The 72,089-nt window shown below is 44.6% G+C and overlaps 2 protein-coding genes across 3 annotated transcripts in view; one reads left to right on the top strand and one right to left on the bottom strand.

Moving 5' to 3' along the window:
* stk16 (serine/threonine kinase 16) overlaps nt 1-2,058 on the top strand; it is a 24,080-nt gene extending 22,022 nt beyond the window's left edge. The window contains exon 8 of the mRNA XM_060828250.1: nt 1,419-2,058. Within this exon, the coding sequence (XP_060684233.1) occupies nt 1,419-1,557 (139 nt within the window). The 3' untranslated portion in view covers nt 1,558-2,058. The remainder of the gene's footprint in view (nt 1-1,418) is intronic.
* Nucleotides 2,059-19,051: 16,993 nt separating this feature from the next.
* LOC132817717 (tubulin alpha chain-like) lies at nt 19,052-66,626 on the bottom strand. 2 transcript variants are annotated; one of them, XM_060828249.1, is made up of 4 exons: nt 66,440-66,626; nt 28,032-28,254; nt 20,243-20,391; nt 19,052-20,157 (listed from the first exon to the last, which is right to left on the bottom strand). In XM_060828249.1, the coding sequence occupies exons 1-4, from the start codon at nt 66,440-66,442 to the stop codon at nt 19,180-19,182; spliced, it is 1,353 nt and encodes a 450-aa protein (XP_060684232.1). In that variant the 5' UTR covers nt 66,443-66,626; the 3' UTR covers nt 19,052-19,179. The 2 variants fall into 2 exon arrangements, with proteins under 2 accessions (XP_060684232.1, XP_060684231.1); XM_060828248.1 differs by lacking the exon at nt 66,440-66,626 and having other exon boundaries at nt 28,032-28,275.
* Between the last annotated feature and the right edge of the window lie 5,463 nt (nt 66,627-72,089).

The following is a 72,089-nucleotide window of genomic DNA, read 5'->3' as shown; positions in this document are numbered from 1 at the left end:
TTCAAGAAGCTATGAACCTGCATTCCAAGGAATCTTTGTTCAGCAGCACTCCCTAGAACCTTACCATTAAGCGTATAAGATTTGATTTCCTAAAATGTAGCACCTCCCATTTATCTGAATTAAACTCTATCTTCCACTTCTCAGCCCACTGGCCCATCTGGTCAAGATCCTGTTGTAATCTGAGGTAACCCTCTTCGCTGCCCACTACACCTCCAATTTTGGTGTCATCTGCAAACTAGCTAACTGTACCTCTTATGCTCCCATCCAAATCTCAAGCCCTCCATTTGCAGTAACATCCTGGTAAATATTTTCTGAACTTTAGTAGCATCTTTCCTGTAACAAGGCGACCATAACTGCACACACTACTCCAGAAGAGACCTCACCAACGTCTTATACGTGTTGTCCCAACTAAGAATCTTGGGTAGATGTAAATGATTCCATACTCATTATTCTAAAGAAGCATTTATCCCTCAACTAAATCACTTGCTTTAAAAAAAGGTCAGATTGTAACATTGTGCAACATTGCCTGGAAAGTGCTTTGAAACATCAATTGTTCTCCCCATCCATAAGTAAAGCTATCTCGTGGAAGGAGTGAGAGAAATGTTGGAGAAAACATTTCCATTGTTCATGTCTTTTAGTCAGGCAACACCTGGACTGCTGTGCATGCTGAAGGGAGGTTATACTGCATTGAAGATGGTACTGTAGACTGGTCCCTCTGAGAGAATTTGTTCTATGTTCTCTGAAGTTTAGAAGAATGAAAGATGATGTAAGTGGAGCATAACCAAATTCTGAAGGCCTTAATAAAATAGGTGCTGACAGGATATCTCCAATCTAGAGCAGGTCCATCATCTGGGAGCCATAAATATGAAACCCTTTTTTTTAAATCCAGGAAAGAATTCTGGAGAAAATTATATACCTGAAAATGGTAATAATGTGGAACTCTCTGCCGCAGAGCAGGTGAAAAGGTGAAAAACATTGATGCATTTAAGAGGAAGCTAGGTAAGAGATAAAGTCACCATAGAGCAGCTATTGTCTATCTTTTAGAAGGAAATAACTAGTGGTAGTTCAGTCGGAGGGTCACCATGCCTCAGGTGAGGGAAAGGTTGGCATGGAGAATCCTTCATGGTAACCTCAACCAATGTGGGATTTGAACCCACATTGGCTGCTATGCAATGCAAAGTGATGTCAACAATCAGCTAACTGAACTGACCAACCCACTGAGGAAGCTAGGTGAGTACATGAAAGGCAAAGGACATGATTGTGTTAGGTGAGGAAGGAATGGTAAGAGGCTTGTGTGAGATTTTAACATTGGCATTGACCTGCAGGGCTGAACGGCTTGTTTCTGCGCTGTGAAGGCTTTTTTCTGAGTGCTAATTTTGGTTTTGGCTGAATTTTCCTCTACTCTTTTTACATTGTAGGTACTCACAGACCCTGCAGCATCTGCTAACCTCTACAATAGTGACTAACCCACAAGAGAGACCAAATATTACCTGGGTCCTGAACCAGACCAAACAATTACTGCGGATAGAAGCTGTCGAGGAGACTAAACTGGCTTGATTTCAGCAGCACAGATGTGAATGGCTCTGTCTAACCTGCAAGTGCTCTGGTTTCTCAGCTGTTGGACCTCGGACACTGCTGTACAATGTAGCAAAAACCCTACCCTCAGCAACTGCGGTAGTGGACCAGGACATGACGTCGTGTTCATTCTGCTCCTGAATCATTTATGCTTGGCTCAACATTGAAGGGCAGGGAGAAAGAATTGCTCATGTTTTTTTCTTCTATTCAAAGGCAATCAGTTGCTCATTTTGCTCCCGTAGCTCTCCCTGTTCTTTTTCACGTTCTTGCATTTATATTGATCGTTGTCCACCAAATCCACAACTACCTTCTTTCTTATGTTGAAGAACGTTGGAATGTCCTGGATAGTTTTACTCCTTCTGTGGCAAAAAGGAGGCGGGGTATTTGTTGGTAAATGATTTCTTGACCATCCATTTATTTATTATTTGTGGCAACGGTAATTTCGGCTCTCATTAAAACACGCTGTGTTCGGCATACCTTCAACCTGTTAGGAAATCTCTTGTCAATCATCTTTCTCCATAAGGAAATTTAAATCCATATCTCAGTAACCAGATGGCAGCAAATTGCCAGGTATCCAGGGTTGCATAGCATGCTCTTGACCATTTCCACCCGCCCCCCCCCCCCGCCAACGCGCGCACACATACACACCTCCACTCACCCCAATCCTGTCATTGTAAATTTCTCATGTTGATCATACCCAAGAGGTTTATTGTATAACTATCCCCCACTCACTGCCTCTTGCTGGGCAGATGTTCTGGTTGTATTCGAGAGAACCTGTTAACTGCTCAGGATCCCGGAGTCACTGAACTCCTGCTCCAAGGCCGATGCATTGCTGTTACCATTCAGTCTGCTTGCTCTTTCATGATGTGCTAATTCCAGCTGAGCTGCACAGAGCTTCCGAGTTGGCAAGAAAGTGCAGATACAGAGGTGGCCTTGTACTTGCACAGTCAGGGGAGCCAGGGCTGATTCCTGTTCTGTTGTACTGCAATTTTCATGTTTGTAACTGAGAGGACTACCTTGACAATCACAAGTCATGTCAGCAGTGCACGTAGTAACCTTTATTTAACCTGTCATGGTGCTGCAACACCTTGTCCCCCACACCCCCAACCCAGCTTGCAATGTTCTTTAAAATATCTTTTTAACATTGCAGCTTGGGCTGTGGATGCTTTGTCATCTCAGCTATCCTTTTTGGAAACCATTGGTGAGGGTGGTTCGTCCTTACCATCTTTTTCAGTGTTTATCCACCGGTACCCAAAATTGGATACTTAGGAATTGCAAACTGGGTCTAGTTCTCGTCCACTTTACTTTTCTCCTCCACCTCCCCAAAAATAACTGAGTACCTGGCATCTTCTGAGGGCCAAACTATTGTGTGTATCTTTTATTGAGTCGCCAGGTTGGTCAACCCACGCTCAGTGAACCACTTAGAATCCCCGTATTTGCTCCTTCCCATATCTTTAACAGCCAAACAGGAAACAAAAACAGATCAGGAATAAACAGAGGAAGTCATTTCCTCACTGCCTCATTGCCCATTAAAGGAATTGTGATTCCCATTCCGTCCCCCTGCTCATTCATTTTCATGCCAGCTTCCCTCGATCTTTTCAGACAAGTGCAGGGAACTAATAGAAGGAAAGAGATGAGAGACTGGCTATAATTTTTAATCTACATCATTGTAGAATGGTACGGTACAGCACGGAACGAAGCTGTTTGGCCCATTTAATAGTCCCGGTCAGCTTTCGAAGAGCTCCTGACTGCACCACCTCAAAATGGTCAGTCCTTCTGGAAATAAGGAAGTCATCTATCCAATCACCAGCTTAGCACAAGAAGGTTTTTACCACACTTCAGCAAGTGGAACTGTGAAGTCACAAGACCACTTCAATGAAAATCCTTTATTGTGGTTCATGCTTCAGTTCCTGCTCAGAGTGCTGGACTTGCGCATGACTGGTATGAGATAACAAGTGGCTTCCTTCCTCTTCTCCACCCCTCTCAACTGTAACAATTCGAAGCCACAATATTCATGGTGATTCGAAAAAAAACCTGAAATAATTTTCGGGAGCATGAGGAGATGGGACTGACTCCTTTGCTGGCATTCTTAGTAAAACTAACGTTAGGTAATTAGATGGCTCCGCACTTTTAAGACCATAAGACATAGGAGTGGAAGTAAGGCCATTCGGCCCATCGAGTCCACTCCGCCATTCAATCATGGCTGATGGGCATTTCAACTCCACTTACCAGCGTTCTCCCCGTAGCCCTTAATTCCTCGAGACAACAAGAATCTATCAATCTCGGCCTTAAAGACATTTAGCGTCCCGGCCTCCACTGCACTCCGTGGCAATGAATTCCACAGGCCCACCACCCTCTGGCTGAAGAAATGTCTCCGCATTTCTGTTCTGAATTGACCCCCTCTAATTCTAAGGCTGTGTCCACGGGTCCTAGTCTCCTCGCCTAATGGAAACAATTTCCTAGCATCCACCCTTTTATTATGCCTTTCCAGCATTATACAATAAAACCAGTGATATTCACCAGATGATAACTTTATTCAGTCAGTGGTCACACAGACTACTGCAATGCTGGAAATCTAAAATTTTTTGAAAAACAGCTAGAATGTTGAACCCAGAGTTAGTATTTCAGATTGATAACCTTTTAGCCCAACTCCAAGGAGTTAAATAGGAATAGCATTTAAGCAAGTACAAAGGGGATAATTCAGGGGAATGGGGCTATCATAAAGTGGATGTTGCCTTTAACCTGCACCACCATACAGGAGGACATTTGGCCTGTCAAATCCCTGCCAACTTCTGTGAAAAGTTATCCTGTTTGTCCTGCTGTCCTGTTCTTACACTCGGGAGGGAAAAATATGCTGAGGTTTTTGTCCAGTTTAATTTTGAAAGCTACTGTTGAATCTGGTCACCAATTGCCTTGAATCTGTGTTCTCCAGTTGTGCTCCTTTCAGCCGTTAGAACTAGTTTTTCTTAATTAATACCTTCACAATGTTAAACATGTCCACCAAATCACCTCTCAGCATTCTCTGCTGTAAGAAGAATAACAAACCCACAATATTCCAAAGATTAGAAATTAGGTTTCACCATTTTTTTTAAGTGAAAACAAAATGCCAAGTGGTAGAGCAAACCTAATATAACCTGAATGTAAAAGTAGGTCAGCATTTGAGATTTAGCCTGCTTTGTTAGTCTGTGCTGTGGAGTTGGGGAGGGGCTGAGCAGTTTTGGATTTGTTGCATTCTCTGAAGGGATGTTCTTTGCTATGTAGTGACATCTCGCTGAATGGTTAGTGGATGCATGTTAGATTACTTAGATGCTTTTTGCCTTTTGAGAAGACGCTTCTGTTAGAAGTATAGAAAACAATGGAGACAGTCAATTAGTAACAGGGAGAAAGTGCAGATGCAACATTCCTGATGAAGGGCTTATGTCTGAAACGTCAACTGTCCTGCTCTTTCAGTGGTGCCTGACCTGCTGTGCTTTTCCAGCACCACATTTTTCAACTTAGTCAATAGGTGACATTAAGTCAAACGTATTGGACACAGATGCATGTTACTTCTTTCTTTGGAGAGACTTAATGTATGGAATGAACTTTCTGGCGAGGCTCTTAATCTGTATGGATGACCCTTGTTGGGTCTCCTCTGTACCTTTTGTATCAGCTTTGCTCATTTGTCTGCGCTCACAACTTTGGAGGTGGGTTCTAGCTTTCAGTTCTATTCTGCAATCTTAAGTACGTAATCTAGGCTGACAGTTCAGATTGTCACTATTGATTTTGTCCTCTGGGTATAAAATATTCCATTTGCTTATTTAAGCAGGGTTTTGTCACAATCTGAATTGACTTGTTAAAAAAAGCACATGTTCATTCTAACATGGCTCTTTTTGTTCAGGCAGCGTTAATTTCAATGTGGCTGTTGCCCAGGTAGCAACAGTTATTGCATCTCCATTTGTACCCAGTGAGTTGTTATGATCTGAAATGCATTGCCTGGAATGGTGAAGGGAGCTGATTTTTTTTTTAGTAACATGTGAAAAGGAATTGGGTCTATCATTCTAAAATAGCCATTTCAGGACTATGGAGAATAAGCAGGGAGTGGGATTAATTGGAGAAGTCTATTAGAGAGTTGGCACAGGTACAGTGGGTCAGATTGCCCCGTTCTCTTCATGAAGTGGAGATTGGTTAGCTCAGTTGGCTGGAGGGTTGATTTGTAATCCAGAGTGACACCAACAGCTTGAGTTGAAGTCCTACACTGGCTGAGGTTACCACAAGGATCTTGCCTTCTCTATCTCTCCTCTTACCTGAGTCATTGTGATCCTCAGGTTAAACCACTGCCTTCTCACTCTCACACTCTGTCTTGCTCATGGGAGAGCAGACCAGGGCCTGCTAAAACTATGGCAACTTTACATTTTCACTTCATGAAGTGCTGCTAAATTTGGAAAGTGCTATATATGTTCAGTTATTTAACAATATTCTGACAGAAGGTTCTTTTTTTGTGGAAACCTGTTCATGAATCAAAGCATTAGAATAAGCTGCAAGGTCCCAAGATTGAAGAGAGTGAGCAAGCTAACTTTATATTTTCCATTTAACATTTTCCTTTATCTTTGTGAAACTAGAATCAAACTGCACCAGAAAAGCCTGTCCAATTTAAAATGATGTCGTGGTTTTACTTATCAAGTAAATTATTTATTTAAACATGCTGTCTGCAACCCAGCAGCCTTATCCCATTTGTTTGATATCTACATGAAATGACCATCACGTGCCCATGCAACATGGCTAGTATTTCACTGAGGGAGACATGAAGATGCATATGAATCACCATAGTTTTAAACATCATTTGCTTATCATAGGTTACCCATGTTAGTTAGCAAGTAATTTCATTCCATAGTCTCAACTTCGACTTTTCTGAAACTGATTAAATTAATGAAATGATGAACTTGATGTTAGTGAGCATCTGAATGGGACTTTTGGTCTCTATCTCTCTCTATCTCATGCTGTACCTTGTACTCTACATCTAATCCACTGATGCTCTGTGTTTATTACATAGATTCATCTGTGTCCTAAATATTTGTGTATGTTATTGTTATACTCCAATCCAGCTATTGGGTCATGTGTGTGTTCATAGAATGCAGTGTACCAGTTAACTCCCTCTTCCTGTGTGGCTTGTTGTCTTTGTGTGAAACCTTTTATTCTTCCTCATGTTTGAGATTTGGTTTATTCCTCCAACTCCACCCTGCATGGTTTAAAGCGTAAACCATGCTGTTAAGTGTGTGAAGCGGTGAAGGGAACTTGAGATCTGCAACGAAAAGCAGGAATGCATTTAGCTTGGTCAGAAACCTCCTGGTTAAGTGGCCTAAACATTAACCTGTCCTTTCTCTGTTTACATATTTAACTAGATTTGCTGTACAAATTATTGAATGAAGGCACATTTCTGATGGGTGTTCTTATTGGAACTGTGCTTGCCATGTTTATCCTGAGTTACTTTCTCCTCAGCTGTTAACACACTTGAAGTAAGAGCAGCGAGGAAAAGCTATATGTTAAAACATGTGCTTCCCATAAATTGGCACCATTTGAGCTTTATTGTGGATTGTTAAACATATGTTAAATTGGTCTAACCTTGGAAAATGAAAGACTGGGTATTGTTGGGAATCACTTCTCCAAAGTTTAACATGTCAATTTTTGAATTCACACATGTCTCTTCTGTTACAGTTGTGTTTTTTAAGCTATTGATAAGCTATTATTGCTTACGTTAATCTGTTGTGAATTTGCACAGCCAGCTGGATCTGAGATTATAAATGTCTCGCCTGCGATAAATTGAGACTACAAAGGAGCTTTTGCTGAGCCAGAGTGGTGAGAATTGCTCTTTATGTCTTGCTGGTTTGAAAGTGATTCAGTAATTCTCCCCACGCCTTGGGTTAAGGGCTGTATACTCAGTTCCGTGTTACCTGATCCTTTTATGGTGACCTTGCTGCACAGCAGACCAATTGTGTAGTCCCTGCTCCTGAGCAAGTTGGATTTTCCTCACCTTGTGCAGTGTGTATCTTTAATGTAACAACACAAGTAATTCTCAACACTCTTAGAACCACTCTGCATCTGGTAGCTACCAGAGTGGGTTTATATTGGCATTTAACTTTAACTCTCAGTTCAGTTGGGGGTGACATTCCTGAGAGGAATAGGATTTTTCTTTTATCATTTCAGTCTGTTGTAGTTGTTTAAATTTTGTTTTAATCATAGTTCCTTCTAGAGATATGGAGAATTTAAAACACAATATTGTTTTGCACTTTATTCAGTTGTGTTTGTCGTCTTTTCATCCTGTGAAAGTGGTTCCATTACTAAGAAGTGAAACACATCTTTTAAGTCCTCATAGATTGATCTCTGCGGAGTAGGAAGCCATACAGTAAATCCAGTAGCTAGCACACACAAGACATTGAAGATGACCTGAGGGTTTAAACGGAAGGTAGCTAAGTTGAAAGTCATTCTTCTGCTGACAGGAGCCCAGAGCAAAGGGTGATAGCTTTAAAATTTGATGCAGGTCTTTTGGGAGTGATGTGAAGAAGCCCTCCTGCACTCAGCATGTGCTAAAAATCTGGGACTCCATGTATATATATATATATATATATATATATATATATATATACACACACACACACACACACACACACACACACACACACACACTGGAAAACTAGAAACCAAATTTGATATATGTTTGGTTTAGGGTGGGGTATGAGAGAATGAAAGTTGTGGCTATGTTGGGAAGATTGAGTTATGACACACAAAGCCATGGCCTGACTGGCTGAACAAGGCCAAAGAGCTGGACAGTAGCTCTTGTAGGCTACTGTCACTAGACTAGTAATCCAGAACCATGACCTCACAACATGTGTTCATCGCTTGTGCAATGAAACCAAAGGTTAGGCCATTTCCTTCACTGCTGCCTTAGCCTTTCCTCACTGTTTCTGTTTCCTGCCCCAGTACCTTTCCCACAATTGTTCACAGGCCACTGTAATGCTCTACCTTAAACATAGAACATAGAGCAGTATAGCACAGAACAGGCCCTTCAGCCCACGATGTTGTGCAGACCACTGGTCCTCATGTATGCACCCTCAAATTTCTGTGACCATATGCATGTCCAGGAGTCTCTTAAATGTTCCCCCAATGACCTTGCCTCCACAACTGCTGCTGGCAATGCATTCCATGCTCTCGCAACTCTGTGTAAAGAACTCGCCTCTGACATCCCCTCTATATACTTTCCTCCAACCAGCTTAAAACTATGACCCCTCGTGTTAGTCATTTCTGCTCTGGGAAATAGTCTCTGGATATCGACTCTCTCTATACCTCTCATTATCTTGTATGCCTCAATTAGGTCCCCTCTTCTCCTCCTTTTCTCCAATGAAAAAAGTCCCAGCTCAGTCAACCTCTCTTCATAAGATAAGCCCTCCAGTCCAGGCAGCATCCTGGTAAACCTCCTCTGAACCCTCTCCAAAGCATCCACATCTTTTTTATAATAGGGCGACCAGAATTGAACGCAATATTCCGAGTGCGGTCTAACCAAAGTTTTATAGAGTGCTATGCAGACTAGCTTTGTGATCTCTCAACTATTTTAAAAAGCAAAATGTAGTTTGAGGGGCTGAAGGTGATTAAAAGATTTGATTCAGAAGCTAGAACCTGGAAGATTCTTGAGTAGTTTTTGTGTCCCTAGCACTGAGCCAAGAGACATGGGTTTAATTCCCATACTGTGACAGAGGCGTGTAATAGGTTGATTAGAACATATGGAAAGAAACTGGTTGGTTTATTCCAGAATCGAAGACAAATTAGAGCACGTAGCCTTTCAGCCACACACTGAACACTTGCTACCTAACCTGCTGCTGCCATCTTGAGAAACATGTACCATACTGATTCCTGAGATGGCAGGTAGGATTGACATATGTCCTTGTGTTTAAATAAGAAACTGCAGAGAGTTGTGACACAGCCCGGTCCATCGCACAAGCCAGCCTTCCATCTGTTGATTCTATCTACACTTCTCACCACCTCTGGAAGACAGGCAATGTCATCAAAGAACCCTCCCACCCTGGTTTTATCTCTTCCATCAGGAAGATACAAAAGCTTAATCACAAATTCAAGAACAGTTTCTCCCCTGCTGTTATTAGTCTTCCAAATGGGCTTCTCAAATTTTAAATTTAAATGTTGATCTTACTCTTTGTGCAACTTCTCTGCAGCCATAACACCTATTCCTCGCTCTGTTCTATTACCCTAATGCACTTTGTATGGTATGAGCTGCCTACACTGCACGTAAAACAGAACTTTCCACTGTACATACGTGCGTGTGACAATAATAAGTCAAATCAAATTTTAAAAAACTCACCAACTCCTGCTCTCCACCCTTTGCATTCTTGCCCTCAGTCCTCAGAATCCTTCCTCACATATCCAAGTTTCCTTTTAACCACAGTTGTCTGCTGTGACTTCAGATATCTGTGCTCTAAGCACTGGCCGTCACTCCCTAAACCTCTCCACTTCCCTCTGCTCCAGTTAACCACTCCTTAAAAACTACCTGTTTCTCCAGCCTCATTTAATACAGCTTTGCATGTTTTGTGCCAAGTTTATTTTGATAACACTCCTATGTCATGCCTTGGGATGTTTGGCTATGTTAATGATGCTTTATAAGTATGAATTATCATCCTTAAAATCAGAACTGAGTTTCTCCAGCACTTTGCAGATGTTAGAAATCTGAAATAAGAACAGTTTCATTTTTCTATCTTATAGTTTTTGTTGTCACTCTTTCCTGAACATGCTACAGAGTGGGATAGAAATCCAGAGAAGTTGAATCGATCCTTTAGCAGTTTATTTGTTGTACAGTTTCGAGAGAGGTTAAAGTCCACAGGAAGTTTGGCTTGATTTAAGAGGAATAGGAAATGATAAGCAACTTCCACTCCCTCGTCATAACCCAAACCGGGGGCTGGTTTAGGAGATAATTGAAAAATATTTACTATAATCTACTTTCCTCAGAACCTCATGTCACATTCATTAAGCTGATTGTTCACTGAAATGTAAAATAAATGTACTATAATCAAATGTGAAATCAGCATAGGTTTCTCAGCTTTAGGGTATAAAGCAAGACACAGACTTTGGACTGACAAGCAAGGGCTTTGGGTGGTTTAGAATCATAGAATCCCTACAGTGTGGAGTAGGCCATTCAACCCATCAAGTCCACATTGACCCCCTCTGAAGAGCAGTATCCTGCCCCTGTCCCTGTAACCCAGCATTTCTCATGGCTAATCCACCGTCCCTGAACACTATAGGCACTTTAGCATGGCCAATCCACCTAACCTGCACATTTTGGACTGTGGTAGGAAGCCCATGCAGGCACAGGGAGAACATGCAGACTCCACATAGCCAATCACCTGAGAACACAATCAGACTCCAGTCCCTGGTGCTGTGAGGCAGCGTGCTAACCACTGAGCCACTGTCTACTTAAAAAGGGTTAGATATCTGGGAATGAGTTCAAGGTTAATTGCAAACTGACAGGAAGATTTTAAATGTTGACCTTCATGTTTGAAAGGATTTCATTGACAACAGAGGAAAATGGTGATACTGCCTGTGTGAGTGCCAACTCTGAAACCAAAGCTCCCGTATGACTCTTGACCACTGCATGTTCAGCATCTGTGATGGAACCTGACTGTAAGAATTATGTTGGTGGCCAAACTGGTGAAGCTGCAACCACAAATTTGATTTACACCATATCATAAGATCTAGGAGCAGAATTAAGCCACTTGCTCCATCCAGACTGCTTCACCATTCGCTCGTGGCTGATAGGCTCCTCATCCCCATTTTCCTATCTTCTCCCCATGACCCTTCAACCCATTACCAATTAAAAAATTTGTCTAACCCCTCCTTAAATTTATTCACTGTCCCAGCATCCAACGCACTTTGCAGAAGCGAATTCCACAGATTCACAATCATTTGGGGCAAGTAGTTTCTCCTTGACTCTGTTTTAAATTTGCCACCCCTTACCCTAAGACTGTGACCTCTTGTCCAGAATGTCCTACAAGAGGAAGCATCTGCTCCACGTCTATTTTATCCACGCCTTTTATTATCTTGAATATCTCAATTTAATCTCCCCTTGTTCTTCTCAATTTCAGAGACTATAGGCCTAAACAGTTCAATCCCTCTTAATACGACAAGCCCCTCATTTCTGGGATCAATCTAGTGAACCTCCTCTGAACTCCCTTCAGTGCCACTTCAGGAGGATGTGGTGGAGGCTGGTACAATTGCAACATTTAAGAGGCATTTGGATGGGTGTATGAATAGGAAGGGTTTGGAGGGAAATGGGCCGGGTGCTGGCAGGTGGGACTAGATTGGGTTGGGGTATCTGGTTGGCATGGATGGGTTTCCCTGCTGTTCATCTCTATGACTCTATCTTTCCACAAATATGAGGACTAAAACTGTGCACAATACTAGCAAGTTTAGAGAAGATTTGTAGCTCAGGTTGAGGTTCTGGATGTGGGTTTGTTCGCTGAGCTGGAAGCTGTGCACAATACTCTAGTTACAATCTCACCACTGCATTGTATAGTTGTATATGCCCGTCGCCTTGTGTAGATTGAGGGCGCTGATGATGACCTGGGGGTCCGCAGTGACCTATGGACAGAAATCTAGTTTCCAGTTGAGTTACCAATTCCAAGCAGTGGAGAAGAGATGGAATGGGGCACAGTTGGCTTCGCTGCCTCAAATATAGGTTGGAGTAACACTAAAGACATTGGTTCAATTCCCATTCTACCTGAGATAGGAGTTGCCCCAGAGGAAAGGCGCAAAGGCAAGCAACACTACCCTGAAACCGGCTCTATTCAGGATGGAATATCTGCAGAGAATGTGCCAAAGGCCTACCCTCAAGATAGACCACACGTCATTCACTCAGAGCGAACATGGTGATGTTACTGAACCAAAGCCTGAACCATAGTATATGAGGAATTTAAATTGATGATTTACAAAAAACCCATGAAGCCACAAAACTGGATTATCATTTTAAAAAAAAAAGCCACCTGTCTTTCTTATGTGTTTGTATGTAACTCTAGACCCACAGCAATGTAGTTCCCTCTTAACTGGCTTCTAAAACGACCGAGTGAACTGCTCAGTTGTATTTACTGTCCCCTTCTCAAGGACAATTTGGGATGGGCAATAAATGCTGGCCTTGCCAGTGACACCCACATCTTACAAATGAATAAAAATTCCTGCGACCGTAAAGAGCTCTTTGTAGTTGAGTGAGTTTATGACTACAGTGTTAGTTTCTCTGTACTAAAGCGGTAAATGCAGGAACTGAAAGCATAAAACCAGCAGAGCAGAAGCAGTCATTTCTGCATTAGTTAAAAGGTTGAAGTGTCAGCCATGGAAAAGTAAATATTTACTGAAAGTTGGAGTAAATTTACAGTCAATTTTACCAAGGGTGTAGTTTCGTAGACTTGCACAAAGGCAAATAATCCAACAGAAATATTGGAAATAATTGAGTGAGAAGGAAGTGATATTTACATCCTACTTTCCTCCGAGTGAATGAAGGTGGTGTCTACCAGCTAGTTCAGTAGGGTGCTAGAGGTCACAAATATCATTGTCTTCTTTGAGAGCCCCGATGTATTTTGAGATGACTGATAAGTCCAACGTTCAGTCTGCACGCTCTGACATACAGGGGGAAGTGGTGGATGGAGTGTTGTGCAGACAGCTTGTTTGGAGGTCTGTGTACTCTGTCTGTCACCTAAATTTCACCGCTGCACATTGACAGTGAAGGTTCCTTCTCTGTTTCGGCTGGTCACAGGCTTGAGTCATACAGAACAGAAACAAACCCTTCGGTCCAACCAGTCCGCGCCAAATTTAGATTAGATTAGATTAGTTACAGTGTGGAAACAGGCCCTTCGGCCCAATAAGTCCACACCGACCCACCGAAGCACAAACCACCCAGACCTATTCCCCTACATTTATCCCTTCGCCTAACACTACAGGCAATTTAGCATAGCCAATTCACCTAACCGGCACTGTGGGAGGAAACCGGAGCACCCGGAGGAAACCCACGCAGTCATGGGGAGAATGTGCAAACTCCACACAGTCAGTCGCCTGAGGTGGGAATTGAACCCAGGTCTCTGGCGCTGTGAGGCAGCAGTGCTAACCACTGTGCCACCCATATAATCCTAACTAAACTAGTCTCACCTGACTGCCCATGGTCCGTATCCCTCCAAATCCTTTCTACTCATATACTTACCTGAGTGTCTTTTAAATGTTGTAACTGTGCTCACATCCTCCACTTCCTCAGGAAATTCATTCCACACACAAACCACCCCCAGTATAAAAGATTTTCCCCTTATGTCTTTTTAAAATCTCCCTCCTCTCACCTTAAAAGTTTGCTCCTTAATCTTGAAGTCCCCCACACCTCCTATTAACCCTTCCTGCAGATTCATGATTTTATAAATCTCTATAAGGTTATGTCTCAACCTCCTACGTTCCAGTGTAAAACGTCATTGGGGATGTTTGACCTCTTCAGGAAGGCTTTGAGAATATCCCAGAGTGTTTCCTGTCAACCCCGTGAAAGACTGTGATTCGAGCACTCATTGAGGATGCAGGGTCAGGCTCATGAGCAACAGGTACTGCCTGGTTTTGTGAGACCTCCCCCTCAATGGTGGGTAGGTTGGTTTGGGAGAGGAGGTTGCTCTTGGACCGTGTTTCCTGCCCCTGATTTTTGGAAGATCTAGTGAAGCTACCACAGATAATACCCAATGCTTCAAGGGTCTAGTGTTGCCCAAATCACAAAGGAGTGTATGCTGCTGCCTAGTAACCAAACCATGGTATAGTGCATCACTGTCAAAAAGTGTGATGCTATAAAAGCACAGCCAGTCAGGCAGTTTCTGAGGAGTAGGAAATTTGATGTTTCAAGCATAAGCTCTTCAGGAAAGATGAAGAGCTTCATTCCTGATGAAGAGCTTCTGCTCAAAACGTTGACTTTCCTGCCCCTCAGATGCTGCCTGACCAGCTGTGGTTTTCCTGCACTAGACTTTCTGATTCTGATCTCCAGCATCTGCAGTCCTCACATTCTCCCTAAACTGTATCACTGTACTTGACCTCCTCAGTTCAATTAATGTAGCAAAACAATGGGTTTTACCTATTTGTTTGGGATGTGGGAAGTCCCTTTAGCCTATTAACTACGAGCTAGTGAATTAGGAGCAGGAACAGCCCCCTTGGTCCCTCAAGACTGCTCCAACTTTCAATAAGATCCCAGCTGATCTGTTCACACCCCATTCCCATCTACCCCAATAACCTTTCAACCCCTCGCTTGTGAAGGATCTTGTCACCTTTTATTTGAGTTCCAGTTTTCCTATTCTGTCTGGTTAAAGCTTTCAAATGCAAAGTAGCAATCAGAAACTACGTTTAACCACACTATCTTCATGCAACAAGTGAATAATATCTTGGAATAATGTCGCAGGATTCTTACACAACTTTTAGGGTAGGCAGTGGTTGTAGTGGTAAAACCATGGGCCTAGTAATCCAGGCAAAATGTCTGGGGTTAGGATTCAAATTCCATAATAACAGATGGTGAAATTTGAATTCAGTGAAGAATCTAGCCTAATGGCAACCCTGTAATGGCATTAAAACCTCAGCTAGTTCATTAATGCCCTTTAGGGAAGAAAATCTGCCATCCTTACCTAGTGTGACCTGCATGTGAATCCACACCATCAGCGATATGGTTGATTCTAATTGCTGTCTGGGTAATTAGGAATGGGGAATTAAGGGGCAGCATGGTGGCTCAGCGGTTAGCACTGCTGCCTCACAGCACCAGGGACCCGGGTTTGATTCCACTCTCATTTGCATATCCTCCCTGTGTCTGCAGAAATGTGCAGGTTAGGTGGATTGGCCATGCTGAATTGCCCATATTATCCAGGGATGAACAGGCTTAGGTAGCAAGGCCATGGGAAATGTAAGGTTACAGGTATGGGGAAGGGTCTGGGTAGGATGCTCTTTTGAAGGGTTGGTGTGGACCTGATAGGGCAAATGGCCTGCTTCTACACTGTAGGGGATTCTGTGAATTAGAATTAGCGTTATTGTCACATGAGTACAGTGAAAAGATTCCAAGTCGCCACTTACAGCACCATCTTTGCTATCTTGGAACAGATTCTTAAGTAAATGCTGTCCTGGCCAGTGATGCGCACATCCTGTGGGCCAATAGGAAAATGAAATAGAACCATGGGAATGGAATACTGTGGACCAATCAGCCAATAGCATACACACACACACACACACCCACCGCCTCAACATCCAGTTTGAATGATCTGTTTGTTTTCTTGTGAAGTTGCAATCCACAATCCTCTGACTCAGTGCCACTAAATGAGCTAGACTGACACACCCACTGATGTAACAGAATAAATATAAAGGTAACTTTGAAAGGGTACGTTCCCTTTTGTTTTGATAGAAATTTCCACTATTCAATATAAATATGACTTGTATATAAATATATAGAAGCAGCACCTCCGTGACTTCATCCCAATATGATTTATAGCCAAGGAAGTATTTTTGAAAAGTAGTCAGTGTCTTAGAATAGGGAAATTTGGCAGTCAGTTGACACGTAGTAAGATCCCACAAAGATAAATGACTCAACAATGTATTTATACCATGCCTTCAGCATAATTAAACATCCCAAAGCACTCCACAGACGTATTATAAAATAAAAAAACATTATACTGAGTACATAAATAGATAGTAGTTCACAATAAACCTGAAAGGAGCCAGGCAAGGTCAAGAGTTTTATGGAAGGAATTCCAGGGCTGAGGATCCAGGCAAAGGGAGATCTCCCAGCAAAGCTGGAGGCCAGAATTGATGGAGGAAGGGTTTCTCAGAGTTGTTGGGCTGAGAGATTATACGAATAGGGAAGAATCATGCTATGGAGGGATTAGAAAGCAGGAATGAGCATGTTAAAATCACGGCATTACTTGATGTCAGAGTGCACAGGAAAGATACATCAATGGGTCTTGATGTGAGCTGAAACTTTTCACAGAATCCCTACCATATGGCAGCAGGCCTTTCAGCCCATACCAACCCTCCAAGGAGTACTCCAACCCTCTATCCTATCACTGGAACCCTGCATTTCTCATGGCTAATCCATCTAGCCTACACATCCCTGGATACTATGGGCAATTTAGCACAGCCAACCCACCCAACCTGCACATCTTTAGACTGTGGGAGGAAATCAAAGCACCCGGAGGGGAACTATGGAAACACTGGGAGAATGTGCAAACTCCTAACAGACAGTCGCCCGAGGGTGGAACCGAACCCAGGTCGCTATCGCTGTGAGGTAGCGTGAATGTATATGGAGCATAGAATACAGAAGACCAAACAAGCATTGTCAGTATATTCTGGCTTGTACAATAAAAGATCTGAACAAAGGTTTTGGCAAATGAACAAAGATGGGGCAATGATGTTATGGAGGGTTGAAACAGATGGTCTTAGGGATGGAGTGAACAGGAAGTTAGAAATTCAGCTTTAATTCAGATGTGACACCATTGCAAAGGGATAGACATGACCTCAGATTGTTCCCTATGAGACATACAGAGACCACCATTGGGGAATGGAGTTTGGAGCTGGGAATAAAAGCAATGCCTTCTATCTTTCCAGTAATTGGAGGGAATTTCTGGTCATCCAGTATTAATTTAAGGTAAGCATTCTGATAACTGAGCAGCAGTGGGGGAGTTGAGAGAGTAGTGGTAAGGTTGTTAACTTATAATCAGATTTTGGTGTTGGTTGATAGATATATACATAGAATAAAAATTTATTCACTCATGGGATGTGGACGTTGTTGACCGGGCCAACATTTATTTCTGGTTATAGGGTCATAGAGATGTACAGCATGGAAACAGGCCCTAGAGTCCAACTCATCCATTCTGACCAGATATCCTAACCTAATCTAGTCCCATTTGCCAGCACCCGGCCCAAATCCCCCTAAACCCTTTTTATTCATATACCCATCCAGATGCCTTTTAAATGTTGCAATTGTACCAGCCTCCACCACTTCCTCTGGCAGCTCATTCCATACACTCACCAGCCTTTCCCTGAAAAAGTTGCACCTTAGGTCCCTTTTAAATGTTTCCCCTCTCACCCTAAACCCAAGCCCCCTAGTTCTGAACTCCCCCAACATAAGGAATAGACCTTGTCTATTTATCCTATCCAAGCCCCTCATGACTTTTATAAACCTCTAGAAGGTCACCCATCAGCCTCCGATACTTCAGGGAAAATAGCCCTCGCTTATTCAACTTCTCCTATCGCTCAAATCCTCCTACTCTGGCAATATCCTTGTAGATCATTTCTGAACCCTTTCAAGTTTCACAACATCCTCCCTATAGGAGGGAGACCAGAATGGCACGCAGTATTCCAAACGTGGCCTAACCAATGTCCTGTACAGTCCAACGTGACCTCCCAACTCCTGTACTACTTGCCAAGGAAAAGGTGGAGACGAACTGCCTCCTTCAACTGTTGCAGTCCACCTGCTGTAGGTTGACCCACAATGCCCTTAGGGAGGGAATTCCAGGATTCTGACCCAAAGAAATGGAAGGAACAGCGATATATTTCCAAGTCAGGATGGTGAGTAGATTTGAGAGGTACTTGAAACAGGTCGCGTTCACATGTATTTGCTACTTTTGTCCTACTAGATGGAAGTGATCATGGGTTTGGAAGGTGCTGTCTGAGGATCATTGGCAAATATCTGCAATGCATCTTGAAATGGTAGACACTGCTGCTACTGAGCGTCAGTGGTGGAGGGAATGTTCCTGCTTGTTGTGCCAATTGAAGCAAGCTGCTTTGTCCTGGATGGTGTCAAGTTTCTTGAGTATTGTTGGAGCTGCAACCATCCAGGCCAGTGGGGAATATTCCATCACACTCCTGACTTGTGCCCTGTAGATGGTGTTCAGGATTTTGTGAGTCAGTACTGCAAGATTTCTTGCTTCTGACCTGCTCTTGTAGTCACTGTATATGGCTGGTTCAGTTCAGTTTCTGGTAAGTGGTAACCCCCAGGATGTTGATGGTGGAGAATTCAGTGATGGTAACACCATTTAAAATTCACCTACTTTTCTTGCAAAACTATCATTTAATCTTCATTATCAACTGCATGCTGCAAGCATGTCCTCAGGTTAACATCTCGTCTGAAATGTAACAGGTCTGACGGTACAGCCCTCTCTCTGTACCAAACTGGAAATGCCAGACTGCGTACTTAATCCTAGTTTAAATCCACAAACCTCAGACTCAGAGGCCAGATTGCTACAAAATAAGCTCGTAGTTGGGGAACTGAATCAAGTCTTTCCAAATTTAGCATACTACATGATAAATGCAGGATGAACATCTCTGCACAATAATTCTTAAGTCGAGTTTCGGAAGACGTATCCTGAACATATTTTTAGAAACATTCCCTCCATTCAGATTTCCTTCAGCTCACGAAGGCTTCAATAATTCAAAGTATGACAATGAAAATACACAATGAATATAGGCTCAAAATATGTTTTACTTAATAATGTTTCAGTAATTACACCAGTTCTCAATGGTCGTACCACATTGTTAAACAAGTTATAAAACTGAGCCTCCTCCTAAAAAGATGATTTAAGGATAAACTGTTTAATACTCCTCCTCCCCCTCTTCTTCCCCCTCAAAGGAGTCAATGCCAACCTCTTCGTAATCTTTCTCCAAGGCAGCCATGTCTTCACGGGCCTCTGAGAACTCCCCTTCCTCCATCCCCTCACCCACGTACCAATGCACAAAGGCGCGCTTGGCATACATCAGATCAAACTTGTGGTCTAGTCGAGCCCAGGCTTCAGCGATGGCCGTGGTGTTGCTCAGCATACACACAGCCCGTTTCACCTTGGCCAAGTCCCCACCAGGTACTGCAGTAGGGGGCTGGTAGTTGATGCCAACCTTGAAGCCAGTTGGGCACCAGTCCACAAACTGGATGCTGCGTTTGGTCTTGATGGCACCAATGGCAACATTGACGTCTTTTGGCACCACATCACCACGGTAGAGCAGGCAGCAAGCCATGTACTTGCCGTGGCGAGGGTCACACTTGACCATCTGGTTTGCTGGCTCAAAGCAGGCATTGGTGATCTCAGCCACAGAGAGCTGCTCATGGTAAGCTTTCTCAGCCGAGATGACTGGGGCGTAGGTAGCCAGAGGGAAATGGATACGTGGATAGGGAACTAAATTGGTCTGAAACTCTGTCAGGTCAACATTCAAAGCCCCATCAAAGCGAAGGGAGGCTGTGATGGAGGACACTATCTGACTAATGAGTCGGTTCAAATTGGTGTAGGTCGGACGTTCAATGTCCAGGTTTCTGCGGCAGATATCGTAGATAGCTTCATTGTCCACCATGAAGGCACAGTCCGAGTGTTCGAGAGTGGTGTGTGTCGTCAGGATAGAGTTGTAAGGTTCCACCACAGCTGTGGAGACCTGAGGAGCTGGGTAGATGGAAAACTCCAGCTTGGATTTCTTGCCAAAGTCGACAGAGAGACGTTCCATCAGCAGGGATGTGAACCCAGAGCCAGTGCCTCCACCAAAGCTGTGGAACACTAGGAAACCCTGAAGACCTGTACATTGGTCAGCCTGTGGAATAGAGCAGGAACAATCAATCAAAGCAAGGAACTGTAATTACTGACTACTGGCAAAAGTATGGGAGCTGCCCACTCACCAGCTTACGGATTCTGTCCAAAACTGAGTCAATCAGCTCCTTGCCAATGGTGTAGTGCCCACGGGCGTAGTTATTGGCAGCATCTTCCTTCCCAGTGATGAGCTGCTCAGGGTGATACAGCTGGCGATAGGTACCAGTACGTATCTCATCTGGAACCAGAACAACAGGTGGAGGTCAGTTTACAACCCAATAGGATGCAATAATAAACTTTTAAGAGTCAAATGCTTTTGTATTGGGTCGAAGAGAAGTGAATGGGGGGGGGGGGGGGGGGAACTGCAAAAAAACACAAACAGAAAAGATTGACATATATAGACAATTTAACTTGGACAATAACTTTTGGGCTAGATAACTGACACTGGTGTAAAGTTGGGATTATGTTACATTACTTACAAATCCAGAAATTTTCACAGAATTGTTACAGTGCTGAAGGAGGCCATTCAGCCCATCATGTAACAAAAGGAGTCTGGGTAATCCAAGATGGAGGATGGGAAAAATTTCTGGCTGTAACAGCTGCTCTTTTTTTTGGTGCTGCAGGGGGTTCCTCGAATTCCAGGAGCAGCAATTACTGTTTTATTTACTGTTGCATTGTTTTGGAAGTTTGGAAAAAAAAGCCAAAACAACAGCAGTTTTAAAAGGGAGAAGAGCAGACAAAGGAAGCACATGGCGAGGTCAGTGCAGGAGAGAGAGAGAGAGACAGAGAGACAGAGAGAGAACCTGTACAGTTACTGCCTTTGCTGTTTGAATTCATGTATCGTTGGACATCAGAGTGCATCTGGGACAATTAACAAACAGTGAAATTCACAACTGATCTTGGAGGAACTGTTGGGCTAAGTTCACAGCACAGAATCAGATAAGTTAATTGTTGTTTTAAGTGTGGCCTACAGAGAATCTGCAGCAGTGAGTAGATTGGGTTCTATTTTGATTATATGTCTCTTGATTAAACTTAAAATATAAGCCATAACCATGAATTTAACCTGGGGCAGTGTTTGTAGAGGAATAAGACGGTGTTAATTTCTGGGTCTGTAGATTGTGAAAGAGCAAAAATGGCCTTTGCAGTGATATGTACTTCTTGTCAGATGTTGGAGTTTAAAGAGAGTTTAAGGGTTACTGCGGATTATATCTGCTATAAATGCTGTTGGCTGCAAATCTTATCAGTTCGAATAGATCGACTGGAGAGACAGAAGCAATAAGGAATTTGCAACAGCAACAATATGTGATGGATGGCAGTTATAGGAAGGGGGAAAGTCTCAGATACAGTCACATAGATGGGTTAACTCCAGGAAAGGTAAGAGAGGTAGGCAGCTAGTGCAGGAGTCTTTTGTGGATATACCATTTCAAACAGGTATGCTGTTTTGGAAAATGTAGGGGGTGATGGATTCTCAGGGGAACGTAGTACAAACATCAAGTTTCTGGTTTTGAGACTGGCTGTAATGCAATGAGGGGTATGTCGGGTCCCAAGAGATAAATTGTGTTAGGGGATTCTCTAGTCCGAGGTACAGACAGATGTTTCTGTGGCCAGCAGAGAAAAAGCAGAATGGTGTGTTGCTTCCCTGGTGCCAAGATCAAGGATGTCTCAGAGAGGGTGCAGAATGTTCTCACGGGGAGAGGGGCCAGCAAGAGGTCATTGTCCACATCGGAACCAACGACATAGGAAGGGAAAAGGTTGAGATTTTGAAGGGAGATTACAGAGAGTTAGGCAGAAATTTAAAAAGGAGGTCCTCGAAAGTAGTAATATCTGGATTACTCCCAGTGCTACGAGCTAGTGAGGGCAGGAATAGAAGGATAGAGCAGATGAATGCATGGTTGAGGAACTGGTGTATGGGAGAAGGATTCACATTTTTGGATCATTGGAATCTCCTTTGGGGTAGAAGTGACCTGTACAAGAAGGACGGATTGCACCTAAATTGGAAAGGTACGAATATACTGGCAGGGAAATTTGCTAGAGCAGCTCAGGAGGATTTAGACTAGTAAGGTGGGATGGTGGGTGGGACCCAGGGAGATAGTGAGGAAAAAGATCAATCTGAGACTGGTACACTTGGGAACAGAAGCGAGTCAAACAGTCAGGGCAGGCAGGGTCAAGGTAGGACTAATAAATTAAACTGCATTTATTTCAATGCAATGGGCGTAACAGGGAAGGCAGATGAACTCAGGGCATGGTTAGGAACATGGGACTAGATATCATAGCAGTTACAGAAACATGGCTCAGGGATGGGCAGGACTGGCAGCTTAATGTTCCATGATACAAATGCCACAGGAAGGATAAAAAGGGAGGCAAGAGGGGAGGGGGAGTGGCCTTTTTGATAAGGGATAGCATTACAGCTGTACTGAGGGAGGATATTCCCAGAAATTCATCCAGGGAAGTTATTTGGGTGGAACTGAGAAATAAGAAAGGGATAATAACCTTATTGGGATGGTATTATAGATCCCCTAATAGTCAGAGGGAAATTGAGAAACAAACTTGTAAGGAGATCTCAGCTATCTGTAAGAATAATAGGGTGGTTATGGTAGGGGATTTTAACTTTTCAAACATAGACTGGGACTGCCATAGTGTTAAGGGTTTAGATGGAGAGGAATTTGTTAAGTGTGTACAAGAAAATTTTCTGATTCAGTATGTGCATGTACCTACAAGAGAAGGTGCAAAACTTTACCTATTCTTGGGAAATAAGGCAGGGCAGGTGACTGAGATATCAGCGGCAGAGCACTTTGGGGCCAGCAATCATAATTCTGTAGATTTAAAATAATGATGGAAAAGGATAGACCAGATCTAAAAGTTAAAGTTCTAAATTGGAGAAAGGCCAATTTTGACAGTATTAGGCAAGAACTTTCGAAAGCTGATTGGGGGCAGATGTTCGCAGGTAAAGGGAACGGTTGGAAAATGGGAAGCCTTCAGAAATGAGATAACGAAAATCCAGAGAAAGTATATTCCTGTCAGGATGAAAGGAAAGGCTGGTAGGTATAGGGAATGCTGGATGACTAGAGAAATTGAGGGTTTAGTTAGGAAAAAGGAGAAAGCATATATAAGGTATAGATAGGATAGATCGAGTGAATCCTTAGAAGAGTATAAACGCAGAAGGAGTATACTTAAGAGGGAAATCAGGAGGGCAAAAAGGGGACATGAGATAGCTTTGGCAAATAGGGTTAAGGAGAATTCATAGGGTTTTTACAAATACATTAAGGACAAAAGGGTAACTAGGGAGAAAATTGGGCCCCTCAAGGATCAGCAAGACGGCCTTTGTGTGGAGCCGCAGAAAATGGGGGAAATACTAAACGAGTATTTTGCATCAGTGGTTACTGTGGAAAAGGACATGGAAGATATAGACTGTAGGGAAATAGATGGTGACACTTTACAAAATGTCCAAATTACAGAGGAGGAAGTGTTGGATGTCTTGAAACGCATAAAGGTGGATAAATCCCCAGGACCTGATCAGCTGTACCTACGATTTCTGTGGGAAGCTAGAGAAGTGATTGCTGGGCCTCTTGCTGAGATATCTGTATCATCGATAGTCACAGGTGAGGTGCCGGAAGACTGGAGGTTGGCAAATGTGGTGCCACTGTTTAAGAAGGGTGGTAAGGACAAGCCAGGGAGCTATTGACCAGTGAGCCTGACGTCGGAGGAGGATAAGTTGCTAGTGGGAATCCTGAGGGACAGGATGTACATGTATTTGGAAAGGCAAGGACTGATTAAGGATAGTCAACATGGCTTTGTGCGTGGGAAATCATGTCTCACAAACTTGATTGAGTTTTTTGAAGAAGTAACAAAGGGGATTGATGAGGGCAGAGCAGTAGATGTGATCTATATGGACTTCGGTAAGGCGTTTGACAAGGTTTCCCATGGGAGATTAATTAGCAAGGTTAGATCTCGCAGAATACAGGGAGAACTAGCCATTTGGATCCAGAACTGGATCGAAGTTGGAAGACAGAGGGTGGTGGTGGAGCATTATTTCTCAGACTGGAGGCCTGTGACCAGTGGAGTGCCACAAGGATCGGTGATGGGTCCTCTACTTTTTGTCATTTACATAAATGATTTGGATGCGAGCATAAGAGGTACAGTTAGTAAGTTTGCAGATGATACCAAAATTTGAAGAGGGTTACCTCAGATTACAACAGGATCTTGACCAGATGGGCCAATGGTCTGAGAAGTGGCAGATGGAGTTTAATTCAGTTAAATGCGAGGTGCTGCATTTTGGGAAAGCAAATCTTAGCAGGACTTATACACTTTATGCTGCAAATGTGTTGCTGGTCAAAGCTGGACCTGCTGTGCTTTGACCAGCAACACATTTGCAGCTGTGATCTCCAGCATCTGCAGACCTCACTTTTTACTACTTATACACTTTATGGTAAGGTCCTGGGGAATGTTACCAAACAAAGAGATCTTGGAGTGCAGGTTCATAGCTCCTTGAAAGTGGAGTCGCAGGTAGATATGATAGTGAAGATGACGTATGGTAAGCTTTCTTTTATTGGTCAGAGTATTGAGTACAAGAGTTGGGAGGTCATGTTACGACTGTATACAACGTTGGTTAGGCCACTGTTGGAATATTGCGTGCAATTCTGGTCTTCCTATCGGAAAGATGTTGTGAAACCTGAAAGGGTTCAGAAAAGATTTATAAGCCATAGGGAGGGGCTGAACACGCTGGGGCTGTTTTCCCTGGAGCGTCGGAGGCTGAGGGGTGACCTAATAGAGGTTTACAAAATTATGAGGGGCATGAATAGGGTAATTAGGCAAAGTCTCTTCCCTGGGGTCAGGGAGTCCAGAACTAGAGGGCATAGGTTTAAGGTGAGAGGGGAAAGATATAAAAGAGACCTAAGGGGTAACCTTTTCACACAAAGTGTGGTACGTGTATGGAATGAGCTGCCAGAGGAAGTGGCGGAGGCTGGTACAATTGCAACATTTAAGAAACATTTGGATGGGTATATGAATAGGAAGGGTTTGGAGTGATATGGGCCGGGTGATGGCAGGTGGAACTAGATTGGGTTGGGATATCTGGTTGGCATGGATGGGTTGGACCGAAGGGTCTGTTTCCGTGCTGTACATCTCTATGACTCTATATCTGCACCAGCTCTTCAAATGAGCATCGTTACCCACTCTGACTGTTCTCTGGACTAGTGAATTTTGAACAATTTTTTAAATGTATAAATAAAACTAAGTTTTGTAATAAAGTACTTTGTACCTAAGATGGCACCATGTGTTCACTTGTCACTTTACTCCTGTACTCCATACGTCCACGTGACGATAAAACCTAAATATGAATCTGAATCTGAATCCACTCTGTCACTATAACTGAGCATTACACTGGTGGTTGTTATGACACAGAGGTCGAACCCTTCTGTTAATTAAAACCCATCCCCCAGGAAAACTCGCTTTGCCTCGTAATCTGTGAGTGACAGAACTCCTAAATCCCACTATTTAAAGAGAAATAACAATTTATTTTCCCAAACTCTAATAGTGAACGTTAAACAAAAACTATTCACAAATCCAAGCCCCCCTTTTCTTAACTACTTACTATCTGACCCCAACTCTAGAAAAAAGGCTGTTCCAGTAACACACTGATTAAACATTGCATTAACTTAGTCTCAAGACCACACAGGCTCTGTCTTCTCTGTTGTCTTCAATCTTCAGCTACTGATCTCCCTGGATCATCATTTCTTTTTACTGTGTGTCTATTTCACATGAAAAGATACCTTTGATACAGAGTGTCTTCTAATTTCTTCGAGAGCATGATTTTAGATGGGTAGTTAGCTCTCCAGTTCAATGGCAGTTGCTCAGCTGATCAGTGCCAGTTGCTCTCTGACCAATTTTCAAAATGTCCATGTTTTTTGTACTGCCAACATTGTACTGTCTCATTGGTTCGATATTGTCAAAACAATGAAGTCAAACTCAATTGGATTTTAGTATCCTGGGCATAAATTAAACTGATTGGTTAAGTTATAATTGTTGTCAAAACAGCAGTCAAAACTCAGGTATCCATTTAACAGCATGTATCTATTTTGGAACAGCTCATCTCCCAGCTTTTCCATTTCAGGCAGCTGAGCCTGCACTTAAAGTTTACTTCAAAGTTCAGAAAACACGTTCTATTTTAAAGTGAACATACATGCTTTCGACTTCGTAACATTGTGAAAACACAAATAATTTCCTAGAGCCCTTCAGAGAGGACACCAGTCATACTTAACCTAGTCTAACCTATATCCTGGGGACGAGTTACAAAAACATACATAAATGCCTGACCTTGAGCAGGTTTATAGGATTGAAATAAATATTTCCTGTCCCTACACACAGCAGGCTCCAGAATGAGGAATAGACCCACAGAGTAATTAGTTGATCTGGGGGCAGGACATGCCTTGACAAAGGTACAGAATAACTGTCAGTTGAAAAGTGAAGAAATATTCATGGCATTTGGGATAATTCCTTGAGGAGATGGTCAAAAGAACTCTGTATTACTGAAAGTAATGAATTAATGTGAATTTACCTACAATTTATAATACCACTTAGGCCTTTCAGCCCCACTGGTCTGTTCAGATGCTGACACATGCAATAGTTCAGATCTCACGTTATAAGAAAATTGCGCAGTAGCCACCCTATTTAAACCAATGGGACCTGGATCACGTTATAGTCAATACAGGTAAGGAAAGTTTGCGTTCTACAAATAACGGTCCAAATTCTTCAATTGCGTTAAAGCTAATTCGCGTTGATGAAACAGACGTTATAGCAGAACCGACTTGGTCTTTTTTCATCACGTACTTATCCAATTTCTCCTTAAATTATCCCATTGATCTCAGTTACTCCATGCAGTAATGCATCTGTGTTTGTACAAAGGTGGCACTGTGGCTCAGTGGTTAGCACTGCTGCCTCACAGCGCCAGGGACCCGGGTTTGATTCCAGCCTTGGGTGACTGTGCAGAGTTTGCACATTCACCTTGTGTCTGTGTGGGTTTCCTCCCACAATTCAAAGATGTGCCGGTTGGTGAACTGGCCAGGCTAAAAGAACTCAGTATTCCTGATGAAGGGCTTTTGCCCGAAACGTCGATTTTCCTTCTCCTCGGATGCTGCCTGAACTGCTGTGCTTTTCTAGCATCACTCTGATCTAAACTCTGGTTTCCAGCATCTGCAGTCATTGTTTTTACCCTGTTAGGTAAATATGGGAATGGGTCTGGGTGGATTACACTTCGGACGGTCAGTGTGGATTTGTTGGGTCAAATAGCCTGTTTTGATATTGTGGAGAATCTAATTATCAAGTTTCTGTGTTCAAAACATTCTCTAGCTAAGGCGTTTTCTCCTGAATACCCTCCTGATTTATTTGTGACAATTTACGGCCATGTGTGTTGTTCTGTCACATAAGTGGAAACATTCTCCATTTCCATCCTATTGAGGAGCTTCATTACTTTGAAGAGCTCTCTCCTGGTCATTGGTCAACCCTTCTCTTGATTAATTTGGGGTGCCTCAGTCTGTTCAGCTCAGAGCCAGGTTGTATCTGGAGCAAGTCCATTCCTCATGACGGGTTCAAGCATGATAGCAGCAGCGATCCAGAAGGGGTTTGAACATCTGGAAAGGCTACACACGTGAGACTCTCAGGGTAACCAAGATTCCAGGCTCGGGCCTGACTCCAGGCTACACCTTGGTGCCTGCATCATAGGTTCTCAACACCTTTATGGAGATAAGACAATAAGATCTAGATGTTTTTCTTCCCTTCTGGCTTATGTTTATTTATTGTATAGCTTTCACTATTCCTATATTGGAATGCACATGACAGTAAAATCTAATTTAATTCTAAGAAGGGTCAAAAGCCAATACAAACCAATCACAGTGGGCTCCAGATCCACAAACACAGCCCTGGGTACGTGTTTGCCAGATCCGGTATGACTGAAGAATGTTGTATAGGAGTCATCCACAACTCCACTGGATTTGTCGCCTGTCATCTGTCCATCAGGCTGGATCCCATGTTCCAAACAGTACAGTTCCCAGCAAGCATTGCCCATCTGGACACCAGCCTGGCCAACATGGATGGAGATACATTCACGCTGTAGAATGAAGAAAAGCATCATGAGTCTCAGAAACAATGCTAAGGAACATCAAGAATGGACACAAAAAGAACAATGTTGCCCCATAAATCTTATTAGGCCACTTTTTATCAGAGTGGTAGTCCCTATACACCATGTACTCCCTGTACACTCATGACTGTGTGGCCAAATTTCGTCCTAACTCCATCTACAAGTTCACTGACAACATCACCGCTGTAGGCCGGATCTCAAACAACGACGAGACAGAATACAGGAAATGCAGGAATATATTAGTGGCAGGGTGTAAAGATAAGTCAGAAAAATGGTAAGAGTTGGTCATTGACTTCAGGAAGTGGAGTGGAGGGCATGCCCTGTCTCGATCAATGATGCCGAGGTGGAGATAGTCAAGAGCATCAAGTACCTAGGAGTGACGATCACCAACAACCTGGTTGATGCAAAGGTCAAGAAAGCACATCACCACCTCTACTTCCTCAGGAAGCTAAGGAAATTTGTCATGTTCATAAAGACTCATATCAACTTTTATAGATGCACCATAGAAAGCACCCTTTCCTGATGCATGGTATGGCAACTGTTCTGCCCAGGACCGTAAGAAACTGCAGAGAATGGTGAACACAGTTTAGTCCATCACGCAAACCAACCCTCCTTCCATTGACTCCATCTACACTTCTCACTGCCTTGGGAAAGCAGCCAACATCAAAGACCCCTCCCACCCGCTTATAATCTCTTCCAACGAGCAGAAGATACAAACGTTTGAAAACGCATCCCAACGGGTTCAAGAATAGCTTCTTCCCTGTTGTTATTAGACTTCTGAATGGACCTCTCAAATTTTAAATTTAATGGTGATCTCACTCTTTGTCTCTCTGTCCTATTACCCTAATGATCTTTCTCGGGTATGATTTACCTGTACTGCATGCAAAACAAAATTTTTCACTGTAGATGTGACAATAATAAATCAAATCAAAGTCTATTATCCATTCACCACCAACCACACAGCTTACAGCACTGCATAGTCTCTTCTCTCTGTTCTTCCTTCTCCTGACCTTCAGTGCTGACCTCAGACTACCCACAGCAACAAGTTCTGGCCACAGTCAGACCACATCTGATCTGGAAATGGTCAGAAGGCAAGAGCACAGACCGATCCCACAGAGTTAAATCAACACAAGAAGGGAAGAGTAGACGGCCAATCCATTTTTTAAAAATTAGATTACTTACAGTGTGGAAACAGGCCCTTCGGCCCAACAAGTCCATACTGACCCACCGAAGCACAACCCACCCAGACCCATTCCCCTACATTTACCCCTTCACCTAACACTACGGGCAATTTAGCATGACTAATTCACCTATCCTGCACTTTTTTGGTCTGTGAGAGGAAACCGTCGCACCTGGAGGAAACCCACGCAGACACGGGAAGAATGTGCAAACTCCACACAGTCAGTCGCCTGAGGCGGGAATTGAACCCGGGTCTCTGGCACTGTGAGACAGCAGTGCTAACCACTGTGCCACCATGCCACCCCTGGACTGAGAGGAGGTGAAATGTCTTCACTGAAAGGAATCGTTGGAATTCTGTACCCCAGAAGGTTCCTAGTCCATTGTTGAATATGTTTAAGACTGGGATAGGCAGATATTTGACTTCTCATTGAATCAGGGGTGTTTCGGGCATGGGTAAGGAGCCCAGGATTGACCATGATCGTATTGAAAAGAGGAACAGATTTGATAGTACGAATGCCCTATTTATGATCTTTTGCCTTGCTTTCTGATGAAAAGGTCACATACTTTATGAATGATCTATGCACCCAGGCTCTGAACAGTTTTAAGCATCTTACAATGTATTATTGAATGCTAAGCATCTGGGCCAAGAGAGAAAACAAAAGTTCAAAGCAGTGGAAATATGACACTGCTCGGTTATAAATACTCTGCTTAATAGCCAGTTACAGACAGTTCATTTACACTGAGATAAACCACTGTCTTTCCAACTTCTGCTGCCATTTTCACAGAAGGTCACACTTCACGCTACACTCTGCAATCTAAGCTGATTCTAAAATTCTCTTCCTTGTGAGTTATTTCACTTCCCTGCCTTGTCCTATATTCTCCAGGCTGATAAAGCTCAAGATTTATGTTGTTCTAATTCTGCCTTCTTGCCCATTCTTAACTTTCTTCTCCCTAAGGCCGTACCTTCAGCCATCTAAACCCCAAGTTCAGGGGTTTCCACCTCAATACTCGCTATCCTCTGAGGATCCATTTAAATCCTAGAACTTTGACTAAACATAAAGACACCTGTTGTAATATTTCTTCCTTAACTCTGCTGTTTTATATTGTATTACCCTCCCATAGAGTTCATGAGGATGTTTCGATACATTGGTAAGGTGTTCTATCAATACAAGCGACGTAATCGAGGCCAATACTTCAGTGCATTACTAAGGGAGTGTTAAACTTGCTGTTTCTTAAACAAAGCATGTTGACGGGCTCAACCCAGAGTCCTGATGAAGGGCTTGTGCCCGAAACGTCGAATTTCCTGTTCCTTGCATGCTGCCTGACCTGCTGCGCTTTAACCAGCAACACGTTTTCAGCTCAACCTAGAGTCTACCCATGAGGACTTGGGCCCCATGATTAACTGGTCAGAGAAGTGAGTGATACCCATCAAATCGTATTTGGCAACTAGTTTGACGACTCAACTCCTTTACCGTAAGAAATGGAAACAAGAGTAGGCAATTCAGCCCTTCTGTTCCACTATTCAGTAGGATCATGGCTGATCCAACACTCCTCACATCCATTTTCCTGTGTCTTCCCCATAACCCTTGATTCTCCTAACTAATCAAGAATCTATCTCAGCCTTAAATAGACGCAAGGACTCTGCCCCCACAGCTCTCTCTGTGGTAAGGAGTTCCAAAGACTCTCAACCCTCTGAGAGAAGAAATTCCTCATCAGCTCAGCCTTAACTTGGTGCCCCTTTATTCAGAGAATTGGCGACACTGATGTGCTGTGTACTGAATCTACCCAGGAAGTGTCCAGAGGGGAGGGAGGTACCAGAAGTTTTGGTGTTTGCACATCAGCATAAATGACAGACTTCCAGATTGCCAGCTGTTGAACCTGGATCAATCATTTCTCACAAAGATTTCTGTAAAATTCCCTAATTGTCAAAGATTTGGAGATTAAATCAATCACTCAATAACTTCAAATGCAATGTCAGTAGATTGTTATGCGAGGAAAAGGGCAATTAAATCATATTAAGGAGATTTCAGTCATGATTTAATATATTATGTGATAAATTAAGTTCAAGGGTTTAAATAATCTATTTCTGTTTTTACATTTTTGGGATGTGAGTCTCACTGTACTGGGCTTGGCCATTTCTAATTGCCTTCGAGAAGCTGCTCGTGAAGAGATGGATTAACTAGGATGATATTCACCATAGTTTAGAACAATAAAGGAGAATCTCATAAAAACCTATAAAATTCTAACATGATCTACAGGATAAACACAGGAAGCGTGTTCCCATTGACTGGGGAGTCCAGAACCAGGGGTCACAGTTTAAGGATGTGGGGTAGGTCATTTAGGACTGTTGTATTTTCACATAAACCTGTTGGACTATAACCTGGTGTTGTGTGATTTTCAACTTTGTCCACCCCAGTCCAACACCGGCTCATCCACATCACATTTCAGACTGAGATGAGGAGAAATGTCTTCACCCAGAGAGTGGGGAGCCTGGGAATTCTCTGCCACTGAAAGCAGTTGAGGCCAAAACATTGAAATGTTTTCAAGAAGGAGTTCTTAGGGCTAAAGGGATCAAAGGTTATGTTGAGAAAAGGGGAACAGGGGACTGAGTTAGGTGATCAGTCATGATCACATTGAATGGTGGAGCACATTCAAAGGCCTGATTGGCTACTATAACTGCTCCTCGGATGCTGCCTGAACTGCTGTGCTCTTCCAGCACCACTAATCCAGAATCCTATTTCCTATGTTGTTAACATGGTCTGCCTTATTCAGTCACTGCAGTCCATATGGTTTCAGTGGACTCACAGTTTTAATATTCCTGTAATGATTGGCATCTTGGTGAGCAGATAGCTGGTAAGAGTCAACCCCATCGCTGGAGGGTCTAACTCACACATGGGGCAGCAGATTAAATTTAAAAAGATTGACGGCATGTGGGCCGACATCAGTTAGACCAGCATCTGTTGTCCAGGCGTCATTCAAAAGCCGACCATTGTTGGGATCTGGAGTTACAGGGAAGGAAAGCAGATTTCCTTCCTTAAAGTACATGAGGAAACTCAATAGGCTTTTACAAAAATCAACATTACATGATCACCATTACGCTAGCTCTTAATTCCAGATTTCATATGATTCAAAATTCACCATCTTCCACAAAGGTATTCAAACCCATATCCCTAGAATGTTAACCCAGGTTTCAGGATAACTCATCCAATAATATTACCACAATGCCACTGTCTCTCCTTCAGATTTACTCCTCTGAAAAGCATTGAACATAAGAACGAGGAGCAGGAGTAGGCCATTCAGCCCCTCGAGCCTGCTCCATCATTTAATGTGATCAAGGCTGATCTCACTTTGGCCTCAATTCCACTTTCCTGCCTGCTCCCCATAACTTTTGAACGTGTTACTAATTAAAAACATGTCCATCTCCTCCTCTGAGAGATGTAATTCCACCTCTTTGTCTTCCTCCACCCATTATCTTAAAACAGTGACCTCTCGTCCTGGTTAACCCCACAAGGGGAAACATCCTCTCTACATCTACATTGACAATTCCCTTTAGCATCTTATCTTCCTCAATTAGATTAGATTACTTACAGTGTGGAAACAGGCCCTTCGGCCCAACAAGTCCACACCGACCCGCCGAAGCGCAATCCACCCATACCCCTACATTTACCCCTTACCTAACACTACGGGCAATTTAGCATGGCCAATTCACCTGACCTGCACATCTTTGGACTATGGGAGGAAACCGGAGCACCCGGAGGAAACCCACGCAGACACGGGGAGAACGTGCAAACTCCACACAGTCAGTCGCCTGAGTCAGGAATTGAACCCGGGTCTCAGACGCTGTGAGGCAGCAGTGCTAACCACTGTGCCACCGTGCCGCCCATTAGATCTCCTCTCATTCTTTTAAATGACAAAAATGTGTACAGACCAAAAATGCTCAATCTCTCTTCATAAGACAAATTATTCCTCTCTGGAGTATGAGCCAACTTAGATTTTAGGATGAGCTGAAACTTGCACTTTGCTAAGATTGGCACTTTATTCCAACCTTGCTCATTCATTGAATTAAACTGCCATTGTGGAACTAGGAAGCGTGTGTCTGAAGCATTAGTCTCAGCCTCTGGATCATTAGCTCAGTAATGGAACCATTATACACCATTGCCTTCCTACCATCGGTTCCTCACCCAAGAAGAACATCAGCTTTTGACTGGGAACAATGCATTTTATAACCCTGCAATGAAGCACAAAGGGGGAAACATGCAAGAGCTGAAAGATGTCCCAATGCGGGAGAAGGGTCCTGCAGATAATGACTATCATCTTGGAATTGGAATTGAACTCTTCAACTACCTGCATGATCATTTCGCTGTTGCAGAGTGATGACCAAGAGTGGAGGCTAAAGTAAGTTTAAGCTGTGACCTAGCAATCTTCTGTATCACTGAAGACTTTATGGTCACAGAGTCCACAATGCTCTAGAGTTGTTTTGGAGCCTCCAGAATTTAAAGATTAATCTCCAAATCACTGCTGCAGGCAAAACCACTGAGCAAAATCTTACAGCATTAGAACAAGTAGATACTGGAGGAGTATTTAAGGAGTTTTAAGTTAAGCACATGAACAAGCAAGGAACGGAGGGATATGGACCATGGGTAGGCAGAAGAGATTAGTTTAATTTGGTGCCATGTTTAACACAACATCATGGGCCGAAGGATCTGTTCCTGTCCATTCTACATTCTATGTTCTAAGGTTCTCTCCGTGGTTATGAAAATTAATTGAAGCTTGCGGGAAAGAGAGGCGTGTGGCTGAAGCTTTGTTCTCATCAGGACAAACACAAGAATGCCAAATTTCAAAAGACAGCAATAATTTATACTGGAGAAAAGAATGCTGTATGGCTGGTAATTGACCCTGATTGGCCAATGCACTGCCTAGGCTCTCGAGTATCCAGCAAATTCAATAAAGAAGTGAGGCTTGAACATATTCCTTTTGTTTGCAGAGAATGGGTCTCTGCCTCTGAATGCATGTCACTTCCAGCAAGTGTAAATGAGCCCCATTATACAAGCTCAATCGATTATCTTACATTGGTTATTAGTGAATATGTTAGCACACTCAGGATTCTTCAGCAGTTGCAATCCAAACTGATGGTAGACAGTTTGTTTTGAATCTATGATACATAGGGGAGGCCATTTGATAGGAGGATTCTTGACTGGCAATCTGTAAAAAGAAATCATTTTGCTTTTGTAATAGGCTAGCAAAGAGGGGCACAGTTTGGATAAGTTGAACAAACAGCAATGGGAATGTTGGGAGGGTGATAATGCTGTCACTTTAAAAAAGTTATTTTGTCCTTGGTTTTTTTGAAGAGAGATCATAAAAGCAGAAGTACCGAAGAGTCTAGTTTAACGATGGAAGGAGAGTGGCCAGTTCTCCCAATTCAGGTTTATTTCTAGTAAAAAGTGAGGTCTGCAGATGCTGGAGATCAGAGCTGAAAATGTGTTGCTGGTTAAAGCGCAGCAGGTCAGGCAGCATCCAAGGAACAGGAAATTTGACGTTTCGGGCATAAGCCCTTCATCAGGAATCGATTCCTGAAGAAGGGCTTATGCCTGAAACGTCGAATCTCCTGTTCCTTGGATGCTGCCTGACCTGCTGCGCTTTAACCAGCAACACATTTTCAGGTTTATTTCTAGTTTGCTTTCAGGTGTAGCAGTCACAAGATGTGAGTCCAGGGGAGTTGTAAGATTTTGTAAAGAATTCCTCTGACTTTCTTCTGAAATCTCTCTCTGGATATTTGTTCCGTGCTGCCTGTAAGAATCTGTGTTTTAATTTACCTTTTTGCTAAGGGGCATGTTTATGGGATGTTACGGTTATTGGATCAGTTAGTTAGTAATAGCTACAGTATTGGGTAGTTAAATTATTCTAAGTTCTGCTTTCGTTTGTTCATGCTTCAGCTGTAGCGTTTAAATAAACTCTGTTTTGCTTAAAGCCGAAAGGTTTGATTAGTTGCATCCATTTCACATCCACCTTTAAAATAAGAAAGGTTAGGTCCTAGGCTAAAATATTTTGAGCGGGTCTGGCCTGGAGGGTGGGGAGCATCCTGGAATCTATCCAGCCAGAATTGGCAGTTCTACCACAGTTACACACAGCAGCTGCACACAAACTCCCTGAGGCCCAATACTTTGTTTAACTTGTGGCTAACACAATTGGTTTAATGATTAAATGCTGCGGCAATTCACAGACAAATCAGCTCCACTGGGCATGCCTTGCCCTTGCTGCCAATCTGCTTTCAGGGACCAGAGATTAAGGGAAAAAATACTTCAGTAAAACACACCAAATACAAAGGTCAAAAGGGTTTCTGAGTTTGAAAAATGCACCGAACAGCTTATTATCCAAGTGGATGAAAGGCAGACTTACATTTATATGGCACCTTTCTCAACCACAGAAGCCCCAAACTATTTTACAGCAATGATAAGCTTTTGAAGTGTATTCACTGTTGTAATGTAGGAAATTGGGCAGCCCTACTGTGGCACAGTGGTGAGCACTGCTACCTCACAGCACCAGGGACCCGGGTTCGATTCCTGCCTTGGGCGACGCTATGTGCGGAGCTTGCATATTCTCCCCGTGCCTGCGGGTTTCCCCCGAGTGCTCCGGTTTCCTCCCACAGTCTAAATGTGTGCAGGTTAGGGTGGATTGGACATGCTAAGTGTTAAGTGCATTGGTCAGGGGTAAATGTAGGGCAATGGGTCTGGGTGGATTACATTTCTGAGGGTCGGTGTGGAGTTGTTAGGCCGAAGGGCCTATTTCCATACTGTAGGGAATATAATCTAATCTAATCTAATCTACTGGTGCACAGTGTAATCCCAGTCATCAAAGACTATTGCAAGAAAAAGGATCTACGGCCCATTGAGTCTACACCACTCCAATATAACCACCTAACCATTTCAATCCCATTTCCCAGCACACAGCCCACAGCCTCTCACACCTTGGCTTCGCAAGATCTCAACTTCTTAAATATGATGAGGATTTCTGACTCAACCACCCTTAAAGGCAGTGTGTTCCAGATTCACACCATCCTCAGATTCTCCTTACATCTCTGCCCCTTACCTTAAAACTATGCCCCCAGTCATTGATTCCTTCACCACGGGGAAATGTTCCTTCCTGTTTACCCAGTCATTGCCCCTAGTCATTTTATAAAGCACACTCAAGGAAAACAACACCAGTCTGTCCAATCTGTCTTCATTATTAAAATTCTCCAGCACAGGCAACATCCTGGTGAGTCTCCTCTGCACTCCCTTCAGTACAGTGACATCCTGTCGATACAATGTGGATCATATTTATCTTGTTGCTAATGACCAGATTTCTTGTAGTGTTTTGGGGATGGGTGGTACGGAGGGGTAAATAAATATACATGAGGGCTCCATGGTTCTTTTTTGAGGTGTCACCGTGGATCCGTTCCATTCACCCGCGCAGCGTTCAGTTCAACGGCACATTTGAGAAAGGACACCTCCACCAGTGCTGCACCCCACCTCCAGCGACTGGCAGTGGGCACCTTGGACTCTGTGCTGCATTGCCCAGAGAGACCCACAACTTCCTAACCTGAGTACACTAGCCACTGAGGCACAGCTAACATCTACACTGTCCCTGGATATTCAATAGCATTACCACGTTCAGGTTCGCAACAGTAAAATGCTGATTTGGGGTGGCTGGGGTCACACTGAAGGCTCAACCTGGCCAAACGCGTGAATATTGTGGCTACAAAAGCAAAACGGAGTTTGGTTCTTCCGTGATAAGTTACCTAACTCCTGAATCCCTTTCCCGCTCCATCACTGGCCTGGGGGGAGTGCTGTCTCGATGCTGAGGAAGGTCAGCGCCATTCAGGATGACACAGCCCATTTGATTGGCACCCCACCCACCATCTTCAACGATGTGGGGGTGCCAGTGTTAGACTGGGGTGGGCAAAGTCGACGGTCACACCACACCAGATTATAGTCCAACACAACGAAAGCTTGTGATTTCAAATAAACCCCTTGGACTATAACCTGGTGTTGTGTGATTTTTGACTTTGACCATCTTCAACATAAAAAAGGGGGAGGCAATGGCCTCGTGATACTATGGCTGGACTGTTCCCCCAGAGACCCAGGTAATATTCTGGGGGACCTGGGTTTGAGTCCTGCCATGGCAGATGGTGGAATTTGAATTCAACAAATATCTGGAATTAAGGGTCTCATGAGGACCATGAATCCATTGTCAGGAAAAACCCACCTGGTTCACTAATGTCTTTTAGGGAAGGAAACTGCCATCCTTACCTGGTCTGGCCTACATGTGACTCCACACCCACAGCAATGTGGTTGACTTTTAACTGCCCTCTGGGCAATTAGGGATGGGCAATAAATGCTGGCTGAGCCATTGACACCCTCATCCCATGAATTTACTCCCTCCACCAGCGACATGCAGTGGCTGCAGTGAGTCCTATCTACAAGATGCACTACAGTAACGCACTGAGGATCCTTTGCAGAAGTTTCTAAAAGCCATCTAATAGGACAAGGGCAGGAAACAGATGGGAAAGCCACACCTGACAAGTTGCCCTCCAAGCCACTCACCATCCTGACGTGGAGCTACCTCCTCCATTCTTACGGGGTCAAAACCTCCCAAATAGCACTGTAGAGTGACCCTACACCACACACACAGACTGGAGGTCCTCAAGGGAATCGGAAATGGGCTTATGCAGCGACCCCACATCCCGCGAGTTAATGTTAAAACTTCAGCGAACTTCAAAAAGTTAGGAGACTTTAAAAAGAAAAGTTTACATTTACAGGAACAGTATTAGGGAGCGCGAGTACAGATTTGGGAAGCCTCTGTAGAATTCTGGCATACAGTTCAGAAGGTGTTACAGTTACCCTATTGGCTGACAGCACATTGAAAGTCTTCCCCAAGCCCCTCAAACTCCCTCACCCTTCACCAGCCCAGACACAAAATGGAAATTCCATTGCAGTATGAGAGAAACACAGAGTGTAACTAGACCCAAAGCCAGCTGCACCAGCAGATCAAGGAACCTTGTTGGAAAAACCTGTTCATCCGCTGCTGCTCTCGAGGCAACAAACAAATATTCTGCCGACAGAAATCTCACATGATGGTACTGCCTCCCCTCCCCTCCCTCTGGTACTTTCCAAATTTCTATTTTCAGAATTGCAAGACTCCCTTTCTCTCCTTAATATGTTCCGGCTCAGTCTGTTGGAATGCCAGAAATCCAAAGAGGACAAGCAGGAGGTTGGAAGAACACAGCAAGCCAGGAGGCATCAGGAGGTAGAGAAGTCAACATTTCGGGTGTAACCCTCCTTCAGGAGTGGAGGTGGGGGTGAGAGGAGATGCAGATAAAGGAGGGGATGGGGGAGGGTTTTGGTGGAGAGAGGGGCAGAGTGGCAAGGTGGTGACGCTAAAGTTATTTATTTTAAGTTAAGTGCATATTTTGGTTCTTTAATTACAACAGAAAAACTCCATCCTGTTTTATGTGAACAGTAGCTCAGTCAGGAGCCCCTCTGCCAAGATTCATAAAGTGATGAGTTCAAATTCCTTTCCCCAGAAACGTGAGCACAGTTTCCAGGCTGGTGTTGGTATGGAGGGAGTGCTGCACTGTTGCAAGTGCCAACTTTTGGGTGAAATGCTAAACCGAGGTGCACTCTGACCTCTCAGGTAGATGTAAAAGATCCAATCATTTCAAAAAGCTGGTCTTTCCCCTAACCAATATTTATCCCGCACACTGCATTACCAATAATGGGATGACCTGTCCATTTTTGATTTGATTTGGTACTGTTACATGTCCCGCGATACAGTGAAAAATATTGTTTTGCGTGTTAACCAGACAAATCATACCTTCCGTAAGTACAATGGAACAGAATTCAGAATATAGTGTCAGAGCTACAGAGAAAAATCAGCTCTAATATATGAGAGGTCCATTAATAAGTCTGATAAAAGGGAAGAGGCTGTTCTTGAATCTATTGGTACATGTTTTCAAATTTTTGTATCTTTAGATTAGATTACTTACAGTGTGGAAACAGGCCCTTCAGCCCAACAAATCCACACCGACCCACCACCCATCCAGACCCATTCCCCTACACTTACCCCACTTCACCTAACACCATGGGCAATTTAGCATGGCCAATTCACCTAATCTGCACATATTTGGACTGCAGGAGGAAACTGGAGCACTCGGAGGAAGCCCACGCAGACACGGGGAGAATGTGCAAACTCCACACAGTCAGTCACCTGAGTCGGGAATTGAACCCGGGTCTCTGGCGCTGTGAGGCAGCGGTGCTAACCACTATGCCACCGATGGAAAATAGTATAGCCAGGGTGGGAGGGGGTCTTTGTTGATGCTGGCTACTTTCCTGAGGCAGTGAGCAGTACAGATGGAGTCAATGGATGGAAGGTTGGTGTGTGTGATGGTCTGGGCTGTGTTCATAACTCTCTAATTCTTACAGTCTTGGGCAGAGCAGTTGACATACCAAGCAATGATGCATCCAGACAGGATACTTTTGGTGGAGCATTTATATAAACCGGTAGCAGTCATTGTGGGCATGCTGAATTTCCTTAGCCTCCTGAGGAAGTAGAGGTGTCGGTGTGCTTTCATGACTGTAGTGTTGATGTGGATGGACCAGGACAGATTGTTGGTGAAATTTACTCCTAGGAACTTGGAGCTATTGACCATTTCCACTTCAGCCCCATTGATACAGACAGGGGCATATCCTCCACTCCAATCAGATCCATTTCAGATTGCTGGTTGGATCTTGCTATGCGGGAACGGATTGCTGGCCGGGCCGCGAGAGGAGAGCTCACTGCGCTTGGGATGGTTTTCGTTCAGCTGAGACGGCAAAAGTGACTTCAGGTTTTAAAGTTTCTTCTAAGATTTGGGCTCTCCTGACAGTGCCACACTCCCTCAGCACTGCGCAGTGAGACAGGTGGCTTAAATTCTCTGCTCGTTTCTTCAAAGTAAAGCATGGGACAGGGAGGTGCAGTGGGTCATACTGAATCTTCCATCGAACCACTGTCACACTGGGCCACAGCAACTCCACGTGTTAATGATTCACTCACTAAATTTAATACAGGATTCTCTCTGTCCAAAAACAGCCTGACTGAGGCACAGATCGTGAATTCATTCTCACCAACACGGTCCGTGATTACCCCAATCAAGTGGAGCTGATTACTAAAGAAGAATAAATGGGTCATGGCCACCCCCCCCCCCCCTCCCACATCCCAGGGGAATCATCTGAAAATTAAAATTAGGCCAGTCAGTTGAGCAGTTAGTCCCACTTTCTGCACTTAAAAGGGAACGCAAAATCTGTAACTCACATCCAAACCCACACACAACACTAACTGTGGACAGATGCAGGTGGAAAATCAACTGACAATGTTTTAAAAGATTGAAACCAATAAATCTTTGCTGGTTAACGGTATCAAAAGGATACAAATGATAGGCAGATGTAGGTCAGTTATCATTAAACTCCAGGGCATGTCTCTGGAGTCAAGCAATTGCCTCCTCATTCTCTAAATCTAAGGTGATTCATCCATTCCATTGTCTGTGGAGACAACACTGCTCACTCATGAGCAGCATAGTTTGACGTTCTCTACAAGTGCAGGCTCTCATGGTAGGTGGTAATGTTCTGGATCAGTGGTGCTGGAAGAGCACAGCAGTTCAGGCAGCATCCAACGAGCAGCGAAATCGACGTTTCGGGCAAAAGCCCTTCATCAGGAAGGGCTTTTGCCCGAAACGTTGATTTTGCTGCTCGTTGGATGCTGCCTGAACTGCTGTGCTCTTCCAGCACCAATGATCCAGAATCTGGTTTCCAGCATCTGCAGTCATTGTTTTTACGTAGGTGGTAATGTCCCTACCTCTGGGCCAGAAAGCTTGGTGTTCAAGTCCTACCTGCTCCAAAGACGTGTCTGAACAGTTGGTTAAAAAGAACCAGGAATGGTATCTCAGATTTGTAGACTACTAGCACTGTTGGGGTGTGATGGTATTGTCCCTACGTCAGGATCAGGAGGCCCAGAATGAAGTTCCACTAGCTCCAAATAACACTGCTGCATAGATTTGAAAATACCTACAAGTGCATCAGGGATTTGTACTGAAGTGCCAGTGGTAGAGACTGCCTTTTCACCATAGTACTGGCATCCAATTCTCAAGACAACAGACTCCAGGATATCAGCCCCAATCCAATTTTCCTTGCTCCCTTCCCAGCCAACTGCAAGCTCTTCTCCAAAGGATGGGGACAATCCAACAACAACTTGTATTTCTGTATCACCTCCATCATGATGGAAGACCTATCACAGGTGACTTATAAAAGAAAGCGAGACCCTGAGCCACAGATGGAAGTATTAGGTCAGATGACCAAAGGTCTTACTTGAAGCTTTTTTGCAAGGACCTCTCTATCTGGAGAGTATCGTCAGTACTGCCATTTGATAAATGGGACTTGTCATTCTGTGTCATAAGAAACGTAAGGAAGAGGAGCAGGAGTAAGCTATTTGACCCCTCGACCCTGCTCCACCATTCAATAAAATCATGGTTGATCTTTCTGTGGACTCAGCTCCACTTACCCACCCTCTCACCATAACCCTTAATTCCTTTACTGTTCAAAAATCTATCTAACTTTGCCTGAAAAACATTCAGCGAGGTAGCCTCAACTACTTCACTGGGCAGGAAATTCCACAGTTTTACAACCCTCTGGATGAAGAAATTTCTCTTCAACATTAGATTACTTATAATGTGAAAACAGGCCCTTTGGCCCAACAAGTCCACACCGACCTTCCAAAGAGCAACCCACCCAGGCCCATTCCCCAACATTTACCCCTTCACCTAACACTACAGGCAATTTAGCATGGCCAATTCACCTAACCTGCACATCTTTGGACTGTGGGAGGAAACCCACACAGACACAGGGAGAATGTACAAACTCCACACAGACAGTTGCCTGAGGCGGGAATTGAACCCAGGTCCCAGGCACTGTGAGGCAGCAGTGCTAACCACTGAGCCACCGTGCTGCTAAGTCAGTCCTAAATCTTCTCCCCCTTACTTTCAGGGTATGCCCCTAGTTCTGGTGTCCTGTATTGATCCTATGGAGTCTAGGAGTGTGGTGCTGGAAAAGCACAGCAGGTCAGGCAGCATCTGAGGAGCAGGAGAGTCAACATTTCAAGCATAAACTCTTCATCAGGAATGAAGACCTTATGCCTGAAACGTCAACTCTCCTGCTCCTCAGATGCTGTCTGACCAGCTGTGCTTTTCCAGCACGACACTGTTCTGACTCTGCAGTGCTCCCTTTCTCCCAGTTGATCCAGAGGAAGTTGGCTGGTGCATCTTACTCAGGAACGGAGCTCCCTATGGGGGACTGAGATGTTAGGGTGGGCAGTGGGTGGGTTGGATGATTCATTGTGTAGTGGGCACATGAGAGCAGGACGGACGGTTTCAACCAGCTTGTGGCTTTTCATCAGATGGCGGATGTGCAGAGGAACACACAGGAAGGCGGGGAGGGGTTTGCGTAGGGGGTTCCAGATGTGAAATGTATTGTTACGTTCAGTGGAGTTTCAACAAAATGTGACAACTTCTAGCAGATAAGTCTACAGAGTTTGATAAGGCAAGTGCGGAGGTCCGGAGTGATCTAATTAAATGATAAAATAAACTCAAGGGGCTGAATGGCCTTCTCCCAGAAGACAAAGGAGAGAAAGGGACAAACTGGAATAAGGAAAAACTGCGGAGATGATTCCAAAAACAATCTCTCATTCAGTCCAATGTTCATTGTAAACACTCACTGTGTCCAAGTCGTACTCTCTGGTAAAATTGTTTATGGTCTATTTGGTTATAAATGGTCAGATGGTAACAGGGCAGTTTGCTGAAACTCCCCCTCCATCTTTCCAAACCATTGGTCATCTGACCTAATATTTCCATCTGTGGCTCAGTGTCTTTCTTTGTTTTATAAGGCACCTGTGATAGGCCTTGGGATGTTTCGTCATGATAGAGGTGATACAGAAATACAAATTGTTGGTGGATTATTCGCATCCTTTGGAGAAGAGTTTGCAGTTGGCTGGGGAGGGAGCAAGGAAAATTGGAGTGGGGGCTGATATCCTGGAGTCTGTTGTCTCGGGAATTGGCTGCCAGTACTATGGTGGGCCTTATGATGGAATGCAGAAGCTCACTGTATTGCCATCGAACTGCAATGCAGGGTTGGATAGTCGCTGGTGTTCTGTTGAACAATGCTGTGGAGAGAAGCACACCAAACCAGAGAACCATAGAATCCGTATAGTGTGGAAACAGGCCATTCGGTCCATCAAGTCCACACTGACCCTTCAGAGAGCATCTCATCCAAATCCACCCTATTCCTGTAATGTTGCATTCCCCATGGCTAAATCCATCTGGCCTACACATCTCTGTACACGATGGGCAATTGAGCATGGCCAATTCACCTAACCCGCACATCTTTGAACTGTGGGAGGAAACCCACACAGACACGGGGAGAACATGCAAACTCCACACAGACAGTCGCCTGAGGGCGGAATTGAACCTGGGACCCATGGTGCTTTGAGGCAGCAGTGCTAATCACTGAGCCACCACACAGAGGACTTCGCAACCTTTAAAAAATGTCTGGATGTGTCACATTCGATAAAATGTGGAGCTGGTAAAAGCACAGCAGATCAAGCAGCATCGGAGGAGCAGGAGAGTCAACATTTCGGGCATGACCCTCAGGGGTCCTGCTCCTCTGATGCTGCTGTGCTTTTTCCAGCTCCACGTTTTATCGACTCTGACTTTCCAGCATCTGCAGCCCTCACTATCTCTACCTGAAGTGTCACAACATTCAAGGCTGTGTGCTGGAAATTGGGTCCAGTGCAGATTTCGTGTAGTTTTGGTCATGTCGTCGTGATGGATGAAGGGCTTCTTCTGTACTGTCTGATTCTTTGATTAGGTGAAGCAGGTTTCATGGGCTGTATCGAATTTACGTTGGCTGGAAATGAAACAAGCCCAAATTTAAACCACTCACGACACTGTCAACATGGTGTTTGCCATTTCACAGAACCTTATAGTCCTGAAGAAGGGCTCATGCCCAAAACGTCGACTCTCCTGCTCCTTGGATGCTGGCTGACCTGCTGCGCTTTTCCAGCAACACATTTTCAGCACTGAAGATTGGCAGCCAACATAATCAATGGCCCCTACCACCCCAGTTGTAACCTCTTCTGTTAGACAGAAGATACAAACATACATACCAACAGATTCACAAACACCTTCTTCCACACTGTTTTTAGACTTCTGAATGGGCTTCTTAACTTTCACAGAATATAGAGCAGCGCAGTACTGGTCCTTTAGCCCTTGATGTTGCACCGACCTGTGAAACCAATCTAAAGCCCATCTAACTTACACTGTTCCAGTCTCGGCCATATGCCTGTCCAATCAAATTTAATCTGAAAATGTGTTGCTGGAAAAGCGCAGCAGGTCAGGCAGCATCCAAGGAACAGGAGAATTGACGTTTCGGGCATGACCCTTCTTCAGGAATGGCTCAAATTCATGTTGATCTCACTGTGCACCTTCTTTGCAGCCAGAACATTGTCTTCTTGCTCTATTCTAGTACCCTAATGCACTGTGATCTGTCTGTACTGCATGCTGAACAAAACTTTTCACTGTATCTAGGTACACGTGACAATAATAAATTAAATCAAGTTGGCCCATTGTGCATGAGCTAACTCTTTGAGAGAGCATAATCCCAGTCTCTGCTCTTCACTTCTTCACTTCCTTCCAAGTATTTATCCAATTTTGTTTTGGAATCATCATTATTGAATCTGGGAAGACAGGACACCAACTTGCAGAGTGTTTCAGAGAACATCTCCAGGACCCATGTACTAAACAACCCCACTGCCCTGTGGCCAAATACTTCAACTCCTTCTCCCACTCTGCCAAGGATTTACAAGTCTTGGGCCTCCTCCACCATCAAATTCTAGCCACCCAATGCCTGGATGAAGAACGCCTCATCTTCCGCTTTGGGACCCTCCAACCACATGGGATCAATGTCGATTTCAGCAGTTTCCTCATCTCCCCTCCCTCAACCCTATCCCAGATCCAACCCTCCAACTCAGCACCGTCCGCTGGAACTGTCTTACCTGTCCATCTTCCTTCCCATCTATCATCTCCATCCTCCTCTCCGACATATCACCTTCTGCCCCACCTTCATCTACCTATCGCATTCCCAGTTACCTTCCTCCCAGCCGCACCCCCCTCCCATTTATCTGTCAGCCCCCTTAGGTCCTGTCCACATTCCTGATAAAGAGCTAATATTTGAAATGTTGATTCTCCTGCTCCTTGGATGCTGTCTGAGCAGCTGTGCTTTTCCAGCACCACACTTTTTGACCCATCACTGAATCTGTGTCTATTGCCATTTTGGGCAGAGTATTGACGGTAGTGACACACTTTGAGCAACAGCTGCTTTTCTCACAGACTACCTCATATAGAAATCAAAGCCACCCCCTCCCCTGAACAGAACTCCACTCCTACATGAAGAACTTTTCCATATTGGCCTTGCTCTCTGGGGTAGGGGAGTCCAGTACTAGAGGAAATAGCTTTAGGGTGAGAGGAGAAAGTTTTAAAAGAGACCTAAGGGGCAACATTTTTACGCAGAGGATGGTACGTGTATGGAATGAGCTGCCAGAGGAAGTGGTGGAGGCTGGTACAATGACAACATTTAAAAGGCATCTGGATGGGTATATGAATAGGAAGGGTTTAGAGGGATATGGGCCAAGTGCTGACAAATGGGACAGATGTTAGGGGTAGATTCTTTACTCAGCGGGTTGAGAGTTCATGGAATGCCCTGCCAGTATCAGTGGTGGACTCTCCCTCTTTATGGTCATTCAAGCGGGCATTGGATAAGCATATGGAGGTTATTGGGCTAGTGTAGGTTAGGTAGGCTTTGGTCGGCGCAACATCAAGGGCCGAAGGGCCTGTACTGCGCTGTATTTTTTCTATGTTTCTATGTTTCTATATAAATGGGTCTAGATTAGTTTAGGATATATAGTCGACTTGGATAAGTTGGACCGAGTTTCCATGCTGTACATCTCTATGGCTCTATGTGGGTAAACATTTAGTTCCTCCGTTTCTTTGAAAGAGACCAGTTTTGAAACCCTTCAGTTCCCAACTCCTATCAATTCCAACCTCTTGAGAGTTTCCTACTTCTTTTTGCTACATCAGACTTTCTCGCTCAAACCTTTGCCCACTAACTTTCACATTTCTTGGCTGACTGTAATCTGGTAACATTCATGCCAGGCACCACGTGATGCTGAAAGAGGTGCTCTCGCAATGCACATTGCCGTTGACAGTGAGACCCTCTGAAATGAAGCTAGCTGAAGTCTCCAATTTCCGACTGACTCAAGTAGCTGGCAATAGTTGAGAGGAGGCTTGACTGTGCCTGTAGACACAGCAGGGAGGTATCGCTAGTAGACTGGAGTGCACAGGAAAGCTGACATATTTTCGAGAGAGCTTAAACACCTCCTTTGTAACTGACAACAAAAAAATTGCTCAGTAATATTTGCCAGATTCAGGGCTCGGTGAGTGAGAATAACTAATCATTTTCAACAGGTAAAATGTTTGACAATGCAAAAGCAGATGGAGTATAAAAATAGAGGGTTTTTACTAAAACAATGCAGACCCCAGCTGGATATACTGTGTACAGTTTTAGGCCCTTTATCTCAGATAGGATATGCAGCTTTGGAGGCAGTCCAGGAAAGGTCCACTGCACTGATCCCAGGAGTAGAGAAACCCTTTTTGAGGAGATGCTGAGTAGTTTGGGGCTGAACTTGTTAGAATGTAGAAGAATGAAAGGTGACTTAATTGAAACACATACGATTCTTAGGGGACTTGACAGGGTAGGTACAGAAAGGTTGGTCCCCCTTGTGGGAGAGTCCAGAACCAGACGGCACCATGTCAGAGTAAGGAGTCACCCAGTTAAGGTGAGGGGGAATTTCTTCTGTCGGGAGTAGTGAGTCTGTGGAATTCTTTATCTCAGAGGGCTGTCGAGGCTGGGTCATTCAGTATATTGATAGATTCTTGTTGTCTCGAGGAATTAAGGGCTACGGGGAGAACGCTGGTAAGTGGAGTTGAAATGCCCATCAGCCATGATTGAATGGCGGAGTGGACTCGATGGGCCGAATGGCCTTACTTCCACTCCAATGGCTTATGGTCTTATGGTCTTATATTCAAGGCTGAGAGAGACAGATTTTTTAAAATCAAGATTTAATGGGAAAAGACAGGAGAATGGAGTTGGGGATTATCAGATCAGCCACCAATTATGGAGCAGGCTTGATGGGCTGAATGGCCTACTTCTGCTCCTGTGACTTATGATCTTAAAAGAAAATTGAAAGAGACTCATGGAATGTTAATCGATAGGTCAAGAGGGTTGCAATATATGAGGGAGGAAGTGAAGATACAATTGTGAAAACTCTACTTTCGATCTCAGGAGGACTAACAGTGCTCAGTTCTGGGTACAGTATTGCAGGAAGCAGATATTGGGCTTCGAGAGAATGTTGGTCAGATTAACACTGGTGATAAAAAGCTATATCACAATGCACAAACTAAGCAGGTACATCCTCGAGTGAAGAGGATTAAGGAGTAATCTGATGGAGAGGTTTAAGATGATTAAAGAGAGTGTTAATAGGATCGAGAGATATAGGAAGCGAAAGAAAGTTTCCTCAGGTTTAATTTATTCCAACCCACCCCCGCCCTGAACCCTCCTTGTTTGATGTCAGCACATTCTGCAAAACAAAATTCTGTACAGAGCTATATTTAGGCTTTCTACCCTGCCCACATTGGTTTCCATGCCAACGTGTCAGTCCTGAAGGCTTCCTGTGAGTCAGACTGCTATAGCAAAAACACTTGTTACCCTGAGTCCAGAGGCAGGACGTAGGGAACCACTGAATGACTTTGAAATCAATTAAGGATCTATTTATTGGATGGGTGGACATGGATGGGCTGAACAGCCAACATCCTGGGGACTAGATGCGCTGCCTGAAAGGGGCAGTGTGGGCAGGTTCAATACCAACTCCTAAAATAAAAGAAATGGGCAATTACTTGAAGGAGAAAGAAATTGCAGACAGGAAAACAGCAAGGGGGAGTGGGATGCAGAGAGCCAGCCCAGTCTGAATGGCCACCATTGTGCAGCATCATTCTATAACTCTACACATCTTGTGAATGAAATCACTTCCAACTCTGGTGAAGAGTCATCTAGACTTGAAACGTTAGCTTGCTCTCTCTCCAGGGATGCTGCCTGACCCACTGTGATCGCCAACACCTTTTGTTTTCAGTTCAGATTCCGACATCTGCCTGGTATGGAGGGAAGGTGCTATGAGGAAAGGCTGAGGGACTTGAGGTTGTTTTCATTAGAGAGGAGAAGGTTGAGAGGTGACTTAATAGAGACATAAGAGAAAGTGAGGACTGCAGGTGCTGGAGACCAGAGTTGAAAAGTGTGGTGCTGGAAAAACACAGCAGGCCAGGCAGCATCCAAGGACCAGGAGAATTGACGTTTCGGGCATAAGCCTGAAGAAGTGCTTATGCCCGAAACGTCAATTCTCCTGCTCCTTGGATGCTTCCTGGTGTGCTGTGTTTTTCCAGCACCACACTTAATAGAGACATATAAGATAATCAGAGGGTTAGATAGGGTGGACAGGGAGAGCCTTTTTCCAAGTATGGTGATGGTGAGCACGAGGGGGCATAGCTATAAATTGAGGGGTGATAGATATAGGACAGATGTCAGAGGTAGTTTCTTTACTCAAAGTAGTAAGGGTATGGAATGCTTTGCCTGCAACGGTAGTAGATTTGCCAACTTTAAGTGCATTTAAGTCGTCATTGGACAAGTATATGGACGTACATGGAATAGTGTAGGTTAGATGGGCTTCAGATTAGTATGACAGGTCAGTGCAACATCGAGGGCCGAAGGGCCTGTACTGCGCTGTAATGTTCTATGTTCTGTCTGCAGTAATTTGTTCCTGCACTTCCAGAACATCTTGGGGTTGAGTTTCTTCTTGCACAGAATGGGGTCAACAGTGGTGTTAAAAAAAAAATCAGGAGGTGATGTTTGAGAGATTCTCAATTTACAGGCTTCCTGTGTTCCAGGCACAAAACTGGGTGAAGTATGAATAATAATTTTTATGTATGATGCAGTTTAATTGGGAAATCCAAATCACTGTGTGGTGTGCAGTGTTGGTCTTCTTATCTGAAGAAGGCAATGGAGGGAATGCAGTGAGGGTTTACCAGGCTGAACCCTCCATGGCAGACTGATGTATAAAGGGAGCAGGTCAGGCAGCATCCAAGGAGCAGGAGAATCGACGTTTCGGGGCTCATGCCTGAAACATCGATTCTCCTGCTCCTTGGATACTGCCTGACCTGCTGTGTTTTCCAGCAACACATTTTCAGCTCTGATCTCCAGCATCTGCAGTCCTCACTTTCTCCCTGATGTATAACGGGAGACTGGGTCAGTCAGGACGATATTCACTGGAGTTCAGAAGAATGGGGGGTGGGGAGGGGGGTGATCTCACAGAAACCTACAACACTCCAGCAGGATTGGACAGGGTAAATGCAGGAAGGACGTTCCTGATAACCAGGGAATCCAGAACCAGGGTATCACAGTCTAAGGTAGGCCATTTCAGACTGAGATGAGGAGAAATGTCTGCACCCAGACAGTGGGGAGCCTGGGGATTTCTTTGCCACAGAAAGTGCTTGAGGTCAGATGTTAAGTAGATATAGTCCTTAGGGCTAAAAGATCAAAAGATATGGGGGAAAGTAAGAATGGGGTATTGAACTGGATGATCAGCCACGATCATATTGAATGGTGGAGCAGGCTCGAAGGGCTGAATGGCCTACTCTTGTTACTATTTTGTGTTTCTATGACCACATGTCCCTTTACAAGTGTGTCATAGGCTGGAGCCATGGATAGTGATGGTCGAGGTTCCTATGTCAGTTCCATTATATGGTTGGCCAGGAATCTCTGCTATTTCTGCCATTGGTGTGTGCTAGGAGCATTCACAGATTGGTGCTCAACCTGTTTGGTCATGTTATAAACACACCCTTCATTGACCATCAAGTCCTCAAACCCAAAGCCTCTGAACAGAAGGAGGGACACTACCCACTCAACTACAGGACATCCTCATGCCTCCTGGGAATACAGGTGGCACACCATCTCCTCGTTGACCTCTGGCATAAAATGGGCACCACACTGTAACCCTCACCCAACAAAACTAAATACTCTGATCATAAAATACTGACCCACTCCCAGTTCCCGAGGGAGAGAGTCGGAAATATTCATTCACCTTTGGCCAGATTCGAAAGGAACTGAAAGGTGCTATATAAATGCAAGTTTAGTTCCTTCTTTACCCCACTAAGTAAATAAGCAAGGGTTATCGATCCCAGATGCACAATATGTTATTTGTGGCCCAAACGACAGTACACTTTAAAAATAAACAATCAATCAATTATTATTCAAGGCAGCGGTGAAGGAGCAGAGCAGATGGTAAAATAAAAGAGGAATGACTTTCAGAGGAGGAAAGAAGTCGTGAACGACACAGACAGCTGGAACACTGGGGAGATTATATTCTGCAGAGGCCAGCACAGATCAAATGTACAAGTCCGGGATGACGGGCTTGTCATTTCCAATCCTTTCTCTGCTTTGGTCTTTTATAATTATTGAGACGTTCCCAAAGAACCCCTCTGCCTCTCATTACAGATACACTCCCTAGGGCAGGGGTCCCAGTTTGTGAGTTGATAGAATCTTGTACATCCTGTTGTGATTTCTGATTGGGGGGGTAGGAACGTGTGAAAATTAACAGAAATGTGTAATTTTCTCATAATAAATTATTTATATTTATACCCAGAAAATACCAAAGGCTGCATCGCTGACATCAGTTTATAGATTATGGATTCCCAGATACTGAGGTACAGGTGATGTTATAAAGCAGAGGTTGACCCCCTCCTCTGAGAACTAAAAACAAAACACCCAGAGAGGAGCACCTCACCCTATAATCTGTGAAAAGTGGTGAAGACTGCTTTTCAGCAGCTTCTAGTGGCTAAATAAAATAAGTCCGACACTCACTTCAAAATCAACAAGTAACAATTTATTTATCTAATTCTAACAGTGAATAAATTAACTAAACTCATAATAAATCCCATCTAACTACTAACTATTTCTGAATAAAACAAAATTCTAATGGTAAGCTGTTCCAATGAATACAACTTCCACTTATAACAAAAATAGAGTTTCGTCTCTCAAAATCACAGCTAGGTAACGTGTCTTCCAGAATGATCTGTGCCTTCTCCAACGATTCTTCTGTGAGGAATAATTTCTCTGTTGTTGGTACTGTTATTATTTAGATGGTGCTTTCTCTAAGACATAGACAAGGCTATGAGAGCCAACGGTTGTCTCTTGAGAGCTGAGGGCTGTTAGCTCTGGTAGGTGGCAGCTTGCTCAGGGGTCTTTGTCCAACTGCCCCCTTCTTTTATACCCTTGATGACACATCAATATTTCTTACGGTAGGATTCGTCCTATATTGTCAAAACCATCAGATTTAAATTTAATAAGTTTTTGATATCTAAGTGCCTGGTTCAAATTGATTAGCTAAATTCAAAAGCCTATTGTCTTGGTGAAAACTGCTACTTGGCCTGCTAACTGTACAGCCTTTCAATACAAATATTTCAGTTTGGGCTCTTTATATAATTAGATTTTAAATCTCTATGCACAGAAAAAAACATCATCTTTTAAAAAGACCATGCAATGCTTTCCCCCCTCACCACTTTAGAATTTTACAAACACCAAATTCTTACTTCCTGCCTCCCAGTCTATAATTACTCTACCTAACTTCGCACCAGGTGACTACAGGGCTACTTTCTCATTAGAGAGAGCCGACTGGTGGTGATTTAGCCTGAGGGTCACCACACCTTAGGTGAGGGGAGATGGAGAGTCCTCCATGGTTATTTTAGTTGCTGTGGGAATGGAACCTGTGCTGTTGGTGTTACCCTGGATCACAAACCAGCCATCTAAGCTAACCAGCCCTCCAACAGAGAGATACAGGGAGATCGAACAGTTTCAGGGGTGCTACAGAGTGAGAAAGAAAGAGAGAGAGAGCAGAGAAAGTGAGGAGGGAAAGAGACAAGAGAGTGAAGGGAAGGAGAGGAAGAAAACAGGAAAGTCAGACAGGAAGAGAGAGAGAGTGAGTGAGAGAGAGATGAGTGGGCAGGGTTAGAGATGCCATCAAGCAAGAGAAGGTGCAGGGGTGAAAATGGAGAGAAAGAGGTGGGAGCAGGGTAGAAGGAGGGGAAAGAAAAGGGAGAAAGAGTGGTTTTGAGTTTGGGAGAGGGAAGGAAAAAAGAGAGAGGGATGGAGGGTGAGAACAAAGGGAAGAGGAAATGGAAAAGCAAGGGGAAAGGGAGGGCAGCGTTTCAAAGAACAATGATAGGATAGCTGTATTAGACCTGAGTCAGCCTAGTAACTCAGTTAGGATGGTGTAACTCAGTCTGTGTAACTCAGTCTGTGTAACTCAGTCTGTGTAACTCAGTCTGTGTAACTCAGTCTGTGTAACTCAGTCTGTGTAACTCAGTCTGTGTAACTCAGTCTGTGTAACTCAGTCTGTGTAACTCAGTCTGTGTAACTCAGTCTGTGTAACTCAGTCTGTGTAACTCAGTCTGTGTAACTCAGTCTGTGTAACTGCAGCAGATTCCAGCCTGGACATTTCCAACACAGGAAAGGTCAAGAGCAGCAACGTCATAACACGACAATCACTTCCATGGTCCCCCTCCAAACTCCAGCCCACCCTGACTGGGGAGATATTTACACTCATCCTTACTCCATTGTCCTTGGGTTAATGCTATGGAATATCCAAGTATAAACTCAGAAAGGAATTCCATCACCTCATAGACTCCTGTGGTGTGAAAAGGAAGGCCAAATATCGGTGCCTGTGGAAAACCCAGACAGACAATAAACTCGTAATTTTTGCCAACCCAGCATCAAATTTTTAAATGATTACTTTATAACCCAGCCGATAATTGTTATGGAGAGATAGTAATGGTGGTATCACTGGACTAGCGATCCAGAGGCCCATGCTAATGCTGTGGGTACAAGGTTTGGAATCTCACCACAGCAGCTGGTGAAATTCAAATTCAATGATTAAATCCAGAATATAAAGCTAGTCTCAATGATGGTGACCTTAAACTTTGGTCAATTATCATTTTTAAAATCTCCTGGTTCACTGATGTCCTTGAGGGAAGGAAATCTGCTGTCCTTACCAAGTCTGGCCTACATGTGACTGTGGACCCACAGCAATGGGGTTGACTCTTAACTCCCCTCAGAAATGGTCGAGCAAACCACTTTTACCAAACTCCCACATCTCACAAAAGCAGAAAGGAAAAGCACACAATTGGTGTGTTAACTCGGCCTCTATATGCTGTCTCATAACCCAGTGATCATTTTGCAACATACCATCTTTCTGAGCCAGTTATGATAACCAAAGAAATATTGTTACTGCAGGATGTGAGAGATGGAAATCAGGAAATGTTTGAAAAGAAAAATAATAAGGATTGTGAAAATAGTCCAAACAGAATAAAATTGCATCATACCATGATGACATGATGAGTGATTTTGTAGCTGAGTGCAGAATCAACACAAAACACAACTATAAATGTGTTGCTGGTCAAAGCACAGCAGGCCAGGCAGCATCTCAGGAATAGAGAATTCGACGTTTCGAGCATAAGCCCTTCATCAGGAATAAGAGAGAGAGCCAAGCAGGCTAAGATAACACAACTACACACGTTTACACAGGCCCTCCACAAAAGCAAATGCAGGGCACGTTCAAGCTGAATATAGCTTGTGGTTATAACACCACAATGGAATGTATTTGTTGCTCACTAATTTCCCAATTATTTTTGAATTAGTTCAGATTCCTTACAGTATGGAAACAGGCCCTTCAAGTCCACACCGACCCTCCGAAGAGCAACCCACCCAGACACATTCCCCTACACCTAACACTATGGGCAATTTAGCATGGCCAATTCACCCTAACCTGTACCTCTTTGGACTGTGAGAGGAAACCCATGCAGACATGGGGAGAATGTGCAAACTCCACACAGACAGTTGCCTCAGGCAGGAATTGAACCTGGGTCTCTAGCGCTGTGAGGCAGCAGTGCTAACCACTGAGCCACCGTGCCACCCTAATTGTTTAAGGTAACAATTTCTGTGGAGTATAAACCATCCATCCAAAACACAGTTTCACAGGCAGCATGTATTATTAAAAGGGAGGGCAAAGGTGCTCCAGGGGTTTATGCAAAAGTGATTTTATTTGAATTGTTTTGACATCTCAAAGTACTTTGCAATAAATAAAGCACTTTTAAAGTGTAGGCTAAAGTAAATAGTGATGAAGGGTTTATGCCCAAAAGGTCGATCCTCCTGCTCCTTGGATGCTGCCTGACTGGCTGTGTTTTATCCAGCACCACACTTCTCAGCTCTGACTCTCCAGCTATCGCAGTTCTCACTTTCTCATAGACCACAACAGGAACATGATACCGTTACACCATGCAAGTACCAGTCAATGACTATCTCCATCAACGCAGAGTGCAACCATTTCCTCTTCATCAATCAGTATCTTAGAGTAGGAGGTGCATCTCTCCACAAGTGTGAGGGAAGGCAGGTCTTCCATGAGCTACCACAGTCAGTACAAGGATTGAACTTATATCACTGACTTTGCTCACATCATGCTTCAGTCATCTTGCCAACTGAACTAGCCAACCCCACTTTTGAAATGCAGTCATTATCATAATGCAAGAGTACGTTTCACCCACAAACAGCAATCAATAGTGACCAGACAATCAGATGCACCATCCTTCCATCTTAAGGTAGAAAGTGCACAATCTTCACAGCCGTTTGTGACTCCTCACAGACTGAAGCAGTCCATGTCCAAATGCAGCAAGACCTGGAAAATAGCTCGGTTTGAGCTGATCAATGGCAAGTAACATTCACACCATGCAAGTACCAGTCAATGACTATCTCCAACAAGATAGAGTGCAACCACTTCCCCTCCACATTCAATGTTTTACCATTACTGAACCCCCATCTTCGGCATCCTGGGGCTACCATTGACCAGAAACAGAATTGGACCAACCACTAAACATAGTGTCTACAAAAGCCAGCTAGATCCTAGTAAATCTTGCAGTTAGTAACTCACCTCCTGACTCCCCGAAGCCTGCCCACCATCTATAAGGTACAAGCCAGAGGGTGATGGAATACTCCCCACTCGCCCTGGATGGGTGCAGCTCAAATAACACTCAAGAAGCTTGACAAAGCAGCCCACTTGATTGAGACCCCACACACACACACACACACACACACACACACACACACACACACACACACACACACACTACAAGATGCACTGCAAAAATTCACCAAAGGTCCTCAGACAACACCTTCCAAACCCATGATCACTTCCAATTAAAAGGACAAGGGAACAGATACATAGAAACACCACCCCCTGCGAGTTCCCCTCGAAGTCACTCACCATTCTGACTTGGAAATATATCACCGTTTCTTCTGTGTCACTGGGTCAAAACCCTGGAATCCCCTCCCTAAGAGCATTGTAGGTCTACCTACAGCACATGCAACAGTTCGAGAAGGCATCACTTTCCCTAGAGCAGCTAGAAATGGGCAATAAATGCTGACCCACACCCCATAAGTGACTGATAAACCTACGTCTCAACACATTCAACCATGCCCTCAGATTTTCAAATTTCTGTATTATCCAATTGTGCATCACTGGTGGTTATCTTGCAACCAAGTGTAGCAGCAAGCATTCATTTTCCTGGTCTTTTAATTGTAATTCTGAGTCTTATCATAAACTTCCTTCTTATCTAGATCAGTTCCCTTAAGTATATATTTAAAAATGGAAAAAGCGCAAGGGAAATTGAAACGTATTCCCAATTGCAGGTTCCTGAGCATGATGAACCTACATGAAAGAAAAATGAATTTAAACTTTAATATTTGAACAAGGAAGTATTAGATGGCCTTCCTTGATGTTTCCCTGGGTTGTAGTGTTGTCAACCTTCCAAGTTTGTCATGAAGTTAATGATTAATCCTCAGGGCATGACTGCTGTCCAAAATTGAGAGCGAAATTCTTTAACTCCCGCAGTGCTTAGGAACTGGGAGAGGGGAGTGGGGGCATTGTGAGGGAGGGCACATCGGACAGCCAATGGGGGGGACAGGAGGCAATGCCAGAAGGTCATGTGATTCCATCTCTAGATCAAGTACAATTAGAATGGGCAACTGGGGAGGTAGTGGCCTAGATGTCATTGAGTTAGCATTGCAGAGACTCTTGGCTAACATTCTAGGGGGACCATTGGTTCAAATCCCACAGTGGCAGGTGGTTGAAATTTTAATTCAATAAAAAGCCAGCCTGAAGGTGACACTATAGTCACAGTTGTTTGCAGTAGAAGCCCACCTAGTTCTCTAATGTCCTTTAGAGAAAGAAATTCTGTCATCCTTACTTGGTCTGGCCTATGTGTGGTTGGCTGTTAACTATCTTCTGAAATGGTCCCTCCAACCATTCCAAGGTAATTATAGAGGGGCAATAGATGTTGGCGATGTCACAAACAAATATTTAGAAAATCTGTTTGTTGATTTCCATTCATTGTATGTTTGGAACTACTCAACAGGTTGGGTACCATCAATAAACTGAATGTAAACTGAACAAACTTGGGTTATGTACTAAGAGAAACCTCTGGCCATGGTGAGAGTTAGGTTTCCACGTGAGGTGATGAACTTCTCTACAAACGGAATTGTTTGACTACTTCGATCCACGTCTACATAATGATATGAGGTGTTGTCATGAGCGAGGAATCTTTCAAGGAGGTAACAGAAATAAAAGATCTTGCATTTATATAGCAACCTGTGCAACCTCAGGACATCCCCAATACTTTTACAGCCAATGAAATATTTTTAATGTGTAGCCACTTCCATAACGTAGGAAAAGCAATTTTGAAAACGTGACAGCGAGTAAATAATATCTTGCAAAATCTTTCAAGTTGTTAAGGTGGGGATAAATAGTGGAGAGAGGACCACAAAGTGTTCCCCTTCGAAACAGGAAAATTAATATAGGAGGGCAGACAGAGTTCCTGTTTAACGCCAGAAAGGCAAAGAATTAGGAAGGTTAGCTCAGCCTTAACTAATAAAGGCATTTGAGCACAGAGTTTACAAGCAGAAATGTTATATTCAGATATAAAATATTTGTTAAGGAGAGCTTGGACAAACTTGGAATGTTTTCGCTAGATAGTTGAGGCTATGGGATGACCTGATAGACATACATAACATTATGAGAAGCATGGAGAGAGTGGAGAGTCAGAGTCTTTTTCCCAGGATAGAAACATAAAATTGTTGGGATATTGATTTAAGGTGGGAGGGGAGGGGGGGAAAGTATAGGGAGATGTGTGTGGCAAGTTTGTTTTACACTGAGGGTGGTAGGTGCCTGAAATGTGCTGACAGGGGAGACAGTAGAAACAGGTATCATAGCAACATGAGCTAACCTTCCTAATTCCTTGCCTTTCTGGTGTTAAACAGGAACTCTGTCTGCCCTCCTATATTAATTTTCCTGTTTCGAAGGGGAACACTTTGTGGTCCTCTCTCCACTATTTATCCCCACCTTAAACACTTGAAATATTTTGCAAGATATTATTTACCCATGAACAGGCAGTGGATAGACAGATATGGACAAATTGCAGGCAGCTGGGACTAGTATAGAATGGCATCATAGTCAGCACAGACATGGTGGATTGAAGGGTCTGTTCCTGTGTTGTACTGTTCTATATTCTATGTTAGCAATCTTCAGATGATCCATCTCGGCTCCTCCCAAGGTCCCAAGATGCTCATCTTCAGCCAACTTCACGTGACCCAACTGAAGGTACTGGATACTGAAAGGTGGGCCCTGACAATGTGCTGGCAATAATACTGAAGGGTGTGTGTTTCAGAACATGCTCCCTTAGCCAAGCTGTTCCAGTACAGCAACAACACTGGCATCGACCCGACAATCTGGAAAATTGCCCAGGTATGTTCTGTACACAAAAACAGGACAAATCCAGCCTGGATAATCACTGCCCGTCAGTCCATTCTCGATTATGTAGGAAGTGATGAGAGGTGTCATTGACAGTGCTACTCAACAGCAACCTGCCCAGAGTCAAAAAGGGTAGCCGCTGGAAAAGCACAGCCAGACAGGCAGCATCTGAGGAGCAGAAGAATCGAGGTTTCAAGCATAAGGTCTTCATCAGGAAAGTGGGGGAAGGCCAAGTGGACTGAGAGACAAATGGGAGGGGAGTGGGGCTGGGAATGCAATAGGTAAATGGAGGTGTGGATGATGGTAATAGGTGGGGGAGGATAGAGCGCACAGGTGGGAAGGAAGACAGAGAGTTCAAGAAAGTGGTTCCAAGTTGGCGGGTTGGATCTGGGATAAGGTGGGCGGAGGGGAGATAAGGAAACTGGTCAAATCAACAGTGATCCCGTGTGATTGGAAGGTCCCAAGGCAGAAGATGAGGCATCCATCCTCCAGGCGTCAGGTTGTTAGAATCTGGTAATCAAGAAGCCTAGAGAGGGTGATTGCCAACACATCAAGACAGCATTTGAACAAAGGAACCCTAACAAAACTGGAGTCAGGGGAAATCACACCACAGATTGGAGTCATACCAAACACCCAAAGAGATGGTTGTGGTTATTGGAGGTCAGTAATCTCAGCTCCAGGACATCACTGTACAAGTTCCACAGGGTTCCACAACTTGCTCAGAGATGTCAGTACACACCTTTGGAATAGGTGGGAATTGAATCCAGGCTTCCTGGCCCAGGAATGGGGAAAATGCCACTGCATCACAATATCCATAAGTTCCTCATAGTAAAGTCTTAGTCCCAATCATCTTCAGCTGCTTCAACAGTGACCCTCCCTGCATCTCAAGGTCAGAAGTGGGACAATCACCAACACTCACCAATGATTGCCCAACATTCAACACCATTTACAATTCCTTAGATTTTTCTAATCAGTTATTGGAATGTTTGTGTCACTGGCTAGACCAACACTTTTTGCCCATCCCTAGTTACCCAGACGGCAAACCAGATTGCTGTGGGTCTGGAGTCACATGTAGGCCAGACCAGGTAAGGATAGCAGTTTCCTTCCCTAAAGGACATTAATGAACCAGACGGATCTTACCAACAATCAACATTTGTTTCATGGACATCTTTGGACTCTTAATTACAAATTCTCATTAAATTCAAATTTCACCATCTGCTATGATGTGAATCGAACCAGAGTTCCCAGAACATTACCAGGGTACCTGGACTAATAGTCAGGTGATAAGACTCCCAGGCCATTACCTCCTCTTAAATTATTATTAATTATGATTATCACTTCAATCATAATTTCACTGAATGGTAGAGCAGACTCAATGGGCTGAATGGTCTATTTCTACTCCTACATCTTATGGTCCCAGCTGCTGAAAATATCAAGCATAGGAGAAGAATTTGGCAGTTCAGCCCATTATGTCTACTCCCTTAATCAGCATGGTCATGGTTGATCCTCTATCACAACATGATACCCCTATGTGTTCCTCATACAACATGGCACCTATCTGTCCAAATACAGCAGATCTGAATAACATTCAGGCTTGTGTCAATATGTGGCAATTACTATTCACACCACACAAGTGCCAGACAATAACAAACGAAAACAGAAATTGCTGGAAAAGCTCAACACGTCTGGCAGCATCTGTGGAGAGAAATTAGAGATAATATTTCGGGTTGAGTGACCCTTCCTCAGAACTTTCCAGACAATGACCATCTCGAATGAGAGAGAATTTTAACCATTGCCCCTTGACATTCAATGGTGTTACCTTTACTGAATCCCCCACTATGAACATCCTGGAGATTACCATTGACCAGAACTGAACTGGACTAGCTATATAAATACAGTAGCTACAAAAGCAGGTCAGAGGCTAAGAACTCTGCAGCAAGTAACTCACCTCCTGACTTCCCAAAAGGTATCTATCGTCTAGAAGTAAACTGTGACAGAATACTCCCCACCAGCCTGGATGGGCACAACTTCAATAACACTCAAGAAGTTTGTTACCATCCAGGACAAGCAGCCCAGGAGATTGACACCACATCCAAACCTTCACCATTTACTCCCTCCACCACAGTCATACAGCATGTACCTTCTCCAAGATGAACTGCAATAACCCACTGAAATCCTGCAGCAGCACCTTCCAAATGCACGCCCACTTCCATCCCCAAGGACAAGGGAACACCACCCCCTGAAAGTTCCCCTCCAAACAACTCATCATCCTGACTTGGAAATATCTCGCCGTTCCTTCACTGGTCAAAATCCTGGGATTGTCTCCCTAAGTGGGTCTTCTAGGAGAAAAGGTCTTCCTGAAGAAAGGCTCATGCCCAAAACGTCGATTCTCCTTGTCCTTGGATGCTGCCTGACCTGCTGCGCCTTTCCAGCAACACATGTTCATCCCTAAGTGGGTCTACCTCCAGCACATGAACTTCAGTGATCCAAGAAGGCAGCTCACCACCACCTTACCAAGGGCAATTGGAGATGGGATATAAATGCTGGCACATCCAGTGATGCTCACTTCCCGAGGATGAATGGAAAACATTAATGAGCCCTCTGGATTCCTACTGGTGGAGAGATGCAGCTCATGTGACCTATCTGTCAGGAGGTAAAGCTTTGAGGTATCAGTGAAAGGGAGCAAATGTGGAGTTTGTGAGCTTAACAGTTTGTCAGGCCACATGGCAGTACTTTCAGCTGCTAGGGGTACAAACAGTGGAGTGTACAGTTCTTGGAGAACACAGAACTACACTGTGCTGCTGGTCAACACAATGAAGAATAGTACAGAGTTCTGTGGGGAACACACAGCAAAATACACCGTAGTTCCACACAGAAGGATAAAGAGACCTCCTTGGAGATACAGAAGGATCCCAGATGGATATGCGCCTGGAGGAGACACAGAATAGTATGAAGAGGTCCTGGAGGGCACCTTGGGTATACAGAATTCCTGGGGTCACATAGGAGATTACAAAGAACACCTAGGAGAAGTAGGATCAGTCACAGAACTGATGTGAGACAAAAAAACAGAGTACACAGACATTGCACCTAAGAAACGGAATACAGAGGAATTACAAATAGAGACATATTTTGCGAACATCTGTTAACAGACTTTCGGTTCCCCGTTCCTGTTAACTGTATATCGCACTAACAATCTGTTGCAGTCAATTTTACAGCAATTTCTACATTAAACAGAAAGAAAGTTATTGATGCTGCCAAAAATGTAACACGTGGCACCATGACTAAAATAAGTAAATAAATGTAGAAGCAATAACTGACAATTTAACCTTTGTATCTATGTATGTTTGTCAAATAATCTTTCACTGGGTCAATAGAGAAACGGACACTCCATTCCCACTCTAGATCATCCTCATTCCATGAAGCTAATTTCTGTTTTCTATCGAGAAAGGGGAACTGGTCATTGCTATTTGACTGGTGAGTAATGCTGAGGTGCTCGGAGTCTCGAGTGTGGTTACAGTGCTGCTGGGGTTGTGACAACTTCCTGCCTGTTGATTGAAAATGTAAAGTGCCTTCCTTCTGAAATGTGGTGAAAGAGAAAATCGTTCCCGTTCCTGCCTTGAAAAATAAGGACAGATACCTGATCCCACCCCAAATACAGACACCCCAAAGAACTGATGACATTTCCTTCCACTCTGACCTCGAGAGGGATCCCTATCCCACTGAGGGGACTGGACACTAGAAATACATGCAGTGTACGAGAACCTGGATTTGATGGGGTCTAACCAACTGCTTTGACCATCTTTCGGTCATCTGCCAATGGGCCATTCTCATTGTAGACCTTCCATTTGGTTTGTTGATGGAAGTGGACCAGCATTTGTTACCCACCCCTAACGGCCCTTAATCTTGCTCAGCCATTTCAGAGAACAGCTAAGAGTCCGTGGTTGGAATCTTACAGCACAAAGGAAATTGGTTGTGGTTGGTGGAGGTCAGTCATCTCAGCTCTAGGATATCCTGGCAGGAGTTTCTCAGGGGACAATCCTTGAACCAACTCCGTCAAAAGCTCAAATAGGGACTTTCACTAATGATTTCCCAATGTTCAGCACCATTCACAATCCCACAAATGCTGGGCAATGACCATCAGCAATAAGAGACAATCCAACTACTGCCCCTTGGCATTCAATGGTGTTACCTTCGCTGAACCCCCCCCATTGTTAACATGCTGGTCTTTACCATTGACCAGAAACTGAAATAGTCTTGGACTCTTACTGAGATATTTGTATCATCGATAGTCACAGGTGAGGTGCCGGAAGACTGGAGGTTGGCTAACATGGGGGGTGCCACTGTTTAAGAAGGGTGGTAAGGGCAAGCCAGGGAACTAGAGACCAGTGAGCTTGATGTCAGTAGTGGGCAAGTTGTTGGAGGGAATCCTGAGGGACAGGATGTACATGTATTTGGAAAGACAAGGACTGATTTGGGGTAGTCAACATGGCTTTGTGCGTGGGAAATCATGTCTCACACACTTGATTGAGTTTTTTGAAGAAGTAACAAAGAGGATTAATGAGGACTGAGTGTTCTGAGCGTTCGACAAGGTTCCCCATGGGAGACTGGTTAGCAAGGTTAGATCTCATGGAATACAGGGAGAACTAGCCATTTGGAACAGAACTGGCTCAAAGGTAGAAGATGAAGGTGATGGTGGAGGGTTGTTTTTCAGACTGGAGGCCTGTGACCAGTGAAGTGCCACAAGGATCGGTGCTGGGTCCACTACTTTTCATCATTTATCTAAGTGATTTGGATAGTGAAGAAGGCATTTGTTATGCTTTGCTTTATTGGTCAGAGTACTGAGTACAGGAGTTGGAAGGTCATGTTTCGGCTGTACAGGACATTGGTTAGACCACTGTTGGAATATTGCGTGCAATTCTGTTCTCCTTCCTATTGGAAAGATGTTGTGAAACTTGAAAAGGTTCAGAAAAGATTTACAAGAATGTTGCCAGGGTTGGAGGATTTGAGCTATCGGGAGAGGTTGAATAGACTGGGGCTGTTTTCCCTGACTCATACAGAGGTTTATAAAGTCATGTGGGGCATGGATAGGGTAAATGGACAAGGTCTTTTCTCTGGGGTCAGGGAATCCAGAACTAGAGGGTATAAGTTTAGGGTGAAAGGGGAAAGATATAAACGAGACCTAAGGGGCAACTTTTTCACGCAGAGGATGGTAAGTGTATGGAATGAGCTGCCAGAGGAAGTGGTGGAGGCTGGTACAATTGCAACATTTAAAAAAGGCATTTGGATGGGTAGATGAATAGGAAGGGTTTGGAGGGATATGGGCCGGGTGCTGGCAGGTGGGACTAGATTGGGTTGGGCTATCTGGTCAGCATGGATGAGTTGGACTGAAGGGTCTGCCTCTGTGCTGTACATCCCTATGACTCTATATAAATACAAGAGCAAATCCATCACCTATTAGATGTGAGTCAGAAGTGTGATGGAACACTCCTCACTTGCCTGGATGGGGGCAGCTCCAACAACACACAAGAAGCTCAACACCATCCAGGACAAAGCAGCCGCTTGATTGGCACCACATCCACAAACATTCACTCCCTCCACCACTGACGCTTAGTAGCACCAGTGTGTATTATCTACAAATTGCACTGTAGCAGTTCACTAAGCATCCTCAGACAGCACCTTTCAAACCCACAACCACTTCCACCTTGAAGGACAAGAGCATCAGATCCTTGGGAACACCACCCCCTGCAAGTTCCCCTCCAAGTCACTCCCCATCCTGACTTGGAAATATACCACCGTTCCTTCAGTGTCGCTGGGTCAGAATCCTGGAATTCCCTCCCTAAGGGCATTGTGGGTCAACCTACAGCACAAAGACCACAGCGATTCAAGAAGGCAGCTCACCCCCACCTTCTCAAGGAGCAACTAGTGGTGGGTAATAGTCAGTAATGCCCAATTAATGAACAAAAACAAATTATAGTGTGTCTGGAGTCACATTTGTACAAGGCCTTGTAAGGACTGCAGACTTGATCCCTCAAGGACATGAGTGAGCCAAGCTTTCAATTCCAGATTTTATTAATTACATTTGAATTCCAGCAGCTGCTGTGGTGGGATTTAAACTCGTGTCCCCAGTGGATTCTCCTGGGCTGCCGGATTACCTTCTCAGTGGGATCACCGTTCTACCCTACCCTCTGCCACAATGTCGTCCCCCTCCCCCCGCCTTCAGGGTCAAGGACTATATTTAAAGAGACACAGCAGGTGTGTGGGCATGGATTGGTGGGCTGGGGAGGGAGGGGGTGGTGTGGAGGTGGCTGAGGCGGTGTTGGGTGGGGGGATGTGCGTCCAGCCACTCTCTCCAGCCTGTGCGGTGTTCAGGCTGTAGGCATTGCCTATTTTGGTAACTGGCTATTCCTGGGGAGAGATGGCAAAGGGGAGATGGGGATGTGGAGCTCCAATTACACAGGCCAGAGACCTCCTTCAGAAACTGCTGCTCTCACTCACTCCCAACAGCACGGCCTCCCCCAGCCCTGTCTACCCCACCCTGTCTCTCCCCCCACCCCAGTCTATCCCTAACACACCCCACCCTGTCTCTCCCCCCACCCCTGTCTATCCCTAACACACCCCACCCTGTCTCTCCCCCCAACCCTGTCTCTCACCACCACCCTGTCTCTCCCCCCAACCCTCTCTCTCCCCCCACCCCTGTCTATTCACCCCCACCCCTGTCTATTCCCCCCACCCCTGCCTATTCCCCCCACAACCCTGTCTATTCCCCTACCCTCGTCTCTCACCTCCACCCCTGTCTATTCCTCCACCCCTGTCTATTCCTCCACCCCTGTCTATTCCTCCACCCCTGTCTATTCCTCCACCCCTGTCTATTCCTCCACCCCTGTCTATTCCTCCACCCCATCTCTCACCCCCCATCCCGTCTATTCCTCCCTACCTCTGTCTATTCCCCCCCAGCCCTATCTCTCCCCCCACCCGTCTCTCCCCCGCACCCCATCTGTCCCCCCACCCCTGTCTATTCCCTCCCACCCCTGTCTAATCCCTCCCACCCCTGTCTAATCCCTCCCACCCCTGTCTGTCCCCTCCACCCCGCTCTCTCCCCTCCACCCCGCTCTCTCCCCTCCACCCCTGTCTAATCCCCCCCACCCCTGTCTAATCCCTCCCACCCCTGTCTAATCCCTCCCACCCCTGTCTCTCCCCCACCCCTCTCTCTCCCCCCACGCCTGTCTATTCCACCCACCTCTGTCTCTCCCCCACCCCATTTCTCCCCTCCCCACCCGTGTCTATTCCCCCCCACACCCCTGTCCATTCCGCCCATCCCTGTCTCTCCCCCTCACCCCATCTCTCCCCCCACCCCTGTCTATTCGCCCCCACACCCCTGTCTATCCCCCCCACCCCGCCTCCAGCCCTGAGAGACCTTCAGGTTGCGCGGCTGAAATGCAGTCAGTGTCAACATGGGAACAGCTCCCGACCTACAAACCGGTTACGTGTCAATTTCGCTGTTCCCCAGCCTCTCCAAACCCCTTCGCCACTCACTCCCTCCCTCCCTCTCCCCTCCCTCTCCTCTCCTCTCCGTCTCTGATCTCTGCCCTTCACACTGCGTAGCAGTCTCTAGCTCTGCATTACACCCTGACTTTTATATCTGTCTGATAAAGGACCCAGTGACAGTTTCTGACACCCCCGGCTCCCCAGACAATGTACACATCACTTCCCAAATCATCTCCATGTCGGCTTTTTAAAATAAAACTTTTATAAAACGCCTTGCATGCCTTGGAAACAGTCACAATTGGTTCCGATTCACTCACATTTCAGTCCAACCTGTTGATTTATACATTTTCCTCATCAGTATTGGTTACACATTTTGTTTTAAAGCACAAATATTATTGACCTGTTCGGTCTGGCTTACCATGGTGGGGATGAAAAAGTTGCCAAAGTTATAACTGTCTCTTTTTTTCTGTGTTTCAGGCTCAGAGCTGCGCTTCCTCTCTGCTCTGCTCTGCTCTGCTCTGATCTCTCTCTCTCTCTCTCTCTCTCTCTCACTCACTCTGACCGGTGAAGAGTCTCTGTGAGGGCTAGATCGGAATTAAACCTCCTCGATCTCCTATATAACCTCCCGAGCAAGGGGGGAGGAGTCTGGACTCGATCCCTTCGCCCGCCCACAGGGTATAGATCACTCGATCCAGTGTGTGATCGCACCCAGCAATTAGACGGGGAGACGATGATTTTTAAAAAAAGATTAATGCCTCTAATTTAAATTAAAAAGCAGAACCAAAAATTCAATTGGATCCACTGACCTGGCATTAGATTAGATTACTTACAGTGTGGAAACAGGCCCTTCGGCCCAACAAGTCCACACCGACCCACCACCCACCCATATATCTACCCCCTATCTAACACTACGGGCAATTCACCTGACCTGCACATCTTTAGACTGTGGGAGGAAACCAGAGCACCCAGAGGAAACCCACGCAGACACGGGGAGAATGTGCAAACTCCACACAGTGAGTTGCCTGAGGCAGGAATTGAACCCAGGTCTCTGGCACTGTGAGGCAGCAGTGCTAACCACTGTACCACGTACTGCCCACAAATGTTCACTTCAGAAGTGGGTATGTCCCCAACTCATTCATAGAATAGAGAACAGTACAGGCCCTTCGGCCGTCCATGTTGTGTTGCCTATTCACTGGATGTGGCTGAGTTGAAGACATCTACTCACTGGCATATCCAATTCAATGGAATCTATTCACCAGCTATGTCAAATTCAATTAGATCCACTCACTGGAAATGTCCAGTTCAAGGGGACCTACTGGCCAGATATGTCCAAATTCCATTTATTCATTTGAGGGATGTGGGTGTTGCTGGCTGGGTCAGTATTTATTGCCCGTCACTAGTTGCCCCTTGAGTAGGTGGGGGTGAGCTGCCTTCTTGGACCGCTGCAGCTCACTTGCTGTGGGTTGACCCACAATGCCCTGAGGGAGGGGATTCCGGAATTCAAAGTGATCAACTGGCCAAATATGTCCAATTTCATAGATCCAGTCACCGAAGGTGCCCCATGCAAACTGATCTACTTATACTGCATAACAAACCGAACCGAACCTGTGTAAAGAATCTGAAGTGATTAAAAAAGGTGAAGTCACCATAGTCCCACTCTCTTGTTAGAAAGAGAGAGGCGAGAGGCAATGGTGGTGGTTTAACTTGAGGGTCACCACACCTCAGGTGAGGGGATTAGATTAGATTACTTACAGTGCGGAAACAGGCCCTTCGGCCCAACAAGTCCACACCGACCCGCCAAAGCGCAACCCACCCATACCCCTACAATTACCCCTTACCTAACACTACGAGCAATTTAGCATGGCCAATTCACCTGACCCGCACATCTTTGTGACTGTGGGAGGAAACCGGAGCACCCGGAGGAAACCCACGCAGACACAGGGAGAACGTGCAAACTCCACACAGTCAGTCGCCTGAGTCGGGAATTGAACCCGGGTCTCAGGCGCTGTGAGGCAGCAGTGCTAACCACTGTGCCACCATGCCGCCCACATGGAGAGATTGAGAAGGCCAGTCCTGAGCCAAACTGAATCCACTCTGTTGGCTGCATCACGAACCAGCCATTGGTAGTTGGGGAATGTCAATGGATATAGATTATGCGGACTTTAAAAAGGCATTGATAAAATTCCCGATAAGGTTCAAGGAATTGCTAGGAGTCTGGTTAGGTGGTGATCATTGGCTGCCCCTCAACTCGGAGATAATGTTTCCCCAAGTTTCTGATGAGGCTACTTGTAACTGCACAGGCCAATTTTGTAACCCACAGAGTGGGGACTGGTTATCCCATGAGGCAGTGGATCCAGAGACAAGATTGGCTTCCCGTCTCTGCCACTGCCCTGCCTCATTGTTAAGAGAGAGAGAAAAAAAACAACAGATGCTTGGAATCCAAGGTAGGTAAGCGGGAGGCTGTAAGAACACAGCAAGCCAGGGAGCATCAGGAGGTGGTGAAGTCAACGTTTCAGGTCTTGAAGAAGGGTTATACCTAAAATGTTGACTTCTCCACCTCCTGATGCTGCCTGGCTTGATTTGTTCTGACAGCCCGCTCGTCTAGCCTGCCTCAGACTCAAAGTGTGATGGGGCTTCATGGGCAAGTTGCTGCCATTTTGATCAGTTGGTGACCAGCTCCCACCAGTTTCTCTCAAGGACAGATAACGTTCCTGAAATGGAAGAAAATCATTTGTGGTGTCCCACAGGGATCTGTGCCAGTATTCAATCATTCACAAATACATGCTAAGCATTCAGATAACACAACTGAATTGATGGTATAGTGTGTAGCATGAGCATAAAACTACAAAATAATTGCTGAATCTTAGATTGATACAGCACAGGAGGAGGCCATTAGTAAGACCATACTTGGAGTGTTGCATACAGCTTTAGACCCCTCATTCAATGAGGGATGTTGGTGCACTGGAGGCAATTCACTAGATAAAGAACAAAGAACAAAGAAAATTTACAGCCCAGGAACAGGCCCTTCGGCCCTTCAAGCCTGAGCCAATCCAAATGTACTGTCTAAATCTGTCAATCAATTCCTAAGCGTCTGTATCCCTCTGACCCCTCCCACCACCACCTACTCATGCATTTGTCTTAAATGAATCTACCGTGCCTGCCTCTACCACCTCTGCTGGCAACGCGTTCCAGACACCCACCACCCTCTGTGTGAAGTACTTACCACGTGTATCACCCTTAAACTTTCCACCTCTCACCTTGAAAGCGTGACCTCTCGTTATTGAATCCTTCACCCTGGGAAAAAGCTTGTCTCTACCTACCCTGTCTAAGGAAGAACAAAGAAATTGTTGAGGGGTTTGTCTTATGAAGAGAGTTTGAGCAGTTTAGCCCTGAGCGGTTTAGCCCTATACTCTCTGGAGTTTAGAACAATGAGAGAAGATCTAATTGAAGGCAGTAAGATACCTAAACGGCATTGACACAGTAAATGGGGAGAGGATCTTTCCTCCCGTGGGGCAATCTAAAATGAGAGGTAAAAATCAAAATTGCTGGAAAAACTCAACATGTCTGGCAGCATCTGTGGAGAGAAATCGGAGTTAAAGTTTTGGTTCAAGTGACCCTTCCTCAGGGTCACTCAACCCGAAGCGTTAATTCTGATTTCTCTCCACAGATGCTGCCAGACATGTTGAGCTTTTCCAGCAATTTTGATTTTTGTCTCTGATTTACAGCATCTTAAATTCTTTCAGTTTTTTAACCAGAATGAGAGGTCACAGTTTTAGGGTAAAGGGTAGCGTATTTAAAACAGAGATAAGGAAAAATTACTTGTTTCAAAGATAAAACTCACACAAGACCAGGTTATAGTCCAACAGGTTTATTTGGAAGCACTGGCTTTCGGAGCGCTGCCCCTTCATCAGGTAGCTATGCAGCAGGATCATAAGGCATAGAATTTATAGCAAGTCTGGTTGAAGATTTGTAGATCGGGTGTCCGTTGTTGTGGTTCTGTTCGCCGAGCTGGAAGTTTTTGCTGCAAACGTTTCGTTCCCTGGCTAGGGAACATCATCAGTGCTATTGGAGCCTCCTGTGAAGCGCTGCTTTGATGTTCCTTCCGGTATTTATAGTGGTTTGTTCTTGCCGCTTCCGGGTGTCAGTTTCAGCTGTAGTAGTTTGTATGTGGGGTCCAGGTTGATGTGTCTGTTGATGGATGTTCTTGCCGTTTCCGGGTATCAGTTTCAGCTGTAGTGGTTTGTATATGGGGTCCAGGTCTATGTGTCTAATGGAGTTTGTGGATGAATGCCATGCCTCTAGGACTCCTAAACTATGAAAGTAACCACCCCAACACACACAAACGAACCTGCATCAGGACACTATTCAAAAGAGCCACAACACACTGCAGCACACCAGAACTGCGAAAAGAGGAAGAGGAACACCTATACGAGGTATTCGCCAAAAACGGATACCCACGAAACTTTATCATCCGGTGCCTAAGAGATAGACCACGGAACGAGGACATGCCACAACCAAAAGGACTAGCCACACTACCATACGTCAGGAGCGTCTCAGAACTGACAGCCAGACTACTGCGACCCTTAGGACTCATAACAGCACACAAGCCAACTTCCACACTCAGACAACAACTCACTAGAACAAAGGACCCAATAGCCAGCACGAGCCAAACTAACGTAGTTTACAAAATACCATGCAAGGACTGCACAAAACACTATATAGGACAAACAGGAAGACAGCTAACAATCCGCATCCATGAACATCAGCTAGCCACAAAACGACACGACCAGCTATACCTAGTAGCCATACACTCAGACAACCAGGAACATGAATTTGACTGAGAAAACACTACCATCATAGGACAAGCCAGACAGAGAACAGCCAGGGAATTCCTAGAGGCATGGCATTCATCCACAAACTCCATTAACAGACACATGGACCTGGACCCCATATACAAACCACTACAGCTGAAACTGACACCCGGAAGCGGCAAGAACATCCATCAACAGACACATCGACCTGGACCCCACATACAAACTACTACAGCTGAAACTGACACCCGGAAGCGGCAAGAACAAACCACTATAAATACCGGAAGGAACATCAAAGCAGCGCTTCACAGGAGGCTCCAATAGCACTGATGATGTTCCCTAGCCAGGGAACGAAACGTTTGCAGCAAAAACTTCCAGCTCGGCGAACAGAACCACAACAATTTATAGCAAAGATCACAATGTCATGCAGCTGAAATGATATATTGATCAAACCTAGATTGGTGAAAGTGAGGACTGCAGATGCTGAAGATCAGAGTCTAGCGTGTGGTGCTGGAAAAGCACTGCAGGTCAGGCAGCATCCAGGGAGCAGGAGAATCGACGTTTCGTGCATAAACCCTTCATCAGGAACATCAGCCTGGACTGACAGGGCCAAATAGCCTGAATCTGTGCTGCGTCTTCTTCAGTTCTCTTCACAACACCAGGTCTAACCCATAATGCTGTGAGTTCACCCTGGGTGGGACTCAGAAGCAGGTTTGGACTCCACCCCAGACAGACATGGATCCTATGCTGTTGCCAGAAATCAGATTCAAGCTGCCAATCAGTCCAACTGAGTGTGGACTGACCCCCATGGAATCTGAGCTGCTGTGGAAACAGAAATGTTTACATGCACATTACAGCCTGGAGATGTGGTAGAGGGCTCCAATTTATTTCCATAAGGTGGCTGAGCAGAAGTGTTGCATGATTTTACCACCTGCCATCAGCATGTGTTGGAAACACTTTCAAGTTTAACCAGTTTGACCATGTTGGCACAGTGGCTCAGTGGTTAGCACTGCTGCCTCACAGTGCTAGGGACCCGGGTTCGATTCCAGCCTCAGGCGGCTGTCTGTGTGGAGTTTGCACATTCTCCCTGTGTGTGCGTGAGTTTCCTCCCACAGTCCAAAGATGTGCAGGTCAGGTGGATTGGCCATGCTAAACTGCCCATAGTGTTAGGTGCATTAGTCAGAGGGGAAATGGGTCTGGGTGGGTTACCTTTCAGGGGGTCAGAGTGGGCTTGTTGGGCTGAAGGGCCTGTTTCCA

This window comes from Hemiscyllium ocellatum, chromosome 7 (assembly GCF_020745735.1).
Source record: "Hemiscyllium ocellatum isolate sHemOce1 chromosome 7, sHemOce1.pat.X.cur, whole genome shotgun sequence".
NCBI classification, from domain to species: domain Eukaryota; kingdom Metazoa; phylum Chordata; class Chondrichthyes; order Orectolobiformes; family Hemiscylliidae; genus Hemiscyllium; species Hemiscyllium ocellatum.
This window is presented reverse-complemented; position numbering and strand designations above follow the sequence as displayed.

Bases quoted from the DNA above. Each gene is read 5' to 3' on its own strand.
- LOC132817717 (XM_060828248.1), bottom strand. From the start codon at position 28,275: ATGCTTTTCTTCATTCTACAGCGTGAATGTATCTCCATCCATGTTGGC. The intron at 20,392-28,031 runs GTTTGTATTGGC...TTCTGGTTCCAG, and splicing joins TCTGGAGCCCACTGTGATTG to ATGAGATACGTACTGGTACC. The intron at 20,158-20,242 runs GTGAGTGGGCAG...TCTATTCCACAG, and splicing joins TGGACAGAATCCGTAAGCTG to GCTGACCAATGTACAGGTCT.